Here is a 72,089-nt window from a genome sequence, read left to right on the forward strand (position 1 = left end):
AACCCGTCATTTCGTTCTAAATTTTACAATATATAGAAATCAAATGATGCTAGATGACTTATTTAGACATATTAAATGTTTTATGACACCGAGTTTCCGACTGCAAGCCCTTTTCCTTTCTATTAACGATAATAATGAAGAAACGCAAGCCAAAGTGGAATTTTTTTGTGAAAAGTTATCAAATCTAGCTTATCTACAATGTTAAGTTTTAAAAAACCCAAATACCACAATAAAACTAATGTACACTTTTCATATATTTATTTTCAGATTTTGTACAAAAAATTGTAAAAACATATTTCAAGAGATAAAATTTATCAAACGCACAGAGACAAAACAGGAAAAGGAAGAAAGACGCACGGACACAGAGATCCACAGTAAAAGAAAGGAATGTTTGTTTAATGACACTTAAGTCTATTTAAAACTACAGCTGTTTGGTGTCTCATATATATTTACTAGCATTCCGAAACGTTGTCTAGAGAGAGGCCAGCTCAAGTCACCTCTAGCCCACCCCTTACTGATACATATCAATACGGGAAGGGCTAGAGGTTACTCGGGCTAGAGGTTACTCGGGCTAGAGGTTACCCGACCTAGAGTGAGGCAATCTACCGCTGTTGCATTGACTACTTCTTTCAAAAACAGCTAGGGATCTTTAAGGTTTATTTGCAGTTTTGCACAGACAGGGAAGTACTTACCACAGCCTTTGCAAATTAATCATGAGGCTATGGTCGGTAAAGGAAAATAACCGGCTCCATGAAGGGCGATCGATCCTACTACCAAGCGTCAGAAATTAGCTAGAATTAATTACTATCACAACCTTAACCACGTTCGAAGTAGACTGAAAGTGGAAGCTCAGAAATTAAGTTATCTCTTGAACCCTTGGCTCATTGCCATTGTGGAGTCCAGAGGATTGAATAGCTTGCGGTGTTTACGTTCTGTATTTATCAAAAGAAATCTGCACCGTAAACGTTGAAAACCAATTTAACTGATTATGTTAGACTCTTTTTAAACAATTCATTACAACATATCCATTTTATGATAACAGCGACCCACCTTTTGGTACACGCTGGCTATTGGCGTGTATTGTTTAACAGTTTTCTTGTAAACTCTTTTGTACTTTTTCCGGTACGATTTCATATCATGTTTATGTCCCTCGTGAACTAATTTTCATTGTCACCCGCTAAAGCATGTGGAAATTGAAAATTATTTCACTCGGGATATAAACATGATACGACAGAGACTCATTTAATATCGTATAAATATGCAAACGTTAAACATATACACATGCATTATTATTATTATTATTTTATCTAATGATATTGCCACTTTTAATGTATACCGATGAATAAAACCGAAAGACCAGACCTGGAAAATGAACCATACTGACCAGTATATCACAAACATTCTTGTGTTTTCTTTTAACTCTCGTTTGTCTGACAGTATAACAAACCCTACAAAGACGACGTAACGAAAACACGAGGAAGGAAGGAAGGAAATGTTTTATTTAACGACGCACTCAACACATTTTAGTTACTGTTATATGGCGTCCTACATATGGTTAAGGACCACACTGATATTGAGGGAGGAAACCCGCTGTCGCCACTTGATGGGCTACTTTTGATTAGCAGCAAGGGATCTTTTATATGCACCATCCCATAGACAGGATAGCACATACCACGGCATTCGTGGTGCACTTGCTGGAGCGAGAAATAGCCCAATGGGCCCACCGACGGGGATCGATCCCAAACCGACCGCGCATTAAGCGAGAGCTTTACCACTGGGCTACGTCTCGCCCCCGAAAACATGAGAGAACTGTAGGTAGATATTCCTAAAACTACGTCTCGCCCCCGAAAACATGAGAGAACTGTAGGTAGATATTCCTAAAACTACGTCTCGCCCCCGAAAACATGAGAGAACTGTAGGTAGATATTCCTAAAACTACGTCTCGCCCCCGAAAACATGAGAGAACTGTAGGTAGATATTCCCTAAAACTATGTCTCGCCCCCGAAAAACATGAGAGAACTGTAGGTAGATATTCCTAAAACTACGTCTCGCCCCCGAAAACATGAGAGAACTGTAGGTAGATATTCCTAAAACTACGTCTCGCCCCTGAAAACATGAGAGAACTGTAGGTAGATATTCCTAAAACTACGCTTAGCATAACTGTATTAAGACAAGTTAACTTTTTCCGTGGCCATTTGTTTTTAACATAGTTAGGATAACCAAAATTAGTCAAGAATTTATATTTAAAATAACTAGGATAAATAAAAGTGATTATTTATGAATATTTACTAATTTATTTTGTTTTTATCAATGTCAAAATTGGTTTTGTAGTATTATCGTAAGCTCTGATTAGTGTGAACTGACGAAATTCTAACCTATCGTCTGGACTGGCATTATATTTGATTGTCCATGACGGTACCACAATCCCTAAAAATTAAATTGAAAATTATTTCACTCGGGATATAAACATGATACGACAGAGACTCATTTAATATCGTATAAATATGCAAACGTTAAACATATACACATGCATTATTATTATTATTATTTTATCTAATGATATTGCCACTTTTAATGTATACCGATGAATAAAACCGAAAGACCAGACCTGGAAAATGAACCATACTGACCAGTATATCACAAACATTCTTGTGTTTTCTTTTAACTCTCGTTTGTCTGACAGTATAACAAACCCTACAAAGACGACGTAACGAAAACACGAGGAAGGAAGGAAGGAAATGTTTTATTTAACGACGCACTCAACACATTTTAGTTACTGTTATATGGCGTCCTACATATGGTTAAGGACCACACTGATATTGAGGGAGGAAACCCGCTGTCGCCACTTAATGGGCTACTTTTGATTAGCAGCAAGGGATCTTTTATATGCACCATCCCATAGACAGGATAGCACATACCACGGCATTCGTGGTGCACTTGCTGGAGCGAGAAATAGCCCAATGGGCCCACCGACGGGGATCGATCCCAAACCGACCGCGCATTAAGCGAGAGCTTTACCACTGGGCTACGTCTCGCCCCCGAAAACATGAGAGAACTGTAGGTAGATATTCCTAAAACTACGTCTCGCCCCCGAAAACATGAGAGAACTGTAGGTAGATATTCCTAAAACTACGTCTCGCCCCCGAAAACATGAGAGAACTGTAGGTAGATATTCCTAAAACTACGTCTCGCCCCCGAAAACATGAGAGAACTGTAGGTAGATATTCCTAAAACTACGTCTCGCCCCTGAAAACATGAGAGAACTGTAGGTAGATATTCCTAAAACTACGCTTAGCATAACTGTATTAAGACAAGTTAACTTTTTCCGTGGCCATTTGTTTTTAACATAGTTAGGATAACCAAAATTAGTCAAGAATTTATATTTAAAATAACTAGGATAAATAAAAGTGATTATTTATGAATATTTACTAATTTATTTTGTTTTTATCAATGTCAAAATTGGTTTTGTAGTATTATCGTAAGCTCTGATTAGTGTGAACTGACGAAATTCTAACCTATCGTCTGGACTGGCATTATATTTGATTGTCCATGACGGTACCACAATCCCTAAAAATTAAAATCCAATTAATCGTAGGAAAGACCAGTACTGTAACAGACTACGAAGGCAATGGGATAGTATTCAGAAAATACTGAATTACAACATACTTTGTACAACTGTATCCAGACGTTTAAGAACGATATTAACAATGTTTTAATTATATACAGATGTACTGCTGTCTTCTGAATTATACCAGCTATATTCATATACTTCATTTTCTCATTTGAAAAACACACATATATGCAAATGGCATTTTATGTTTCATAAGGTGAAGACAAACAAAATAAAAATAAAAACACAAAAGGTAAAATATAGTATTTTAAATATATAACTAGTATGTAACTAGTAAAACTATTTCTATATATACATGTACATCTCTAACTGTTGTCCAAACTAATGCAACTAACAACTATTTACGTATTGTTTTACTTTACATTTCATCACAGTTAAATATATACAAATATAACACATTCAATCACTATTAAGTATAAAAATATATATTTAATTTTTAACTGAAATGTACACTTGGTTTATTTCAGCCGTATGTTTCTTTGAATATATTATGATCCTACCTCAAATGTCCGTTGTTATTTCCAAGCATATATACATATAGTGAATAGAAAAAGTAGCACAGACAATATTTTTTTAAACAAGATAACATTAAAAACAAAATAAGGTAAAATACTAAAACAAGATAAACTGTGAATGAAACATGCTTCGTGGATTTCATTATGTCAAAATCAAGATAACCGAGCCATAACTGCAGATAGGTAAACAAAATCAAGATAACGAAGACATAACTGCAGATAGGTAAACACAATCCATAAACAACACTCCAGACGAAAAAGGCTATTGTTGGCCAATGCATGATGTGTGTGTGCTATCTCTGCCTCTGCCTCTGCCTCTGCCTGCCTGCCTGCCTGCCTGCCTGCCTCCCTCGCGCTCGCTCTCTCTCTCTCTCTCTCTCTCTCTCTCTCTCTCTCTCTCTCTCTCTCTCTCTCTCTCTCTGTGTCTGTGTGTGTGTGTGTGTGTGTGTGTGTGTATGTGTTTCGTTTCATTTATCATCACAATGCCAATGAACAGAACAAATAGAAAGGTGCCTTACGCCATATATTTGGAAATCCGTAATTAAATCACAGTACTGAAGTATACATTAACGCCTGACTGAAAGACCTGCCGGTAAACGTCCTTCTGAGCACTAACTAAGGAGAACAACCCATACCCATGTTAAAACGATTGACATGACTGAAATTATCGAAGGCTTGTCACCAATTGATATTTATACACGGATCAGAACTGACGACGACTGGATTTCAATGTTCATATTTTACATTTCACCATGGCACAACAAAGATGATAAGATATCTGTTTGGTTCATATTTAAAAAATTACTGTCTTACATCACTCTAAAACGAACAACCAGATCGTATTAAATGGAACCTCGAAGTATTTGTTTATTCAAATTATATAGCTAATAAATGAATGTTCAGGCCCCATCCCACAAATAATAATAATACAAAATTAAATTAAAAAAGAAAGAAATACAAATAGGGAACTACCCTCATTCTTGCAAAGACTGGACATAACCAGTTCTGGTCTGATGCTTATAAAACGTGTAGAGTCTAAGACTCAAGACTCCAACAGAGTCTGACACTTTAATGTGATACAGATGATGTACTGAATTAGATGTTTGAGTCTAGACTCTAAAAGGTTTAAAATCACGGGCCTTGGTTGTCATCCCTCGACATGTATGATTAAGATTTAATCTAGTGCAATGACTCGCCCTGGAAGAACATGGTGGATATTAAAGTATCAGTGTGGTACATCAAAGGTAAGACGACACCAGATGAAACGGCGTGTCCACAGATCACTTCAGAATCAAGTGGAGAGTTGACATTTGTTAATGAGAATCAATACGCATTCCATTCTTGACATTTTATGACGCACACACAAAATACCAAATAAAGTAGACTAACATTTTTAGACACATTACCAGAACTAAACATTTGATTTGTTTTCCAGAAGGGACATCATAGTTGAACAAAATTACATCACCCCACATCTTCCCTGCCTGGCGCAGACGTAATAAAATACAGTCGAATAATATCACTAGACACCACAGTAGACTCAAACATTCGATCTGGGCCACGTTCCACGAAGCGATCTTAGAGCTATGATCACCTTAAGCACATAACTACCTTATGCATTAAGGTGATCTTAGCGTTAAGATCGCTTCGTGGAACGGGGCGCTGGTTGCCACACATAGAATCCTATTCAAATAAAACTTTAAGACACTTGGGGTTGCTTGTAGCCACATACAGAATCTTGTTCAAATAAAACTTTCAGACACTTGGGTTGCTTCCAGTGTTTGATGCATGCCATTTCTATAGTCTGGTGACCCGCCAGCCCCTGCTAGATCTACTGGCGCTCTGTGTGTCCGACTCTTCCGAGGCATGGCCTTTGGACCTGTAGCCAGGTCATTACCTCGGTAGTTGGTGGTAGGAGCATAACCACCATGGGGCTCTCGCGTATACTGTCCACCATGTGGCGAATGCACTTGCGCCCTTTCGTCCCCATACCCGTTCCTGGAAGTGGTGTACCCATCGTGGGGTCCTTGCAATGATTTCCCATGCGGGGAGTGCACCTGCACCTCTGTTGCCACGTAGCCGTTGCTGGGAGAGTCGTATCGACTGTACGGTCTGTTCACAGCCGGCTCACCGTGCGGTCCGTTCCCTTGCAGCATCTTTGCCACATACTCGCTGTGCCTCTTTAAGGCCTCTCTTTCCGCGTCCTCATCATGTTGGTACCCCATGTTCACGTGCACGTTTTCGTACCTGTTACTTTTCACATTGGGCCCCAGATTGCTGTAAGGGTCTGGCACGTGGTACGGCTTCCGGTGTCCGTTAGCCACGTCACCGAATCCGTCACTGTCATGGCCCGCGTAGCCGCTGTCGGCGGGTCCCGAGCTGGCTATCGTCGACTGGGATCGGTCGCTGTCTCTGTGATGTAGACGGTCACCGTCGCACAGGCCAATACCGTTCAGTTTTTCTGAACTGAATTCACTCTGTGGAATGCTGTCGTAATAACTCGGTCCGTACTGGTACGCTCCTGACGCTGACGCTGACCCCACGGCACCCGGGTTGTCGATTCGGTCACCTGACGCCGGTAAATGGACATCAGTCATTTCAATTGCTTCTGCTCTAGGGGACTCCACTCTGTTGTTTCTGTTGGGCGGTCTGTGTCTGTTTTTCTTGCGGAAACTCTCGTACAGCCGGCCGGCCTGTGCGTAGCTGTATGTCGCGGGAACCTTCTCGCCGATGTTGTCCAGCGGGGAGATTTCGTTGACAGTCCAGCCAGGAAGAAGTGTTCGGATTTCCTCTGAAATTGCAAAAAGAAATCAGAGAGAAGGTCTTTACAGTGGTCTCTCCAGTATTCAGGAAAGGGATGAAGGAAGGGATGGTACCTAAGATTTGCAGGGTACAAGTACTTCGAAAATGTCTTGTAAACGACGATGAACCTGATTACTCTGGTAGTTCAAGACGATGGCATAACCTGTGATTTTGGATGGCGGCCTAAACAAACGGATGGCGGATATTACTATCGCTGCCAATGGATGGCGGATATTACTATCGCTGCCAATGGATGGCGGGCGTATTGGAAATTAGTCTTAAGAGATTGCTTATGACATGTAGCGAGACCCCTGACTTTATTATTACAATGATGCGCGGTTGGTCTGTGATCGATCCCCGTCGGTGAGCCCATTGGGTTATTTCCCGTTCAAGCTAGTGCACTGGCACATCAATTTCCGTGGTATGTGCTATCCTGTCTGTTGGATGATGCATATGAAAAATCCCTTGCTACTAATGGAAAAATGTTGCGGGTTTTCTCTGTAAGACAATATGTCAGAATTACCAAATGTTTGACATCCAGTAGCCGATGATTAATTAATCAATGCGCTCTAGTGGTGTCGTTAACTAAAACAAACTTTAAACTTTATTATTACAAAATCTGAACAGTAATCTTGCTTTTTATTACATACCCATTTAATCTTACTATAGTAATAATGACAATTCTGACTATATAATAATAACAACAACAACAATAATAATAATAAAACATTATTGAACATGTGTGACACAAAATTCGCATGCGTACTACGTGTTTACCCGAATGATGTCATGTCCCTAGCAAGAACGCTTAAAGCGTTCTGTCAATTTCATAACATTCAGTCAAGTCTTCAGACGAAGTAAGTTCTGCTATTTAATTAAACTTTTGTTGATCACAATATAGTAAGGTGGTATGTAATAAATACAGACCAACACACCAGTTGTTTTGCCATGTTATTTATTGCACTCGTTTATGCTACTCGTGCTATAATATTATAGTAAGGTGGTATGTAATAAATACAGACCAATACACCAGTTGTTTTGCCATGTTATTTATTGCACTAGTAAGGTGGTATGTAATAAATACAGACCAACACACCAGTTGTTTTGCCATGTTATTTATTGCACTCGTTTATGCTACTCGTGCTTTAATAATATAGTACGGTGGTATGTAATAAATACAGACCAACACACCAGTTGTTTTGCCATGTTATTTATTGCACTCGTGTATGCTACTCGTGCTATAATATTCTCGCGCATTATAAACTCGGGGCGGGACATAGCCCAGTGGCAAAGCGTTCGCTTGATGCGCGGTCGGTCCAGGATCAATCCCCGTCGGTGGACCCATTGCGCTATTTCTCGTTCCAGCCAGTGCTCCACAATTGGTGTAACAAAGGCCGTCGTATGTACTATCCTGTCTGTGGGATGGTGCATATAAAAGATCCCTTGCTGCTAATCGAAAAGAATAGTGGCGACAGTTGGATTCCTCTCTCAATATAAGTGTGGTCCTTAACCATATGTCTGACGCCATATAACCGTAAATAAAATGTGTTGAGTGCGTCGTTAAATAAAACATTTCCTTCCTTCATTACAAAATCGTGCAAATTATAACATGACAAAACAACTGGTATGCGGTTTTGTCTATTTCTTGTCGTTAACATAAACGGAGTATTAATATTTAAAGATATTCATTAACTGGACATTCTTTACTTTAGGTCCCGATTGCAAGAGCGATTAATCGCAGGGATATAACAGTTAACAAGATAAAATTCTCTTATGTCTTTAAAAGACCCACTCCAAGGGATGCTTTGCTTTTCTGTTTAACAACATCAATAGAGCACACTGATTTATTAATAATCGGCTACTGAATCCAAAGGATGGTTCCACAAAAGTGTGACTACATGAATTCCAAGAATCACTATCAAAAAGATCATCACACAAGACGTCCGTAAAAGCTGAGATACCCTGCATTAACGAAAAAATCGAACCCAGTGACACAACATTTTGTTCCAGATGCGATGGCTTAGCGCAGATAATGCCAGGATTAAATCACACATACATGGGCTGCTTGATGAGATAGGTACAGCCACGCCCACCGCTCGTCGATTGGCCCGCTAGCAGTGGCGGCAAGAAGCGAGTATTCGAGGCTGCTATATTAAATGCGTTTCTGATCGTTCTAATATTTGTACTAGGTTAAATTTCATTTTATTTCCTAAAATGTTTTTTTCGTACGTATATATTTAACATGTAAATCTAATCGTAGATATCTTTTATTAGTCGGAAACATCTTACAATGCAACAAACTCAGAAATGTCCCTTTCTATATACGAGTTATGCATTACGCACTATGTACACATTTATTCCTTGCTTGAGCATTAATGTTTAAGAACAAATACAAAAACAAAAATTCAAAATAAAACTTTTAGTGTTATTATTAGAAAGTATGTTTAAAATTTAATCATAAGTACTGTGTTATTTCTTCTACGTTCATCTAGGGATGAACAAAAAATAATCCACAAACGTCGCCGATTCACACAGATGTTTTGTTTTCATACCCAGATGAACTTAAAAGAAATAACAGACAATCCTTAAAACCGGTTTACCTTCCAAAACAGGTTCAATTGGTCTGCTTACGACGAAACCTGACTTATTGTCAACCAGTCCGACTTCCTCAGCTTCCAGGTCAGCAAAATCAAATGTCAGTTCCCTGCACTGTTTAAATACAATACATCGATATTAAAGACACCATTCAGCTACAGTTGACCGTAACTGCACATGACTATTTCCAAATTATACTGACCTTTTACGACACCCAATAGCCGATGTGTATTTGTGTGCTGGGGTGTCGTTAAACAATCCTGGTATACTCCCTGCTCACGATATCGCGGGTTGCACGATATCGCGGCATTTACATTTTTGCGGTTTAGCACGCGCAACGCCCCCTGGTGGCACGTTTATTAGTAGAAATGTGATTACAGACAACACATTGTTTTGCCCGTTAACAAATTTGAAGAAATGTCAAAAGTTTGGATAAGTATTCATCGTTTGGTCATAAAATAACAGAGAGAGAGAGAGTGATTTTACTGACACCCCCATGTTTATAAATATCCCCACTACTTAACATACAATTCTGCTCCGACAGCTATCCCGACTGTCGTCTGGTTGCTGACAATTAAAATGAGGCTATACACGGTCACAGTGTTACTATATTTAGAACGCGCGACCTCTAAAAAAGTATGGAAACATTTAAGGGCCATGCCTATATTTATTGGCAATTTAAACAAAACACATAACTTTTAATATGTTCTATTCTTGGTTTCACTCGATAAATATTGATTATATAACTGTTGAATCTTACTAATATGATGAACAATTTAAAAAGTACCCACACTGTCTTGCAGAAGAATAATATAATTATTATTACCGACTTTTCCATTGGAAAATGTAAATATTTTACTACAATTGAAAAACGAAACGTTTTAATTTGACTTTTCTTCGTTCTTGTGTTGAAGTTTGTTTACTAGACATTACTACAAATGTGTGTACAAAGAGAGCCATTTTTGACCCGTGCGGTCCACCGTTTTGTAATGTTTGCGATTTACCGCGATATCGTGGTAACCTCCCTTGAACAAAAGCCAGTGCTATGGTGTACTTCCATCAACTGTTTTAATGTTAGAACTGCATTTATTTGTCAACACAATGTCATGGACGTAATGCAGATATAGCAAAAATTGTAACCCAAGTATATTTACCTTCATATATGTTAGTACATTTCTTTATATTTTCCAAATAGTTAAATACCGCGATATCGTGGTACCCCAGTATATGTCATCGACAGTGGTATGTATTATTCTGTCTGCGATAAAGTGCATATAAAAGAGCCCTTGCTGCTAATAGAAAAATGTAGCGGGCTTCCTCTCTAAGACTGTATGTCAGAATTACCAAATGTTTGACATCCAATAGACGATGATTAATAAATTAATGTGCTCAAGTGGTGTCGTTAAACAAAACAAACCAAGGGATCTTTTATATGGAACATCCACAGACAGAATAGCACATACCATGGCCTTTGATATACCTGTCGTTGTGCACTGGCTGGAACGAGAAATAACACAATGGACCCACTGACAGGAATCGATCCTAGATCGACTGTGTATCAGGTGAACACTTTACCACTGGACTACGTTCCGCCCCTGATATGTGTTATGGCCACTGAACGATACAGTACACTACTGTTAAATTAAATTATTACAACAGACATAATTAAAGGGACATTCCTGAGTTTGCTGCAAGTTTTAAGATGTTATTGACTAACAGAGAGTTTTGAACGATTGTAATTACATATCAAATAAAAATTTTCTGCATAAAATATTAGTGGCTGTTTATTAAACGTGTTTCTGATCGTTCTAATATTTGTACTAGGCTAAATTTTATTGTATTTCCTAAAATATGTTGTTTTCGTACGTACGAAATTATTTGAAGACAAAATCCAATTGGGCTTCTTACAAATATTAAGACAACCAGAAACCAGAAGAAGAAAAAAAATTAATATGTAAGTTTAATCAAAGAAATATTTTATTAGTCGAAAACATCTTACAATACAGCAAGGTCAGAAATGTCCCTTTATATTGGGATTTTTTTAGTACAGAAATTGTGAATTTTCAGTGGATAAATCCCTGTAAGCCTAAATGAAGTGTTGTCTTACCTCGGGCATGTACTGGTTAAGCAGAGTCCTGGGGTCGAGAGTGCTCAGTCTGGGCATCTCTCCGATCCTGCCGGGGTACTTGACGGTCAGTTCGGCAAAGTCCCACTCGGCGTGGGTCACTACGTCATACTCTTGGAACAGCTCTTGGTGGATTCGCTCCAGCAACGTGCCAAAATTGTACTGCAAATCAAAAGGCAAGATATGTAGGCACCTTTTTTTAGAATTCTCATAATCAAATAACGATCAAAGTTAAAGTTTGTTTTGTTTAACGACACCATTAGAGCACATTGATTTATTCATCATTGGCTATTGGATGTCAAATATTTGGTAATTTTGACATAGTATTATAGTCTTAACGAGGAAACCCGCTATATTTTTATTCCATTAATAGCAAGGGATCTTTTGTATGCACCATTCCACAGACAGGATAGCATATACCATGACTTTTGATACACCAGTCATAGTGCACTGGTTGGGACGATAAATACCCCAATGGGCCCATCGACGGGAACCGATCCTAAACCGACCGTGCACCACTGGGCTACGTCCCGCCCCTTGTTTAAATGTACATTCTCTGGTTACCATATTATAACACCATGTACAAATGTGAAATACAAGCTGAATCTTAAAGTTACATTCTCTGGTTACCATATTATAACACCATGTACAAATGTGAAATACAAGCTGAATCTTAAAGTTACATTCTCTGGTTACCACATTATAACACCATGTACAAATGTGAAATACAAGCTCAAATGCACTTTTAAAACAGTCGTGTGTGTTCGCTATGAACGGAGATAGGCACCAAGTCGTACCTTCCTATTTCAGAATTGATATTTTATAAAGTGTTAGTAGAACTTTCAAAGTTTAGTTTATATACTAGTAACACATTAATCATGTATATATTTTTAAAATAAAATATACTAAAGTAGACAATGAACGTTTTTACTTCTTAATTTTACGTGTTAAAATCGACAAATTCAACGACATCAAAGATAAAGCATATTGATTTAATAATCATCCGACCTCATACAACCGTAAATAAAATGCGTTGAATGCGTCGTTAAATAAAACATATCCTATCCTTCATTCCATCTGCTGTTGGATGTCTAACATTTGGTAATTTTGACATATAATCTTAGAGAGGAATCGGGTGCATGTGTATTGGGTATTGGTGGTCGAAACCCTTACTTGCCCAAGCTTAAAAAAAATTGAAATGTATTTTTGGGGGGAGCATGGCCCCATATAAACGTCTATAACCCCAACCCCGCTGAAATCCTTGCACACGCGCCTTGGAAACCCGCTACATTTTTTTTTAGCAAGGGATCGTTTATATGTACCATCCCACAGACAGGATATGACATACCATGGTCTTTTTGTATACCCGCCGATGGGGATCGATACTAGACTGACCGCGCATTTCCAAAAAACACCTTTTTAGGTCTAAGTAATGAATAAAAATAACATATAGATCTAGTCTTGAAAAATGTTACGTAAATCGAACACAGTACCCTCTTCCTCTACCCCTAGAGCGTTATGTAATTAGTAACACCCCCTTACATGTAACGCGTATGCCAACAGCTGGCCACTGTCAAAATTTCAAGGCAAATCCCCCACTCACCGACACCTAGAAAGGCGTTGTACCATACCTCTATGGATATAAATATGTTTTGGAGATATGAGACGACCCCTCAATCAAGACAGTTAAATTTGTTCAAAAATTGCGAAATCTCACGTGATCTCTTGTTGGGGAATTCTATACTTGTGATAAGCCAATGAAAACCGAGATCGGTACGAGCCCGTCAAAAGTGTTCCACTTTCAAAATCATGGCTGTTTTTGCCTGGATAAGCCAGCGTAGTGAAACCAATGCGGAGTGCAGCGTCATATATGCACCAAACGTAATTGGATTTTCTGTTCTATATGCTTAAATAATAAAAATATTCCAGGGAATGTAGTTTTAATATAATGTCATAGTGTATTTGAATCGAAACGAGTTTTAACGTACCAGTCATAGTAATTCTGGCTGACACGGAGAAAAAAAAAAATTAAGGAGTCTACAGCCCGAGTATTCTGCCGTTCAAGAGCTAGACGGACATTTCAACGGTTATGATCGCTCTCTCAGCCATAGATAACTCTATTGAGAACCGGCCTCGGTGGAGTCGTGGTTAGGCCATCGGTCTACAGGCAGGTAGGTACTGAGTTCGGATCCCAGTCGAGGCATGGGATTTTTAATCCAGATACTGACTCCAAACCCTGAGTGAGTGCTCCGCAAGGCTCAATGGGTAGGTGTAAACCACTTGCACCGACCAGTAATCCATAACTGGTTCAACAAAGGCCATGGTTTGTGCTATCCTGCCTGTGGGAAGCGCAAATAAAAGATCCCTTGCTGCTAATCGGAAAGAGTAGCCCATGTAGTGACGACAGCGGGTTTCTTCTCAAAATCTGTGTGGTCCTTAACCATATGTCTGACGCCATATAACGTAAATAAAATGTGTTGAATGCGTCGTTAAATAAAACATTTCTTTCTTTATGTTGCGAAAACACGGAATAGCTGCCTAACACCTGGTAAGCAAAGATTGCCACTCTAATGACGTTAAATACCATTACATTGATCATACTTTAGTTCGCTGATAACAAATATTTGACATATTAACCACTAATACACACATTACTGGAAGAAACCCGACAGTACCTTTTCAATGAGGTTCCTGTTAAATACGTAGGTGCTGGCGGGTTTCTTCCTGCAGCGTGTGTATTAGTGATTACTATGTCAAATATTTGTTATCAGCGAAATCGCAAATGATCAATGTAATAGTATTTAACCTCAAATATAGGGTTATTGTTGTATTAGAGCAGGAATCTTTGCCTACCGTGAGGCAATCAACCTTTCCGTATTTTCGCTATACAGTCGGCAGACGTCGATCGTAACTGTCCAGATGTCCTTCTAGTTCTCGAACGGAAGAGTACTCGGGTTACGATATCCTGAACATGTCTTACCTGTAGGACAAATGGATCCCCTCTGCTCATGGCGCCCTTGGCTGCATCTATCCCCATCTGTAGACGACCGAGGACCTTGGGGTGCGTTTGGTTGATCAGCAGAACCCAGTTAACTGCAGACAATCACACAAACATAGTAATCAAGTTAAAGGGACAGACACTAGTTTCAGCCCATGAAAATTAACACTAAGTTTAGTTAATCTACAAATCTGTAACACATTTGGATAAAGTTACAACTGAGTGAAACATGAGTCTGTGACTTTGAAATATTGAAATACCCTCTAAAAAAGTCTAAAACTCGACTCCATAACTTTTACGTGCGTTTTTAAAAATATGAGAAATGCATTTTGTGATATTAAAAACATAAGGATGACCAAAAACACTTCGAATGTACGGAAATTGATAATCTAAGCCATACAATCTAAGTAAAGTATGATTTCAGTTCAAAAAATGGCTATAATAGTAAAAACTAGAGTATGTCCTTTAAAGTGTGAACAACCAAATGAAATCCCATAGATGACAATAGTAACATATGTGGCTAAACCTCCTACCTGTAGCGTACCAATATACATATACACAATGGATATAAATACTACCACCCCTCACCCTTAAAGTAAATCAGAAAACCCCCAGGAAGGTTGAGATGCTATTTCAGACATAACGGGTAGCGTGTATGACTACCCTACATATGTTACTATTGTCGTCTATGTGATATAATTTGGTGGTATACACCCTACAGGGTTCGTGCACTTATTTATCAAGCAAATTCCATGACTTTTCATGATATTCCATGACTTTTCATGATATTCCATGACTTTTCATGATATTCCATGACCGTTTTAAGGATTCTTTTTGGGTGTAATCCCGTACGAACCATGCATTACGACGCTAATACTGAATTACAATACCAAGTTCACTAGTACTAGCGTAGGAAGCACGAGGGGGGGGGGGGGGGGGAAGGAAGCCTGTGCCCCCACTTTTCTTGATCCAGTAGTGGTTTATATATATATATATATATATATATATATATATATATATATATATATATATATATATATATACATCTATCTGTATGTGTGTTCCCCCCCCCCCACACTTTTTTTGATCCAGTAGTGGTTTATATATATATATATCTCTGTGTGTGTGTGTGTGTGTGTGTGTGTGTGTGTGTGTGTGTGTGTGTGTGTTCCCCCCACTTTTTGGCACTTCCATACGCCCCTGCGTAGAGTATTTCTGTCTGTCAGTATATATCGTACTAAAGTAGTATCCTAACCAGACGCGTGAGACGCAATAATAATTATATCCTAATCAGACGCGACCATAAGGACAGTCTCCAATTTTGAAAATATCTTCAACCGTAGAAATCGTCAAGTAAAACTTGTCTGATTGGTTAAAATATTTTTGTCGTTCGTGTCGCGAGAGGAAAATAGAAACAATTCCTATCTGTATTTGTGTCGCGCGCTCGACTAAATCAATCTGTCTCGCCATACGCGCTTTGCGGCTAGGAGGCCACAGACCACAATAATTATTAATTGCGCCATATATTTCTATATAACCTTAGTGACTATAATATTTTGTTTTAATATCAGCAGTCCCTTGATTTGTTTATGTACTTTTTCTTACCCGAGGGAAGCATACCCTGAAAAGGACAACTCCTGTTGTCCAGCTCTTTCTCTCAGGATATTGATTTAAACAAACACACCCACTAAAAGTGCTACTTTTGCATGGGCCGGAATTACCACAAAAACGTCTTCAATGTCAACAAGTGACACATGTTTGTAAACTACTTGCTCTCCCCTGTCACTTCAGTCTAATAGTTGTCACGCCAAAGCTGTCTACCATGTGAAGTAATCACAGTCAAACAGCAGACAAATTTGCGGATTTGGTCAACGAAATGGGAAGATAACTGTGATCTGAGGCTGGATGCAGCAATTGGAATAATTGGTTTGTAAAAAAAATGTCTCGCGTCGCCCGTGTTCGGTTACGATATAGCTTAAGGCAGCTGGCGACAACACGACTCACGTGGACCAAAGTGGTTTAGCTAAGAAGGGAAAACGCGAGTTTATTAAAACTCTAGCTGTGTTTGTATTTTGCGGTATTAACCGATGTTATATTATTGTGATGCGATACTGCAACTTTAAGTGTCAGGTCAGGTCTGGTCAGGTCAGATCATAGGTTTTAACGTTCACATTCTGAACAAGCTGTTGTAGCACACACCTTTCATGGGCGCAGATATTGACTTTCGCTGGCTCCTCCGCCCAGGACAGGAAAAGAGTTTGAGGTGAGTGATAAGAGGGAGCAGGGACGCCCGCGCTGGCAAGTGCAAGAGATCACCTGCAGCCCGACCGGGGTCGGTAGCAGGCGGGGGCATTTTTGATGCTATTGAATTTGCATATGTCACGTAGGATTAAAACCAAATAGAAAATGCTTCATCAAACTTGAAAATGGAGCTAAGTAGTTGATTTGACTTGGTTGATCGAAAGGTAGCTCCTTGCTGGAACCTTTTGGCATTCGTTTGACTTTAAGTGTGTTGATCAAGTGAGTTTTTATACTGACCGTCAGTGTAACACATTCCACACGACATGCCTCCACGGTTACATCCAACCCCGGTATGACATACTGGCTGTAACACCAGGGGGCGTCTCAATAATTCACGCTTGAACAATTCGATTTCATTCGCCGTCTGCATACGATAAACTCTGAAAGAAACAACATCAGAAATCCTTTTCGTTTTTTTGTGTTTTGTTTCAGATGAATTCTGCAACAATAAAAATCTGAATTAATCGTCAGCACTATTTACTGTTCAAAGTACCGCGTCGCCAGTAAAACTCAATTTGCGACAGTAAAACCAGCATGGACGTCCGCAAATGGTCAAATACAACATAGTTATCCCCTAATAATTAACGTGTCGGAAATTTCAATAAATTCCCTAAGAACCTATTTGCATATTCTCGCTGTTTAGATGAACGTATTTACTTTTAAAATATCACAGTTGAATATTTTCTGAAGCAAAATGTGTTTTCCTATAAATTTTATGATGTAAATACTGTTTCAAAACGTTTATTTGGCGTGACATCGGTAATAAAATACCCCCCACTCCCCACCCCCCCCCCCACCACCCCCCAAAAAGGGGAAAAAAGGAGCAACAGTTGTATTACACGTGAAAACGTATATTTTAAGCTGCTTACGCTTGTAATTATTTTATTAAGCGAATGACTTGAAACAACATAGTAGTGACCATGTTTTTGTCATAGCTGCGTTCTTTCCAAAACATTACTATTTATACGAAAATATTTTTTTTAATGGATTTATTGAATTAGAATTGGGATAATTATGTTATATTTGTCCTCCCCGGTAAAACTCAATTTGCGACAGTAAAACCAGCACTAACGTCCGCAAATGCTCAAATACAACATTGTTATCCCCTAAATTAAGTTCACATATTATACTGAAAATTATTGAAAAATAATGTTGATCCTGTATCCAGACAGGACAGAAACGAGCATTTTGAGAGTACTGCTAAAGCAATGCAGTTCTGTTCTGTTCTGTTCTGTCCTCTACCAGGCCTAATACATTTTCTTATGTCCTTAATTCAAGGGCCATAACTCTGTATAAAATTGGTAAATTGCCATCGAAAGTCAAACCTACTCTGTAACAATAGATGATAAAGCTATACACATTTCTGAAAAAAATCCGGAAAACTAAAAATGGGACTTACAGACGGACAGAAAGACAGACGGACAGAAAGACAGACGGACAAGGCAGAACGGATACGATACCTATATTATTACCCATACGGTTAAAAATATCTTGGTACCTATCGAAGTGATACGTCCCACTTGGTACCTATTGAAGTGATACGTCCCACTTGGTACCTATCGAAGTGATACGTCCCACTTGGTGCCCATCGAAGTGATACGTCCCACTTGGTGCCTATCGAAGTGATACGTCCCACTTGTGTCGAAGTGATACGTCCCACCATCGAAGTGATACGTCCCACTTGGTGCCTATCGAAGTGATACGTCCCACTTGGTACCTATCGAAGTGATACGTCCCACTTGGTACCTATCGAAGTGATACGTCCCACTTGGTGCCTATCGAAGTGATACGTCCCACTTGGTGCCTATCGAAGTGATACGTCCCACTTGGTGCCTATCGAAGTGATACGTCCCACTTGGTACCTATCGAAGTGATACGTCCCACTTGGTGCTACGCTTTGCTACGCCCATCGAGTGTGGGCGGGATTTAGCTCAGTCGGTTGAGTGCTCGCTGGAGGTGCTTGCGTCGCAGGATGGAACTACCTCGGTGGATCCATTCAGCTGATTTTTTTTTCTCGTTCCAACCAGTGCACCACAACTGGACAAAGGCCGCGGTATATGTTTTCCTGTCTGTGGGAAAGTGCATATAAAAGATCCCTTTTTGCATTAGACAAAATGTAACGGGTTTCCTCTGTTGACTACGAGTAAGAATTACCAAATGTTTGACATCCAATAGCCGATGATTGATTAATCGATGTGCTCCAGTGGTGTCGTTAAACAAAACAAACTTTTGGACCGGACGTCATCGATTGGCGCACTAGAACCTTACAGGAACGTCAACCAAACGAGTTGAGTGATATAAATGTTTATGTCCCTCGTGAAATAGTTTTCATTGTCACTCGCTAAAGCTCGTGACAATTTGAACATTATTTCACTCAGGACATAAACATGACACAACATTGAAGCTCGTTTAATATCCTAAACGTTCTCTTCGGATGAACTGGTAGAGGACTAATAACACGTGTGAAACCTGTCTTAAGCGGTCACACAAGGGCGTAGATAAAAGTGGCCGCTAAAGGCAGGTGACCCCTAATTATAGGTTGCCATATACTGTATATAGTATTTAAACATTTGTTGTTGGTGCTTGTTTTACCGCCTGTACTGCTAATCAACGGATGTGTGCTTCACAGTTGACTATAAATCAACTGATGACATGTCGTCGCCTTCACAAACAAATGCAAATGGAATGTATTAAATTAACCGTTCTCAACAAGTTTGTTTTCTTTTTCTACAAATCTACAAATACCAAGCGTAGCTTGCCCAGAGGCAATTAGATGCATTGCAGAGTCATACTTTCCTAACTGATACACAGTAGAGATGTCGGAACTGAATGGGTGCTAGTATTCCTGAAGGTATGAAGATCGGTTTTGTGCTGCCCCTTATCGCTGTTGTTAAAATGTCCCTTTTGAAAAAAAAATAGTTAACATTTAATATGGCCGCTTAATACAGATATTTTAGCGATTTGGGATCCGATTTAGGTGGCCACTGGCCGCTTTAGACAGGTGACCGCTTATTGCAGGTGCATTTACATAACAAATCGTTTGGGAGGGGAAAAGTGTCCGCTTAAGGCAGGTGGCCGCTAGGACAGGTTTGACTGTCTATATTTAGCCCCCTCGCCGTAAGAAAACTACAGGTTATAACAAAGAGTGACATAGTCACATACCTTCGCTGTGGTAGGACGTTGACGAGGCCGGCTGCCGACTGTACCCCGTCCTTCGTGGACGTCGGTATGACGAGGCGAAACAAGACGTCGGGGTTGCTGATCACGTCCTCACGTCTGGCTAAAATAAACGCAGTGGGAAAACCCTCCATCCTGAAATAATAATAATAATAATAATAATAATAATGATGATAATATAATGATAATGATTATGATAGGCCTATTATTATTATTATACATAACATGTTTGCTGAAAAGTGTCGACTCAAACATTATTATGAACCAGGCACGTGTGCTCAAAGATAAATGTGTGTGCTTTAATGCATTTTCTAGGGGAGCTCCAACAGCCCCCACCCCCGAAGCTATGCGTCTGTGAACTTAGGCCTATTGTAAGTACACCGTACATATTCTGTGTACCTTCTGGGTGTGTTTTATACTTTATCCAAGTAAATATGTCATTACACTTTTGCCATTATATACACTACCAAATAAGGTAACCTGGTTTTAAAGTAATTACCTGTGACATGTACCCGGAAGCTAACGTGGTAGATTTTGACAAGAACGTCTATTCGATGTCATGCACTTTTCCTAATGACGTCATAGCATAAATTACGTATCTGTCGATTGTGATTTTGTTTTGCTATTTTGTGACAGCAATCAAAATCGCATCACAAGGGCAGCTCTAAACGACGTTTTAAAGTCGCACGCCCTCGTTTCAGCCCGCGAAAATTAATTCTAATTTTGGTTAATATACAAAACTGTAACACACTTAGATCATGTTTTTATAAAATAGAGTGAAAAAGCAGATTTTATATCAATAAATACCATGGGAATCCCCGTGACCCAATAACTTGAAATAATTTTGAAAGTTAGTATTCTGATGTCACCGGTAGATGTCGCTCGAAGCACAGAAATGCCTATGTCACGACAAATTTCCCAGAGTGCACACAGACTTGGGGTGCGTTCCTTTCACCTCTCCTGGGCATGTTCCAACTGTTCTTTCCTCTCCAGATATCGTAAGACTTATTGGTTTTAAGGGTTTGTAACGTTTTGTATTGAGATACTTACTTGTCTGAACTTTATTGTTAATGAAAATGTTCACGAACTGTGAAGAAAAACCTCACAAATGAACAAGCAAACGACAACAAATCGGATGTTGATTGCGCGAACCGTGCACGAGAAAACAAACCGAACCAAAATGATAACGGTCACGTGGTATACCAACGTCTGTGACGTTGAAACGGGAAGATCCCCTCTAAAAATAGATTAGACCTTGTCTGCTCAACGGTTTTTTCTCAGACGCGCGTGCGTTTTTAAGAAATACGAAAAATGCATTTTGTGGTATTACAAACATCAGGATTACCAGGATTACCAAAAAACATTTCAGATGAATAGAAATGTATTTTCTAAATAATAAAATGTAAATAAAGTGCAATTTTGTTGTTGAGAAAATGGGTTTAATAGCGAAAAACAACGGCGTAATGGTTAACAACTAGGGCGTGTCCCTTTAACAAGATCATGACTTCTCCCAGGCATCGTTGTCTGTCACTTCCCAGAGGCGGATCTAGGAGGGGTGAGGGGCCCGTCCCCCTAAATTTTGCGACCCCCCTCCAAACCTCCCCCAAAGTTCCTTTGGCATTCCACCTCATGTCACTCGGGCCCCCCTAAATGGGTTTTCTGGATCCGCCACTGCTTCCAGAACTAGGGACTGTTATACGCGTACGAGACAGGGACTTACCAAGATTCACTTTCAGCCGAACTCAAATTATCGTCCGTCCCACATTTTTCATACTATGTAAATTGAAAAATTGCACAAACAAATTGTATTTCTTTGTTATTTCCAAATCACTTTTACTTTTCTTCTTACGTCAAACCAAACTGAAATTATTTACAACCCCCCCCCCCAAACCCCCCTCCCAAAACCCCCACACAAAACAAACAACAACAAAACTCCCCAGAAAACAACAACAACAAACAAACAAAAAACAACAACAACAACATCAACAAAAACCCCAACATTTTAATAGAATGATGGGACGGACTATAGACACTTAAAACAAAGTAGCAAGTCAATAAATTGGCTAAGTATATAAAACATTTCCTTCCTTCTATATTTACGAAAACTATGTAGACATTAAACATGTTAGCTGGGTTTTTTTGTGTCGAAGGAAAGATAATTTAACTACATGTACTATTTAAATATATATATAAATCATCAAAGGGAATACTATTAAACCCGACTCCCTGGTGGTGACCGGTTCTGACTCTTTAACACGTCTGAAGCTCGCACTGTTTTATCTTATACATATGTAAACAATAAAGGCTCTTACATACTGGTTACGGCGCGAGTGTGCGGTCCGGATTTAAAAAACAAAATTATTTTAAAAATCGAAATAAATGTACATTATTTTCAATGAGAGCGTGTAGACTGGATGCGTTAGTCCACATAATACATACAACCAAGCGCAATGAAAAACATTGTATATACATGTAGTGTATGTGTCCAAAACACAACCCACAGACGTATCACACGCAAGAGTCGGACCGCACGCACGCGCCGCATACAGTCTATATGAACCTTTACCCGCTCAGACGTCTGAAGCTCAAACTGTTTTATCGTATACACATGCAACTATATAAGTGCAAGACAATTATAATACACAGCGGAAAATGAATAGTTGAGTATGGACAGAGGGTGGCGAAAACTACATGAATATTTTCTACGCTTGGCTAGTTATTCAGAACACCAACGAAATATCCTTTGATATGCAATGTTTGTAGTGTTATTTTGTACACCGGGATAAAATGTTCTACACCGGACGTTTGCGTTACCCAAATGTAATATTATGCCGGAGGCGCGGATCCAAGGGGGTCTTACAGGGGTTTTTGACCCCTCTTTTGGAAAAATAAGGGTCAGGAAATTGCTGTGACCCCTAAATATTTTTTTCATTACATCAGTCTAGGCTCAACAAATTGAGCAAGCACCTAAATTAGGAATCACATTAAAATTGTCCTAAATCTACTTGTTTTTGTATAACAAATTATAGTCACTTGATGATGTAGACGAAATGCATGAAACAGCAGCCAGCTTAACAGGGTGTGTTTTGGGTAATGTATAACGACTATAGACAAATGGTGAGAAACTTAATGTTGATGGTATATTCTAACTGGTTAAATAATACATATAAACCTTTGATAGCAGCTTTAAAGGAACATTCCTGAGTTTGCTGCAATGCTTTAAGATGTTATCGACTAATAAAATATTTCTACGATTAAGCTTACACATGGGCGTATGGGGACTCTGTGATTTAGGGGGGCTGGAGGGTTGATTTGCCCGAAATTTTACCCAGATAAAAACTGCCCGAATTTTTCCCACTGTTTTCCCCCCGGGTCGTACGTCCATGAGCATACATATTAAATATATTTGCTTGTTTAGAATATTAGTGGCTGTATATTAAACGTGTTTCTGATCGTTCTAATATTTGTACTAGGTTAGTTTTTATTTTATTTCCTAAAAGATAAAATCCAGTTTGGGCTTCTTACCAATATTAAGACGACCGGAAACACATTGAATATACAGACACTGATATTCTAAACAAGAAAATATATTTAATATGTAAGTTTAATCGTAGACCCACTTCCGTCGACGCAAGCGAACAAATACCTTCATATAATTAAATTTATAAAAAAAAATTTAATTTGTATTATTGAAACACCCAATATTGATGACCGATATGTTGATATGTGGCGCTACATTTTGCATTTGACAGAAAAACCAACAAAAAGCAACAAGCTTTTATTTTAATGCATGAATACTTTTTATGTACTTTATATTTATATTCTTTGCATAATCAATCTTACCCTGACAGATACTGCGCTACCTTTATTTAGGTGTTAATCAAAAGGGGTGGCGCTGGGGTGTGCATTTCGACATTTTCCGTTAAGTTACGAAAATGGCCGGAATGGTTACCATAAAAACGTTAACAGTCCTTTGACGTGACGTCAACAATGCTATGACGTTTTAAATTTAATATGCTTATTGATTTCAAAGCGATACTACGTACATTCTTCTGACTGTTGTTTTAATTTCACAAAATTAATGTGCGAACAGAATCGAGTGTTTGTCATTTAATAATCATATTTAAGTTAAATGAGTATAAATGTAAAATACCTGTGCATGGATCTAATACTACCTAATGACGACAACTAACTACCGTGCTGTTCTATTGCAATATTTTCTACAAGTGTCACTTGAAGTGATGAGTGGATATATTTATAGAGGTAAGTGTTTGTTTGATTGTTTTAAATAATATACTTTATCAGGACCGTTGAAATTGGGGTAGGCAGGCATTGGCGTAGCGAGTGCTTTGTATTGAGGGGCAACCTACGTTGTTTGCGTCTGTATGTGGGATGTGACTCAGGAGGGACATGGCATATCAATACGAATGTGCAGGAAATGTTCACGAGGTTAATTCAGTTCAGTTCAGTTCAGTTCAATTCAGTTTATTGCATTAATTTAATCGTAAAAACAGCCATCGAAGGTGATGGAGGTGCGCATCCCCTCCAAAATTCGAAGAGCCCTGACAGATCCAGTGTTTAGCAGATAAATATACCCGGTAATGCATTTATTGTTTTTAGTGGGGGTCATGTTTACGATGTGAAAGATTATCATATAGATACTACATGTTACTAACATTGTGAATGTACTTGTGAATACTGTTAATAGGTGTCCCTTTTAAGCATTGCATAGTAGAGAAATCCAGCATCCGTCCCTCCCTGTTATGACAATATAACGAATGCAATATTAATTTTAATTTATTAATATTATTACCACCCACCCTTTTCCCACACTCCAGCTTCACAGCCTCGTTGTGACCCCTGCTCGATTTGACACTGGATCCGCCAATGTTACACCCTCAATCATAGTTCTGTAATAACAAATAGTGTTTACACTAATAACTAAATGGTGTCCTGAGACCCCTCTTTCCGCCCGCTTCGAGTGTTTTTTTAATTACTTTAAAAAACTGAATATGTTCTGATAACGTGTCTCAAAACATATTTGTTTTATAATTGTACAGGCACAATGTCCCCGAACATCCTTACAGACTCAAATGGACCTTATTTTGGAATTGTGTGACACCACCCTCTTCACAAAATCCTAGATCCGCTCTCGACATGTATTTGTTAAAATATGTGGTAACACGGCCTCTTCTTTGAGCAAGAGTATGGAGTGCGTGAGACGCCAAGTAACTCCCGTTGTCACGCGTCTGTGGTTTGATTTGTGAAACCTATTTCTAGAGTGCAGCGTGCTTGTCCATTTATTTTATGGGCTTTTGCTTACTGGTTTTTTTCCTTCCTTCTTCTAAAACAGCTGTAAGCAGTAAAACGGTCCAAGCTCCAAAACGGGACTTCACTTTGAATACTGTTCAAGGACAGATCTAAGGCAGGAGATCAGAGGAGGGGGGGGGGGGGGGGGCTGACCCTTAAATTGAAGTGCTCTTTCCTTTTCTTCTTTTTTTCACAATGTGTGTATGTACAGTTTTAATCTTCATTGTTCCACGTGCTCTCCCCCCTTGGGTCTCCTCCATAAAGTATTTCTCGGGTCTGACCTTTGTGTTACATAAAGACAGATTTATTGCACCGTACGCATGCACAAACAGTTCTATTTTAACACATTCCACAAAGGTAAGGGCACTAACCCACTTATATATCTACGTAGGTATTATTAAGAGTGCAAATATTGTCTTGTTATCTACTGATCAGTCAATGTGACACACTCGCGTTCCTCCATAGTTTACCAACAAATTAATGGGGGGGGGGGGAGGGGGAGGTACACATGTGTGGGCGGGGACGTAAGTACAATAATTATGTAACAAACTAGTTCATCCATTCGACCATTACAATCTCAATGCGGATTCAAGTGGTGGAGGTACGTAGCCCAGTGTTAAAGCGCTCTCCTCATAAGAAATCGGTCAGGGATAGATCACCGTCGGTGCATCCATTAGTCTATTTCTCAGTGCACCAAGACTGGTATATCAAAGGCCGTGGTATGTGCTATCCTGTCTGTGGGATGGTCGATATAAAAGAATCCCTGCTACTAATGCCACTCAACAAAATTATGCATTCTTACAAAAACAGTTGCATTAATTACTATTTAAACAATAAAATATTGATTATTATACTAGAAGTTAACAAGGAAAACGGAGTATGCCTAAGCCTCAAATTATATTTTTTTATGGGAGGTCAGGTCAGGTCAGGTCAGTGTTTAACGTGCACATTCAGAGCAAGCTGTTGTAACGTACGTCTGTCCTGGGCACAGGTGCCGGCCTCCGCCGGCTCCTCCGTCCAGGACAGGAAAGGGGTGGGGTGGGTTGGAGGGGGTGCGGCCAGCACTGGCAAGTGCAAGGGAGCACCAGCAGTCCGACCGGGTCCGGTAACAGGCGTAGTACTTATGGGAGGGATGATGATCTACTTTTAAACCAAACCCTGTTGTGCCTTCGATTTCTAAGTTCTGTACCCGACCCGAAGATACAATAGTGTTATCGGTTATATCACGGTATTATTTTGTGTTATGATATATTTACTGAACACCCCTGCGGGGTGTACCTACGGTTAGCTCAGTAACAGTCTGCCAAATGCCGAAGGTAAGACAATCGGCGTCGGTCAGTATCCCCCCCCCCCGGTCAATGCCAGTTCTTCACAAGTGTATGAAGGGAAAATGGGAGGGGGGTGGTGTGTGTGTGTGTGTGGGGGGGGGGGGGGGAGTGTGTATACAAATACCCACAAATTTATCCTCACAGTATAATATATCAACCACCAACAACCGATTCCATGCTTTATTGATTAGGATAGATCTAAATCTAGTTAAAAAATTTAAGTTTGTTTTGTTTAACGACACCACTGGAGCACATTGATTAATGAATTTGGTAATTTTGACACAGTCATCAGAAGAAACCCGTTACATTTTTCCTAATGCAGCAATGGATCTTTATATGCACCATCCCACACTCAGGATAGCACATACCAGGCCTTTGATATACCAGTCGTGGTTCACTGGTTGGGGCGACTGAGTCTTGTATGCACAAGTTGATATCACATTGTGTTTTATTAAACCTCCACCACCCAGTTAACACACTCAAACATCACATTGGCCCTCATAGGGGTCGAATGTAGTCCGGTGGTAAAGTATACGCTTGACACGCGGTCAGTTTCGGATAGTTCCACGATGGTGGGCCCATTGGTCTATTTCTCGTTCCAGCCAGTGCACCATGACTAGTAAATCAAAGGCTGTAGTACGTGTTATCCTGTCTGTGGGATGATGCATATAAAAGATTCCTTGCTACTAAGTAATGGAAAAATGTCGCGGGTTTCCTCTCTAAGACTATATGTATGAATTACCATAAGATATTTGACATCCAGTAGCCGATGATTAATAAATTTAAATTCGGCTGTGCGCAGCTACAAGTTGTGTTAGATTGATTTACTCTTGAATACAGAATCAAATCATTTTAAGAATATTGTCAGTTGATACTTCCTTTTGGTGCGTCATTGATTGTTGCTTAACTTTTTGTGCGGAGTATATAAAGATATCTTGAATTTTATTCAAATGATCTGGCTCGTAGACGCAATGGTAAAGCAATCGAACAAAAGGCTGCGTGGGAACGGCACCGGATATTGGTACTGTCGTAACGATACATCTTGCTACACATATTGGTACGATTGAACTGCGGTAATTAAAATTTGCATAACATATAACTTAAGTTTATAACTGATAATTGGGCAATTATAGCAAACAGATACGACAAATAATTAAGTTTAGTAAACAATTTAAATGTCGTTCGAGATAGTAAAACTAACTGGTGTAGCAGTTCGCCGTACACCGCCGCAATTCACCGTACAGTCACTATTTAAATATTTAATGCCAGAAATTATCACGCGGAATGTGTTTATGCAAAATATTAAAGTTATGTGAATTTTACCAACTTGAATAAAGTTAAGTGACCACCAACAGTTACGTAAGTCATTAACAGAAGACACTACTTTAATAGCTATTGTCTCAGTACCAGTATCCGGTGAAGGTCGCACAGACTAGCTATAGGTCTAGCTATAACCACTTACATTATATCGTGACATAAAGCGTACATAAGTGAAGAAAAGCAAATTTTAAAAACCAGAAAAAAAGGGAGATAAGTAGCGCTGTTGTTTGCACCTCCCTGTAACGCCATATAAGGTTTAGAACTACAACCAACCTCAATCGAGCGTTATATAATATTAATTTGAATCGCCCCAAGTGTCTTGATACATATCAGTGATATATATTTACGGATATGCTATCCATGTCATCGTGTTACCTCTATTCCTCCCCCACCCCCCACCCCCGCTTCCCCAAAATCTGTACACTTCTTTTTTACTCCATATAAATGACACACACCTGTAGTGATACGTCATTCCTAAACCCCCATGTCGTGTTCCTACGCAGGCAAATGCAGGTATGTCGGTCGTTCCGCGTGAATGACGTTGTCCTGCACAAATGTGTCGTCTGCGTGGTATTTAAATTTCATACAGTTTATCTTTTCATCCGTGACTTGAGTTACACTTCAGACTTTCACGTGAATACTATAACATCGTGAAAACATGAGATGGTCCCTCCTGCCCCGGAATTAGTTACTGGCGAAGTCAGACGCTAAATACGAGGTGGGCGTGCCTGAACCTCTGTGGATATGGGCACGTAAATAGAGTTCCCATCCCATCCCAATGTATGGTTCCTGTAGCTGCACAAGGTCAAATAGCTTAATTCAAAGTAAGGACGATGTTTACATTAATTACACATTAAAAAAGGGGGGAAAAAGTCACTAGTATACATCAGTAAAGTTTGTTCGTGGCAAAATTAAGCCAAAAAGAAAGGTAATTTATTTGCATGAGGCTGTGAATATAATATGTACTAAATTTAGTATTCTAATGTGTGGATTTGGTATTGCTTGTGTGTCTAAATGACAATGAGCGGGATCTATAGCTGAGTCAGTAGACTTCTCGCCTGGTGTGGTTGCGTCGTAGGATCGAACCACCTCAGTGGACACATTTTTTTACACCCCCTCCCCGTCCAAAGCATTGTCCCACGACTTGTGTATCAAAGGCCGTGTTATGTGATGTTTTGCCTATAAAACAGCCCTTGCTGCTAATGGTTAAAGGTAGCGCGTTTCTTCTGTGGACTGAGAGTCAAAACTGCACGATGCTTGACATCCATTCGCCGATTATTAATAAATCAATGTACTCTAATAGTGTTGACGTCGTTAAACAAAACCAACTTTAACTTTTTAACTTTGTGACTAAATCAATTGACTACAGTGTTTTAATCTATGGGGGGGGGGGGGGGGGGGGGTATTTTTATTATTATTTTATTTTATTTATCTACATACAATAGTTTTATGTCCCTCGTAACAGTACCACGCGTGGGAGTGGTTGAGTGATATAATGTAGATTTTACTGTGTAGTGGTGATGCATGTGTTTTCACTGAATGAATGGATGTTTGACAACACCCGAGCACAAAAAATACACATTGGCTATTTGGTATCAAATAAAGATACGTTTATGAATATGATTATTTCCATTAAAACAAAAATTATATAATTATGTAAAACAGTGTATAAAGACATGTGGGGGAAAAAAACCCCAATATAATATAATACAATGTAAACTTGTACAGTTTAAAATTTTGCATAGGAATCAAAATGTTTTAAAAACTTTAAAACTAATTCTGGATGAAATTTAAAAGATTCCAAAACATTCCTGTCACAAAATATATATTTTCTCGTCGGCTTCAGATGACAAGACTTTGAGCAGTAAATGTTTATACGACATAAAATTAAAATTATATGAATTAACTAATACAAATAAATGAATTCAATTAACTGAAATCTTCATAGGCACATTGTGTTAATTAAAACTGTACAATGTTAACTGTACAATGCTCGAGGGCAGCATTACACAAAACCCTGTGTCCAGGTGAAAAAACCACACCTGTATGTTGTTTATAAACCCTAACAATACCCACACCAAACAGGCGCCTTTGTTTCCTCAGTGCCAAAACATTTTAACTTGTTTACTTTGCTTTGTCAACAAAGTCATCCCGTTTATAGCACATACCTAACCGTACCGACTCCTCTGCCTAGAGGCTGTGTCAAACATGAATGGGGATGGCCCGCGGGAATGGGGGCGAAGCTGGTATGCAATATCATACGTTCATAACATACCAGCTTTGATGTGACATACTAATCATAAGACACTGATACCGGTCACTAAACACCGTCATTCTCTTCCTATAGTTACTACCTCTTCCTATAGTAGTAGAAACTATTACTAGCTACTACTACTTCCAACCACTATAGAAGTAATAGTAGTAGTAGTAGACTATTAATAGTAATTAAAGCCAAAAATGTGTATTAAATTAATTGGTAACCTGTTACTGAGTCTATTTAACAATACCATCAGTTTCAATGAACTCGCATCTGGATATTACTAAGTATAGATGTTCTACCTATATCCCCATAAGCTTGAAGTGAAAAGAGGTTTAAAGATTTAATGTTTTTAACAAAAAATAAATAAATAAATAAACAAACAAAAAATTATGAATTAACCATATACATAGCTTACATGTATGTATGTTCAAAGGAATTTCATGCTAAAGAATTCATGGAAAATGCCAATATTCTAAGTGTACTTTCGGCTCCTATTATTCTAACGAAGAAGATAACGTAGCAGTTGAAGCAATAGCAGCAGCAGCAGCAAAGTATTAGTATTAGTAGTAGAGGTAGTAGTAGTAGTAGTAGTAGTAGAGGTGGTAGTAGTAGTAGTAGTAGAGGTAGTAGTAGTAGTAGTAGTAGAGGTGGTAGTAGTAGTAGAGGTAGTAGTAGTAGTAGTAGAGGTGGTAGTAGTAGTAGAGGTAGTAGTAGTAGTAACACCGGTCTCGGTGGCGTCGTGGTTAGGCCATCGGTTTACAGGCTGTTTGGTACTGGGTTCGGATCCCAGTCGAGGCATGGGTTTTTTAATCCAGATACCGACTCCAAACTCTGAGTGATTGTAGCGACAGTAGTAGTGGACGAAAAAGAAGATAGAAAATGAAACCCATTTCACTGATATGATATTGACTGTCAGGTATAATGTACATATTTCATACACAATAAAATGATTAATAGGCTATTAATATCATCTTTGCGAATGTGTCGTACATGAAAATCACTATACTTTTTATATTAAACGGTGTGGCTACATTATCTACACGATTAGTAAAGTGACATGTATCCAATGGATCAAACACCGACTTTATGTCCCTGATGAAACATTTTAAAAGTCGTGACTGCAACCCGACACGGGACCAATTTGTCTAGGCTTACAGATTGTTATCAATGTATCCATTGCCGGAATAGAAGTTCGTCGGGTTATTTAACACCGTCCCTCTCTGTATTCTATTCGTGTACATTATCCCATCGTCTATTATACACATGTGTACCCTGGCATAAAATTCTACGCAGATTCACAGCAATTTGTATTTCCGAGAGTCGCCATGTTCACGGAGTTGCTAGTTCGTATAGTAACGGCAACGGCCGAAGCGAGATTCAAACGTAGAAACATACCTGGCAGGGGATCTCCGGTCGAATATTGGTAATCGGTGAGTCACGTCACAGCACGGAATAAATCCAACCTCAGAATTCTACACGGCCACAGATAAAAACTCTAATCCTCGCAGTGTTTTCAAGTCGAGCCGAAAACAAATCATTTTCCCTGAAAATGGGTCATCAGCGACATACCTGTCGTGTCAATCAGCCGGTGCACAGGTAACTGTGATGCCCATGAACAAAATGACCCACCTAGGAAAGAAGTGGTCAGCCAGTCGCGTGTGTAACATTTTTACAGCGGAGCAAAATAACAATACATATATGCGTTTGTTTCTTTTTTAAGTGTGTCGTATGCGTCGTAAGCGATATAAATGTGTGTTTGTGTTATAAAGTGTGTTTTGTTTAATGACACTACAAGAGCACATAGTATATATAATTTAATGTTTGTAATTAGGAAATGGGCCCCGTAAGTTGGATAACTCATGCCCCCCCCCCCCCCTTCTCTCTCTCTCTCTCTCTCTCTCTCTCTCTCTCTCTCTCTCTCTCTCTCTCTCTCTCTCTCTCTCTCACTCTCTGTCTCTCTGTGTGTGTGTAGGTGTGTGTGTGTGTGTGTGTGTGTGTGTGTGTGTGTGTGTGGTATTATATGAAATAAAATACGTTTTCAATCAAGAACACAGAGGAAACCGGCTATATTTTTCGTTTAACAGCAAGGGATATTTTATTATGCACTTTCCGAGACAGGACAGAACATACCACGGCCTTTGATATACCAGTCGTGGTGTTCTGGTTAGGAATGGCAAAACCCATTCAGTGAATGGGTCTACTGAGGGAGTTCATGGTAAATTTGTGTGTAATTTAAATCTGTGTGCTTACAGATGTATCTGCATCGTTTGCATATTTCGTGCGCTGACAAATTTTTTAAAATTATTATTTAATCGCTGTAAAAATTAGCATAATTATGCATAATTCATCCGTTTTACTAGCGATCCTCAAAATGTGCGGGTGCGTGCCATCGTTTGTACTGAAATGTGCATGGGAAATGAAAATAATAGAGGATTGAAACGAAAACGTGTTCGTGTCCAATTAGTGCTCAACGTACTACATATGTTAAATGCTAATTAAAAATTTAATGCTGTTTACATGTTGAATATTTTACATTTAAAATGTTCGTTTTACACCTAAAATGCCATTTTTACGTTTAGGATATTACCACCTATAACAGTAAAAGTTTATTTTGTTTAACGACACCACTAGAGCACATTGATATATTAATCATCGTCTATCGAATGACAAACATTTGGTAATTCTGACTCGTAGTCAACAGAGGAAACATGCTACATTTTCATAATGCAGCAAGGGATCTTTTATATACTCTTTCCCACAGACAGGAAAAGACATGCCACGGCCTTTGACCAGTTGTGGTGCACTGGTTGGAACGAGAAAAACCTACTAGTAGTAATACAGCATATGAAACCTGCCCTCTGTTCTGTACCAACAATCAATGTCGATGACCGACTTATATGGTTTTTAACATTAAGCGTAATAATTACTCAAACCTGCTTCAACATTCAAACAAAAACCCTGACCTACCCCCTACCCAGCGTGATTAGCCCCATGGATCCTTTGATCAGGGCTTGGGACCTGGACCTGACCAAGAGCCTGCAATCCCTGGTCCCTGACTTCTAATTTTCTCACCCCTAAGAATTGCCATAGGTTGACAGCTCTGTGTTGTGTGTGGATTAGTAATATATTCTTTATCGATTCCCGAAGACACAACAGTACATACCACATACTTTGATATTCCAGTGGTGAATCTCTGGATGATCTTTTCTATAAACCACCAGTTTACTGCCCAACTACATCACACTTCCTGTGTCAAAATTGAGATGTAGAGGTTTTATTTCACGCAGTGCTATTTTCTACAACACCGGTTCTATATTTATTCACGCGATTACAATTGTGAATGAGTCAACAATGGAGGTGGCCACTGGTATGATATTTGAATTGTATGCCCCCTACCCCAAATTCCGAGTACATCTCGTTTCCGCGTAAGAACAAATAAGAAAGTGGTTTAATCTTACATACAAAGTACATTTGTAATTGCGCATTTGTGTCTTTGTAAATATCTGGCCTTGTTTACATTTGTGTTAGTCGACTCACGGTAGACACGTAACTGAATTATTACATAAACAATAAAGAATAGCCTGAGGACGTAGTAGTATGTATGTATGTATGTATGTATGTATCTACGTTTGCCCACAAATGACTGTCAGGTCAGATGTCGGGAATTAACGTGCTTATATCAATTTAATGTTCAAGCACGCTCGTTGCGAGCTCAATGTAAGACCTGGGACCATATTTTCGAAGCTATCTTAGCGCTACGAAATCGTGAAACCATCGTAGGGTGTGACGTCACTACAGCACACGCCATAGTGACGTCATAGCTTACGATAATTTTATGATTTCGTAGACTAAGATTGCTTCGAAAATATGGGCCCAGGGCCTGAAACTGTACTCAGAACGAGAGGGGGCGGGGAGTATTAAAAATAAACTAAACTATATGCCAAAGGTTAAACACGTTATACAAATGATTAAATAATAAAACAATTTACTCAGTTGATGGTTAAATAAAAATTATTTACCAGGAATTTGAAATGGGTTTAAAGTTCAAATTTGTTTTGTTTAACGACACCACTAGAGTACATTGCTTTATTAATCATCGGCTATTGAATGTCAAACATTGAGTTAATTCTGACTCGTAGTTATCAGAGGAAACCCGCCATTGAAAAGGATTTGTGCAAAAGGTTAAATAAGGTTTATACAAATGGTTACGTGAAAAAAAAAAATATCGACAATATTTTATAACTGGTTAATCGAACATTTATGTCGGAGGCGAGGAGAAGGTGCCTCTCCCCCCCCCCCCCCGCCCCCCTCTCACTTCAGTTCCCTGGCCCATCTCACCTTACTTCACAACCATACTCAAATTTGCTTAAAAAACTAAATAGTTAATTTTGGATTATTTATTAAATCATTTACAAAATTCCCAAATATTGATCTATTGATGGAAAATAATTGTACATGTATATTTTTGAAAAGCAAATAAATTTTGTTAAGTAGATTTTGATTTTTAAAATTTATTTGTATACCGACATTTTTTCTTTCAATTTAAAAGATGTACTTTTGTGACATTTTCATTTCTTGGGACTGGTGTCAAAATAATACATACTTACGTTTTATTAGTGACTATTGATCTTAATTTTATTAATTATATTTTATAAAATCCATGAAACAGTTAACAAAACGGTAAACTAGATCAGTGAATGCTGTCACTCTGACGTTGAAGGAAAACTATCAAATACGACCTACAGTTGAACATAGTAAGAGGAACACTATCAAATACGACCTATAGTTGAACATAGTAAGAGGACAACTATCAAATACGACCTACAGTTGAACATAGTAAGAGGACAACTATCAAATACGACCTACAGTTGAACATAGTAAGAGGACAACTATCAAATACGACCTACAGTTGAACATAGTAAGAGGACAACTATCAAATACGACCTACAGTTGAACATAGTAAGAGGAACACTATCAAATACGACCTACAGTTGAACATAGTAAGAGGACAACTATCAAATACGACCTACAGTTGAACATAGTAAGAGGAAAACTATCAAATACGACCTACAGTTGAACATATTAAGAGGTGTGAGATCTTGTGCCCTCATTTTGGCATATGTTAGTTTACTAGCTTATTTATTCTTTTTTTTTTTTGTAAATTGCTTCCCCCCCTACATCCGGTCAAGTAAAGCCAAATTGTCCTTATTTTGTACACTCTTGTTCTTCAAATAATGACGTGCGGGTCCGGAAGCTGAATGTCCCTCTTAACGAAGACATTTATCCTTCCTTCTAGAGTTCCTTTGTATTGTCGGGCTGTCCTTCGTGACATGGGGGTTCCGGGCTTTTTCTATTTTTCGTTTTCTCTCTGTCTGTCTGTCATCCCCCACACTTCCACCACTCACACCTCCACACTCCATAGCGCTCTCTTCGCTCTTCCTCCTCCTCTCCTTTCTCTTCTCTACCGCTTCTCCTTCTCTTCTATCTCTGTCCTCTTCTTTCTCTTCTGTTTATTTTTCCCCATTGTTCCCTTGACATCCTTTTTCCCCGTAGAACCCCCCTTCTTTAAATTTCCTTTTTTTTCCTCTCCCTTTTTCTTCCTCCCCCATGCTTTTTTTCTCCTTCTCCTCCTCCCCCTCTCTCTCTCTCTCTCCCCTCTGTTCTCTTCTCTCTTCTCTCTCTTCTTCCCTCTCTCCTCTCTTCTTCTTTTTCCCTTTTTCTCTCTCTTTTCTCATCTCTCCTTCTCTCTCTCTCTATTCCTTCTTCTCTCATCTCTCTTTCTCTCTCTCGCTCTACTCTTTCCCTCCCCTCTCTTTCGCTATCTCTTCTTCTCCTCTCTCTTCTCTCTCTCTCTCTCTCTCTCTCTCTCGTCTCTGTGTCTCTCCTCCCCGCTCTCTCTCTTCTCTCTCTTTCTCTTCTCTCTCTCTCTCTCTCTCTCTCCTCTCTCTCTCTCTTTTTCCTGCTCTAATCTATGTTCAGCTTTTCTTCTGTTACCTGAAGAACCCCCTTCTCCCCCCCCCCTTTTCATAAAGATGGCTGGCCACGGCCGGGGGTTCAGATCTCTCTACTCCTCTCTTTTTTCTCTCTCTTTTCCCCTCTTCCCTCTTCTCCTTTTCTTCTCTTCTCTCTCTCTCTTCTTATCGCTATCTCTCTCTCTTCTCTCTATCTTTGTTTTCCCTATTCTTCCTCCTCCCTCTCCTCTTTCCTCTTCTTCCTCTCTCGTAGTTTTCGCTCTCCTCTTCTCTCCTATCTTTATCTCTCTCTCCCATTCTCTGTTCTCTCTCGTCTCTCCTCTCTTTACCCCATTCTGCTCCTTCTTTACCCCTCTCTCTGACTCTCTCTCTGTCTCTCTACTCTCTCTTGTTCTCTGCTCCCCTCTGTCTCTCCTCTCTCTCTGTCTACTCTCTCTCTCGTCTGTCTCTTCCTCTCTGATTTCTTTTCTCTCAGCTCTTCCTTCTCTTTCCCTCTCTCTGTCTCTCTCTGTCTCTCTCTCTCTCTGTTTCTCTCATCCGCCTCTCGCTCTCTTTCTTTTTTTCTCCTGTCTCTCTCTCTCTCTCTCTCTCTTCTCTCTCTCTCTCTCTCTCTCTCCTCTCTTTCTTCCTCTCTTCACCTTTCCTCGTTATCAATCTATGTTCACTGACACCACTGTAACTTCTAAGCGAAAGAAACCAGACTGCATTTTTCACGTTTTTTTCTTTTTAAAGAGGCTGGGGCCATCATGGGGTGTTTCCTTTCCCTCCTATCGTTTTTCTCTTCTTCTATCTCTCTTTTTCTCTCCTCTTTCCTCTGTCTTTTGTCTCTCTCGTTTCTTTTTTCTCTTGATTCCTCTCTCACGCTTTCCTCTTCTTTATCTCTTCTCTTCCTCTCTTTCTCTCTCTCTTGTCTCTCTCCTTTTCTCTTCTCTTCTCGCTCTCCTTTATTAGTATCTTCGCCATCTTTTTATCTACTGCTCTCCCCTTCCGCCTCTCTCTCTCCGTCTTGCTCTGACCTCTCCTTTTCCCTCCCCCCCCCCCCTACTCCTTTCTTCTCCTCCGTCCCCCTCTCTTCTCCTCTCTCTCTCTCGTTCTCCTCCTCTTCTCTTTTTTTTCCCTCTCTCTTCCCCCTCCTCTCTTCTCTTTTCTCCCCCCCCCTTTCTCTTCCTCTCTCTCTCTATTTTCCCCCCCTCTCTCTCCTCTCTTCCTTCTCTCCTTCTCTCTCTCTCTTTTCTCTCCTCCCCCCCCCCTCTCTCTCTTCTCTATATCTCTCTCTCTCTCCTACCCTCCCCTCTCTCTCTCCTCTCCTCTCTCTCTCTCTCTCTCCCTCCCCCCTCTCTCCCTCTCTCTCTCTCTCTCTCTCTCTATCTCCTCTTTCTCTTCTCTCTCTCTCCCACCCCCCTCTCCTCTTCTCTCTTCTCTCTCTCTCTCTCTCTCTCTCTCCCACCCCCCCCTCTCTCTCACCACACCCCTCGATCTCTCTCTCTCTCTGTGTTTCTGTACCCGGCTATGGACAGTTTCGGCACACTGGTAACACATTTTCTTAATAATTAAAAATACACGGTTTAACCAAACACATTGAAAACTTAGAGGATAACTAGTTAAGCTAACAAAGAAAATTGTGCTAATTGGGTTTTTTGTTAAATTATTATATCTTGCTTTGGTAAGGAGGGGACGCTTTTTGCAACTTTGCGAAATCGGTCTCTGGAATATCCACTGACGTGTCATATTTACATCTATGCTGAACAAGATTTATGATGAAATATTATTACATTTTGTGTTTTTCTCTAATTAGGTCCATTTGCTTCAGTTACATTAAAAAAGTCATAAAAAATTATGTTTAAAAAAATGCTTGTATGCTAGTCTATGACAGTGTGGCTTCCTCGTCTTCGTCGGCAGTTGATTCATCCGAATTTTCGTTTAAGACAACATTTCCAGGATTAGGGACAAAGTCTCTGATAAGTTGTTCAAACTGACACTGTTTGATGCCATTAGCACCAGCTGGACACAATTCTTCGTCACTCGAATCGCTAAATTCGTCCATGCTGCTTGGTAGTTTCTTCAGTTTTCCTCTCATCGATGACGTCACGGGTCTAGCTCATCAATTGTCGACAGTTTCCGGCAAACATCGGAGATCGGCGAAAAAAAACCCCAACCAAGACTGGCACGCTTAACTTGGTCATTAAAGCCGCACACCCTAGTTCCATCCAGCGAAAATCAATTATAATTTGGTTAATCTACAAACCTGTAACACACTTAGATCACGTTTTTATCAAATGGGGTGAAAAAGCAGGTTTTATATCGATAAATACCATGGGATCCCCATGTCCCAATTGCTTGAAATAATTTTGAAAGTTAGTATTCTGATGTCACCGGTAGATGTCGCTCGAAGCACAACAATGCCTACGTCACGACAAATTTCACAGACTTGGGGTGCGTTCATTTCACCTCTCCTGGACATGTTCCAACTGTTCTGTCCTGGTTGTATCCCCTCTCCAGATATCGTAAGACAGCAAAATTATTGGTTTTAAGGGTTTGTAACGTTTTGTATTGAGACACTTACTTGTCTGAACTTTATTGTTACTGAAAATGTTCACGAACTGTGAAGAAAAATATCACAAATGAACAACAACAAATCGGATGTTGATTGCGCGAACGTGCACGAGAAAACAAACCGAACCAAAATGATAACGGTCACGTGATATACCAACGTCTGTGACATTGAAATGGAAATATCCCCTCTAAAAATAGATTGGACCTCGCTTGCTTAACGGTTTTTTCTCGACAACACGTCTTTTGAAAAAATGCAAAAAATGCATTTCGTGGTTTTACAAACATCAGGATTACCAAAAAGCACTTACAGTGAATGGAAATGTGTATTCTAAATAATAAAATGTAAGTAAAGTGCAATTTTATTTGTGAAAAATGGGGTTTAATAGCGAAAAACAACGCCGTAATGGTTAACAAATAAACGTAACTAGGGTGTGTCCCTTTAAGGGGAGCGCGGTAGTTGCGAGTTGTGGTTTATGACGGCAAACAAATTCATTACGCCGTATATATGGTTTGGTGTCCGGTCTCCTTTAAATAAAACAAATGCTATCGACCTACCATACATAATTGTTTTTGGCATGTTCCTAAAAACATGCAATTTTTAAGGCCTTGAATATTTCACTTTTGCACTGGTTATTACACCAATATTGTGTTTGAATCCATTATAAGTAGTAAATAAACATTCTATTTTGCTGTGCTAATAAAATGTTATTGTGATTTTATAGTACGAATCCCATGTAGTGTCCGTAAAAGCTGCATGAAAAATTGTACCACATAATATCAAAGTGCCAGATGTAAAGCTTATTTTGAATATAATGAAGAAACCCCCCCCCCCCCACTTAAACAAAAGCAACAACAAAAATCTCAGAAAATTAAATATTATTCCACATATCATAAAGTAAACAATGTACACATGTATAACAAAAGTATTACAGAATTAACACAACCATATTTTTTTCACATACAAAAATGCTATCATTACTTGATAATTCCATTTTATAATATAATATAATATAATATAATATAATATAATATAATATAATATAATATAATATAAAAACAATATAACATAATATACTGTTTTGTAATAGACGTCTGGATTGGCTAAAATGGTATCACGTGATCTAAAAAAATTAACGTTCATTCTTCCATGAACGTGAAGACTGCACTTTTTCGGTAAACAAATAAAAACAATGTTATTACCGGTGTCACATATAATTTGCACTCCTCTGAATTTGCACTCCCCAGTCAATATTAAACGTAGAATAAGTACTCCCCAGTGCATATTATACATGTGATATACATTCCCACAGTCTATATTATATGTATAATATGAACTCCCTCTGAATAATATGCACTCCCCATTACACGTACGCTATAATAAGTTTTTAAGCACTCACAAATGATATGTTTTGAGCGTTTTTGATGGTTGTATAGCCAGTGCACATTGTAACAGTTGGTATAAATCTCAGTGGCGAATCTAGACGAGGGTGTTGTTATATGAATCAGGGGCGGATCCGCCCTTGCAAATTTGCAGAATAAAAATAATAACTCATCATGTGCGGTGATTGGATGGATCCCAGAATCTCTTCGCCCACCCCTTGATACCCTTTATTCCGGTTAATATGACAGGAATTATGTGGGGATAACATCGCAAAGCTTGGTTTTAATCAGAATGAATGAATGAATGTTTGACGACACCCCAGCACCAAAAATACATCTGCTATTGGGTGTCAAACAATGGTGGTTTTAATCAGGTTCATATTTTACAACCCAAAACTCATTACTTCAGACATACCCCACTCCAGTTAAGTACAACCTTGTATGCCCATGGGTACATGAAAAACTATTGTTTGTTTACAAATTAATAATGTTTATAATGCTTTAATTAAAGGAAGTTACAGGGACGATCTGAAAGACAAAGAAAGAAAAGCGAATTTTAGACGAGCTTGCAAACGATTTTTCGTTGAAAATGGAAAATTATTATACTTAACAAAACAGAAGAAAAATGATCAAATAAAGGTAACTTAATTGTGGTGCATGTTAGTAACATATGTTGATATCAGCGTATAAAACAATAGCATACACGCCATAGATATATACTATAGTTGTAAGTAACAATACTAATCATGTATACAATTTACATTTTTAGCGTATATACATTCTCGATGCACAAAGACGGAACATAGCGCGATTGGTCTATGATCGATCCTCGTCGGTGGGCCCAATCGGCATTTCTCATTCTAGCCAGTACACCATGACTTGTAAATCAAAGATCGTGGTATGTGCTATCATGTCTGTGGGATGGTGCACACAAATACAAAATCCTTACTATACATATAATTTGCACTCCCCATTCATTATTATACACATAATCGAAACTCTACATTTATTAATCTAATTACACATAATCTACACTACCCATTCATTATTATACACATAATCTAAACTCTACATTCATTAATCTAATTACACATAATCTGCACTCCCCATTCATTACTATACATATAATATGCACTCCCCATTAATTGTTATACATAAAATATGCACTCCCCATTCATTATAATATATATATATAATATACACTCCCCGTTAATTACTGTACATGTAATCTGCACTTCCCATTCGTTACTATATAAATATAAACTACACTCCCCTATTCATTACTGTACATAATTATAATCTGCACTTCCCAATCATTATTATACATACTACACTACGTATTCAATACTATAAACAACACCTGCACATCCCATTCATTACTATACATATAATATGTAATCCCCATTCATTACTAGACATATAATATGTAATCCCCATTCATTACTAGACATATAATATGTAATCCCCATTCATTACTATACATATAATATGTAATCCCCATTCATTACTATACATATAATATGTAATCCCCATTCATTACTATACATATAATATGTAATCCCCATTCATTACTATACATATGATCTGTAATCCCCAGACATTATTATACATATAATCTGCACTCCCCAGACATTACTATACATATAATCTGAACTCCTCAATCAATATTATACGCACAATATACACTTCCCCAGTCATTACAATACATATAATCTGCACTACTCATTCAATATTATACGCACAATATACACCTCCCCCAGTCATTACTATACATATAATCTGAACTCCCCATCCAATATTATACGCACAATATACACCTCCCCAGTCATGTGTGTGTGTGTGTGTGTGTGTGTGTGTGTGTGTGTGTGTGTGTGATAAAGCATGTGGAGTGTAGATTGTATGTATTATAATAAATATGAAGTGTATAATAATGCACATGGAGTAGATTATATATATAATAACGAATATGGAGTGTAGATTATATGTACATATATACTAATGAATGTACAGTGCATATTATAATAATGAATGTAGAGTGTAGAATATATGTGTAACAAGCATTCTTACCGGGTGGGGGGAGTCCGAAAATCACATTTCCGTATCCACTAAGTTCAAGGGCCACAATTCGGTCACAAATGTGTAAATCGTCATGAAGTTTGTTTGTTTGTTTTGGTTAACGACACAACTAGATCACATTGATTTAATAATCATCGGCTATTAAATGTCAAACATTTGCTAATTTTGACATATACCGGTAGTCTTAGAGAGAAACCCCGCTACATTTTTCCATTAGTAACAAAGGATATTTTATATATACAATTCCATAGACAGGATAGCACATACCACGGCCTTTGATGTACCAGTCGTGGTGCACTGGCTGGAGCAAGAAATCGCTCAATGGGCCCATCGACGGGGATTGATCCCAGACCGACCTCCAATCAAGCGAGTGCTTTACCACTAGGCTATGTCCTTCCCCCAAATCGTCATGAAAGTCAAACTTGATCTGTAATAGTATACGATAAGCTATATGCAGAATTTCAGCTCAGTATTGCAAAAACAAAGTCCATGTTCATATCTCCTAAATTCAAGGGCCATATTTTTGTTATGAAAGTCAAACTTGATCTGTAATGGTACACTACAACGCTATATGCATGTCAGGTCATTATCTTGAAGTATTGGGGGGAAAAGTCCGGAAAACAAATGTTCGTATCCCCTAAGTTCAAGGGTCATAATTCGGTCAAAATTAGTAAATGGACATGAAAATCAAACTGTAGGGTATATGATAAAGTGATATATACAATTTCAGATCAACATCTCGATGCATTGTCAAAAAATCAATAAAAAAATCCAGAAAACTATATGTCGTCGGACGGACGGACAGACGGACAGAAGGACGGAGATGAAACCTATAATCCCCTAATAATAAATGTGGATTGTATTCATTGAATAGCACCTAAATTATTGTCAAATCAAAGTTCTTTTAAGAGAGGAGTGCAAATAATTCAAGGGGAGTGCGTATTATACGTATAATATTGACTGGAGGAGTGCAAATTATACGTATAAATAATAACTGGGGAGTGCATATTCTGGGGGAGTGCAAATTAAATGCTACACCGGCACTAATTTTTTATCAATTATGTCAACAACGGAATCCCCAAGGATTTCTATTTTTATCCCAATATCGTCTGCACTGTGAGTGACAGCAACAATTCAGGCTTTAAACGACTCCGGTTTTGAACTGAGACACATAATGTATATGACAGGCCACAAAAACGAAGCTTCTATTAGACGTTATAGCAGGGAATGCTCAACAAATCAAAAGAGAGACATGAGCGCAGCTCTGTCACATTTGACAAAAACACAAAATCGACAACTTACACGCATCGTGCACAATTACGCGACCTGTCCTTTCCGAGAATAATATCACACAATCACAAACTTCCTCTGAAATCCACACACACAGTAACACTGAAAACATTTTATCCCTTCATGTCAGTCTTCACATTCACTTTCACTAATTCAACTTTTGACAACTGCAATTTTAATCTAGTAATTGGTAAATCTTCTAAATAATTTGACGCTATCTCTTATGTTAATTAGTTCAAAATTTATACTCTAACCGCTTTACAACCAATCTTCCATTTAAGTATATAGATCGTTCAATTCTTAATTAATTATCGTTTGATATTTTTGAGAAAAAAAAAACCTGTTTGCGTTATCAGTTTATGTTCAGTTATTTTAAATTGTATAACTTTTTATCCACATTTGATTCAGAAAATTAAAATTGATAAAACCTAATGTAAATCATTATAATGAATGGGAGATTTGACCAAAAACCCCACGAATGTAACTTTCTAAGGGAATTCCCTAATTTGTGTATTGATACAGTTGTAAATCATTGTGGGATAGAGTTCGATTGTTTTTTTTAATATAATTTTGTATAATGGCAATATTAATGCATTTGGAATTATTAGAATTGAACGTTGTATTTTGACCTTCATGCGATGATAAACACCAAAACCGTTTTACACACTTATGAACGAAAGACTTCGTACTAACGCGCTACGCCATTCATACAGTCTGCAAAACGGTTTTGGTGTTTATCATCACATGAACGTCAAAAATATAACATTCAGTTCTTAAATAATATAATCATAAAGAAATTGTACTAAAACCTACACACTCCCCTACACCAATAGAAAACAATATTGGCATTTCACATAAATTATTCTACCTGCAAGAAAATGGTGTCACGTACCATTTATAATTCGATGAATGTTTTTATTAGGAAACCTCAGTGTTGTTGAAAATCGCCGGTCCAATTTCGGGATACCTACACAGGTTTCAATTTCTAGTGTAATCTGCATAAACAACTACATACTAAATAAAATTGTATTTATTTATTGGCAATGGATAAATGAATAGTATTTACACAAACTATTAATGTCATATATTACTACCAATCAGGGCCCCGTTCCACGAAGCGATCTTAGCCCTAAGATTACCGTAGACGCATAGCTACCATATACACTAAGTTGATCTTAGGGCTAAGATCGCTCCGTGGAACGGGACCCAGGGCCGTAGCTCCTCTTACTCCGTAAATATTCAAAGTTTGACTTTGTGCTGTCGTACAATGCAACCTCAGAGCGCCATATTGCCATATATTGTCGAATCCCGCGACCACTGTCGTCTATAACATTTGTTTGCTGTTACTTTATTAACGAACCTATACCCAAAAGAGGTTCACACACGTTTTCGTTTCCTTTCCTTTATTTATTTTCATTTCAACTTATTTTCGTGATTATATCCAATTAAGGTTCGAGCACGCTGTCCTGGGCACACACCTCAGCTATCTAAGCTGTCTGTCCACGACAGTGGGTTAGTTGTTAGTTATTAGTTGTTAGTCAGAGAGAAGTGGGTGTAGTAACCCACTGAGTCGTTAGAACTCGCGCTGGGTGGGAGCCGGTTCCGGGTTACGAACCCTGTACCTACCAGCTTTATGTCCGTGGGCTTAACCACGACACAACCGAGGCCGGTTTGTTTTCCATTTTCGTTCCTCGAATAAGAGAAGTAACTTTACGATTACCAACTCTATCAAGAGTTATTTCCCTTTGTTTGACCGTTTCACGCGATTAATTTCTATAACAAAGAATTGAACGGAATTAATAATTATGCTAATAAAACGTTAATTAAGTCCACCCCATTCCCATCATCCTCCAAAAAGAAACCTTTTAATTGGATTTCCATGTTTAAAGTTTACTTCATAAAGTGAAATGATAAAATGTTACTTTAAAAGAAAACAAAATGTCTTTATTTGTAAGGCATTGTAGTAAACTATTCTACAGCTTTTTAACCGTAAACCACATAATTTAATAAGACTTCCTGCTTCTTGCATAATTATAATTTAACAAATCAAGCGTGGTGGTTATGGGTTTTTTGTTGTTGTGGGGTTGTTGGTTTTTTGTGGGGGTTTTTTGTTGGTTTGTTTGGGGGGTTTTGTTTTGTTTTTTGTTTGTTTGTTTGTTTTTTTATCGACTGGAAGTGTTTGTAAATAGCTCCAAATGGATTTGATGTGAAACAGAATATTTCATTCATTTCATTTCAACTTATTTTTGTGTTTTTATATCCAATTGAGGTTCAAGCACGCTGTCCTGGACACATGTCTCAGCTATTTGGGCTGTCTGTCCAGGACAGTGGGCTATTTGTTAGTTGTTAGTGAGAGAGAAGAGGGTGTAGTAGTCTTACACCGACCCATTGAGTCGTTAAAACTCGCTCTGACTAGGAGCCAGTGAAACAGAATAGATACATACGCGTGAATCTAGTTGCCAACCATATTATTTCGCTCTTACTCAATATCTACATTCGTGTCTGTCAGATATCATTTACCTTGCAAGTCATTGTTGACAAAAGGTTTCAACTCGTTTTCATTCGTTAAATACGTCTAGAAAACAACCCATAAGATCTGATAAATGATATCGGACGAACACTAATGCACACACGATTTGTTTTCTTCTGTCTTCGTAACGTACTAAATGACACTAGTTTTAGTTAATGTAACGTGGCTTTCCTTCACGTGTTTTCTTTTGTCTTCGTAACGTACTAAATGACACTAGTTTTAGTTAATGTAACGTGGCTTTCCTTCACGTGTTTTCTTTTGTCTTCGTAACGTACTAAATGACACTAGTTTTAGTTAATGTAACGTGGCTTTCCTTCACGTGTTTTCTTTTGTCTTCGTAACGTACTAAATGACACTAGTTTTAGTTAATGTAACGTGGCTTTCCTTCACGTGTTTTCTTTTGTCTTCGTAACGTACTAAATGACACTAGTTTTAGTTAATGTAACGTGGCTTTCCTTCACGTGTTTTCTTTTGTCTTCGTAACGTACTAAATGACAATAGTTTTAGTTAATGTAACGTGGCTTTCCTTCACGTGTTTTCTTTTGTCTTCGTAACGTACTAAATGGCAATAGTGTTAGTTAATGTAACGTGGATTTCCTTCACGTGTTTTCTTTTGTCTTCGTAACGTACTAAATGACACTAGTTTTAGTTAATGTAACGTGGCTTTCCTTCACGTGTTTTCTTTTGTCTTCGTAACGTACTAAATGACACTAGTTTTAGTTAATGTAACGTGGCTTTCCTTCACGTGTTTTCTTTTGTCTTCGTAACGTACTAAATGACACTAGTTTTAGTTAATGTAACGTGGCTTTCCTTCACGTGTTTTCTTTTGTCTTCGTAACGTACTAAATGACACTAGTTTTAGTTAATGTAACGTGGCTTTCCTTCACGTGTTTTCTTTTGTCTTCGTAACGTACTAAATGACACTAGTTTTAGTTAATGTAACGTGGCTTTCCTTCACGTGTTTTCTTTTGTCTTCGTAACGTACTAAATGACAATAGTTTTAGTTAATGTAACGTGGATTTCCTACACTTGTTTTCTTCTGTCTACGTAACGTACTAAATGACACTAGTTTTAGTTAATGTAACGTGGCTTTCCTTCACGTGTTTTCTTTTGTCTACGTAACGTACTAAATGACAATAGTTTTAGTTAATGTAACGTGGCTTTCCTTCACGTGTTTTCTTTTGTCTTCGTAACGTACTAAATGGCAATAGTTTTAGTTAATGTAACGTGGATTTCCTTCACGTGTTTTCTTTTGTCTTCGTAACGTACTAAATGACACTAGTTTTAGTTAATGTAACGTGGCTTTCCTTCACGTGTTTTCTTTTGTCTTCGTAACGTACTAAATGACACTAGTTTTAGTTAATGTAACGTGGCTTTCCTTCACGTGTTTTCTTTTGTCTTCGTAACGTACTAAATGACACTAGTTTTAGTTAATGTAACGTTGCTTTCCTTCACGTGTTTTCTTTTGTCTTCTTAACGTACTAAATGACAATAGTTTTAGTTAATGTAACGTGGATTTCCTACACTTGTTTTCTTCTGTCTACGTAACGTACTAAATGGTACTAGTTTTAGTTAATGTAACGTGGATTTCCTACACTTGTTTTCTTCTGTCTACGTAACGTACTAAATGACACTAGTTTTAGTTAATGTAACGTGGATTTCCTACACTTGTTTTCTTCTGTCTACGTAACGTACTAAATGACAATAGTTTTAGTTAATGTAACGTGGCTTTCCTTCACGTGTTTTCTTTTGTCTTCGTAACGTACTAAATGACACTAGTTTTAGTTAATGTAACGTGGCTTTCCTTCACGTGTTTTCTTTTGTCTTCGTAACGTACTAAATGACAATAGTTTTAGTTAATGTAACGTGGCTTTCCTACACTTGTTTTCTTCTGTCTACGTAACGTACTAAATGACACTAGTTTTAGTTAATGTAACGTGAATTTTCTACACTTGTTTTCTTCTGTCTACGTAACGTACTAAATGACAATACTTTTAGTTGATGTAACGTGGATTTTCTACACTTGTTTTCTTCTGTTTACGTAACGTACTAAATGACAATAGTTTTAGTTAATGTAACGTGACTTTTCTACAGTTGTTTTCTTCTGTCTACGTACCCCTTTCCAGTCTGCAACCCCCCCCCCCCCTTTACCGTCCTGCTCGTCTGTCTGCCAGCCTGCATGTATGCCCGTCTAGATTTCACCTCCATACACAAAATAATTAATTCTGTCAGTGTGATTTGTAACCCGACGTTTCCAGGGAATTCCGGGACTGTCATAAAAGATCCCAGGGGTCACCTGTGTGTCCGATGTTTCATTAATTCTCACACAGCGCTTAGATTTATCAGTTACGAAATACTCATCCTAACCCATATGCCATCTACACGCGACGTTAGTTTGCGAGGATTCAATCATTGTTTGATTAATTATAAACAGATCGCGAGCGGGATGTAGCCCAATGGTAAATCGCTCGCCTGATGCGTGGTCGATCTAAGATCGATTCCCGTAGGTGGACCCATTGGGCTATTTCTCGCTCTAGCCAGTGCGCCACGACTGGCATATCAAAGGCTGTGGTATGTGCTATCCTGTCTACTAATGGAAAATGTAGCGGATTTCCGCTCTAAGACTATAAGTGAGAAGAAACTTTAACTTTTAACAGAGTGTAGAATAAGCAGTATTCACACGTCGGGTTACGGTTCAGACTCCGTGAGAGGAACACGGGGTAGTCACACGCCAGGTTACAGTCATCGATGTGTGATGGCTCTGTTTACAAAGTTAAAGGGACATTCCTGAGTTTGCTGCATTGTAAGATGTTTCCAACTAATAAAACATTTCTACGATTAAACTTACATATTAAATATATTAGCTTGTTTACAAAATCAGTGTCTGTATATTCAATGTGTTTCTGGTTGTCTTAATATTTGTAAGAAGCCCAAACTGGAGTTTGTCTTCAAATAATTTTGTATGTACCATAAAATTTTTATTTTAGGAAATAAAATGAAATTTAACCTAGTACAAATATTAGAACGACAAGAAACACGTTTAATATACAGCCACTAATATGTTATGCAGAAAAATATATTTGATATGTAATTACAATCGTTAAAAAGTCTCTGTTAGTCGATAACATCTTAAAAATTGCAGCAAACTCGGGAATGTCCCTTTAAAGCATGTTTTGTTTAACGACACCATTAGATCACTGTGACGGAACATGCTCTTAAATTTGTTTTCGCCTGTGGCGATTTTAATTGTGTTAGAGGGCCGTGTGCAGTTTAATTGCACTTAAGCCCAGATGGGCAACTTGTTACGTAATATCTCCGCGCGACGGTCCTCGATCGGTACGCCTAATACACATCCAGCCAGGTGCGGAGGCCATGTGGCGAGTAGTTACGTAATACCTCTGCGAGTGCGGTTTTTACAACCGTGATTTGGCGACGATGGCGTCAGTAAGTCTGACGATCAGAGAGAAATATATCGACTCTAGTAGAGGTGGAATTTCAGATGATAGGGGGAGGTACCGCCTTGTACCCCCAGGCATATTCTGATTTATAATAAATAGCTAGGATTTGGAGATATCGAGGAGAACGCAAAAGGAAGCTTCCCGGGAACGTTAGTCCGTTTGGACTTTGGTAAATATCATTTCTGCTCTGTGTATAACCTTGATGTGATTGATGTGACTTTAAATATTTTAATACTGTATTATACCAATATTCTTTAGACAGTGTCTTCGGTCATCTGACGAAGTAAATCGTAGACTTTTTGTTCTAACATTATACGAGTATTTGGTAATATAAAGCTTAGCCAGTCATCCTAGACGACCTAGGTAAACTGTAGGTTATTGTCTTTATTGTGATAGGTACCAGTATTAATTCTGTGTTACAAGGTTACTGAATGAGTAGTTAGTGTTAATTAAAAATTAACCCGTTAGGAATAGAGCTGTAATTCCTTTATTAATTATGTTCCCCTGGAAGCGTTCCTAAATTATCACACGTTACTCAACGAGTAGTAAGGGTTAATTAAAAATTAACCAGTTAGGAATGGTGTTGTAATTCCTTTATTAATTAACTTCTCCTGGAAGCGTTTCTCAATTATCACACGTGTGGGTGTGGTGTAACGGTGAAGTGATTCGCATATTGTGTAACTAGACACCTAGAGATTAACTAATTAAGTGATCAGTTCTGGGTTGTTATTATTGCTGTTATTAATTAACTACTACGGCTGTACATTTGTCAGCGTAGATTAATACAGATTCCAAAGTGTATTGTGTTTTTGTTGTGTTTCTAGAGAACTAACGTGCTATAATAATATATACTTTATATAAGATCGTATCTCTGATCATACCTGGAGACGAGCCATACTAGGGTTTAACAGCCTGTTACAGAGAGATCTAATAGATATACAGTTAGGAGAGATATTTTGATAATCGTGTTTTATTCAGTTACGGGAATTATAGAATCCCCGTGACAACCACACTGAGTTATTAATCAACTGCTATTGGATGTCAAATATTTGGTAGTTTTGACAAAACCCGCTACATTTTGTCCATTAATAGTGAGAGATATTTTATATGCACTATCCCACAGATATGGTAACACATACCACGGCCTTTGATATACCAGTCGTGATGCGCTGGCTGGAACGAGAAATAGCCAGATGGGCCCACCGACGGGAATCGATCCCAGATCGACCGCGCATCAGGCGAATGCTTTACCATAGGGTTACATCCCGCTCTGTTTCACTCTCAGAATCTTGGTGTATATCTTTACAACGTTAGAGCAGACAACATCATGTAAATATGTTATTGGGAGGCGTTCAACTGTAAAACCACGACAGGTTCCAGGCCAAGTTGAATTCATCAGCAGAAACTCGGCGTCGCATACACGTTTATGAAGGTTATTTAGATACGCGAACGACGCGCACATCCCAACTTTAATTGACGCCATAGGAACACAGCATGAAAGGGTCAAGAACGGTAGACTGTAATAAAAGTGCTGAACTTCATATTGATATTGCTATTCTTCTTCAGTGCACAAATTTATTGCGCGCAGGATTATATATCACGGGACCAAGTAGTGAACCGTCGTCGCTCGTTGTTAGCTTTTCATTTTAATTTATTTTTCTGAGTTTATTCATTTAAGATTCAAGCACACTGCGCCAACCTTAGTTATCTAGACTGTCTAGCCGAGACAAAAGGTTAATGGTTTCTGAGCAAGCAGTCTTGACGTCTGTGAGGGGGTCATGCCACTCTATCCCGTCCAATGGGCAGTCAGTGTAGTTCTATTGAAAATAGTACCCCATTTCTTTATTTTATTTCGTTGGAAGCAGAAATGGTTTGACTGTTAGGTTATGCAATATTGTTAGTAGACCCAACTACCATACTTATGGTGCAAAAACAGTGTTGATTACGGTATTATAGACATAAATGTCATATCTTGTAGTGTGCTGTCCATCTACGGTAGTTTAATGAGAGCTGCTTCCCTTTCTGGACCCCCTCGAAGTAAAGAGTGGTAATATTTCAAACTCCATGTGACGAACTGGTTATTTCTTTTAGTAGAATGACACCACACGCGCTTCTGCTTTCGTCTAAAGCATAAAGGTAAACATTGTATTTTCAGTTTATTTGCTACATAGGCTAATTTTTACATGCTCGGCAATGTAACCAACGCCAGTGGTGAGTTGATGTTACTGGGGTGCAAACCCAGTTCATACCAGTCTTAATGTCGATGTGGGCGACGAATCTAGCTTAGTCGCTAGAGCGCTCGTCTATGGTGCTTGGGTCGGAGGATCGAACCCTCTTGGAGGTCTCATTCTCTGACTGTTTCGTTTCCGTCAAAACAAGAATCCCGCATAAGAGGTCGCGGTTATGTGCTATCCTGTCTGAGGAAAAGTGCAAATATAACATCCCTTCCCGCCAATATAGCAAGTTTCCTCTGAAGATTATGTGGCGTTCAGTAGCCGATGATTAATATACTAATATGCCCTAGTGATGTTATTAAACAAAACAAACGAACTATAGCCGATATGCTAACCGCTAAGCCACAGCGATGCCATTAGCATGTTAATACAACATTTATCTATGCTACAGTCGATATGACATGATTGTCATGTTGAAGACCGAACGTAGCCCAGTGGTAAAGCGCTCGCTTGATACGCGGTCGGTCTTGGATCGATCCCCGTTGGTGGGACCATTGGGCTATTTCTCGTTCCAGCCAGTACACCACGACTGGTGTATCAAAAACCGTGGTATGTGCTATCCTGTCTGTTGGATGGTGCATATAAAAGATCCATTGCCGCCAATGATAAAATATTGCGGGTTTCCCCTGAAAACTATGTATCAGAATTACCAAATGTTTGTCATTCAGTAGCCGATGTTTAAAACAATACATGTGATGTCATAAAGTAATCAAATTAATGAATGCCGATGTACTAACCAATACACCACTGGCGGCGTCGTTAGCATGTAATAAAACATTTATGTATTATGTTACAATCAATATGTCATTATTGACATGTCGAGTCATTGATTAAATGAGTAATTCCATTTGAGCTGTATATTAATGACAGACCATGGTGTTATCCTCTGTAAAAACATATTATCAGCACTGTAAATCTGATTAACATAACAGTTATCGCAATTGAAGTCGTATCACTGCACAAAACAGAATCAAATGGATATGTTGAGAAGGTCGTCACTGCTGCGACCAATCACTGTAATGTGCTAGATCTGTAGAACTGACACTACCAAGGACGACAGATCCTTACTACGTTGTTACACGAGGACTGCCACTTCGTAGACCGGCTTAAAACACGCGACGCCCGTGATTGCTTGAAACTCACGAAATGATTGTTTCATTTTCATTACACAATATAATTGTTTTAGACTTGGGAAATTATCTAAAGTCACACCCTTTTGTATGCAAATGATGAAAAATAATTGATTAGCAAGTGACATGTCAACCTACAAGTTAAATTGTTTTTATTTTCGATTTATAATTACATTAGGCACGCGGAAACTATGTCTATGGCGTTACTGTTGTTTTATTATTTCGTACCAGTTGATGGCTTTCAAAGACTTGCAGTGATATGTTGTATTTATTTAAATCCATGCAAGCTAAATAATAAATAAAAATATATGAAATAAGATTGGCATTTCACATCACTCAATGATATATCATAGATATCATAGATCGATAATTAACTAGATCTATTACCAATATATTTGATATACTGCAGATATACCATGTTAACTCACGGTCGACGTTGTCAACATTTATCAAAAATCATAAAATATTTTCCATTTACTATTACGGTCTTCGTTCCCAATGTATCCATTTCTATTGAATGACAAATCAGTTATTTCGTCAGATGGTTTGTAGTTAGTATTAGTTATTTAGTCATAGTTTAGTCGCTTGACTATGCGTATCTGTTGTTTAGTTAGTCGTTTGATTATCAATATCAGTTATATTGGTCATATTTGAGAGAGAGAGAGAGAGAGAGAGAGAGAGAGAGAGAGAGAGAGAGAGAGAGAGAGAGAGAGAGAGAGAGAGAGAGAGATAGAGAGAGAGAGAGAGAGTGAGTGAGTGGAATCTTTGTAACAATAAACAACATAAATCGTTCAAATATCACTATTAATGTACTATAATCCACTTTTCTACAAACTGGTTGTTACTAACGGAATTTTGACCTGGCGACAGAAAATGAGACACGAAATCCAAAGCTGCCACATCATAAGGTACTATTTGTAACTAGGGCGGGACGTAACCCAGCGGTAACGCGCTTGCTCGATGCGTGGTCGGTCTGGGATCGATCCCCGTCATTGGGCCCATTGGGCTATTTCTCGTTTCAGCCAGTGCACCACGACTGGCATATCAAAGGCCGTGGTATGTACTACCCTGTCTGTGGGATGGTGCATATAAAAGATCTCTTGCTGCTAATCGAAAAGAGTAGTCCCTTGCTGCTAATCGAAAAGAGTAGTCCATGAAATGGCGATAGCGGGTTTCCTCTCTCAATATATGTGTGGTACTTAACCATATGTCTGACGCCATATAACCGTAAATAAAATGTGTTGAGTGCGTCCTGAAATAAAACATTTCCTTCCTTCCTATTTGTAACTATCAGAAAGATCACTTGTAGCCACTGTTTGTAGTCTCGGTGGAGTATTGATTAAACAAAGAATGTAAGGCTGATATGTACTGGGTTCGCCTCCCGGTATAGGCTCCTTCCCAGAGCGAGTTTATCGGCTCAATGGGTAGGTATAAGGCCACTACATCGAAGTCTCTGTCACTAACAACTAACAATTAACCAGTAACCCGCTGTCCTGGGCAGACAGTCCAGACAGCTTAGGTGCGTGTGTGTGTCCAGAACAGTGTGATTGAAACTTTATTGGATAAAACCACGAACATAAATATAAACAGAATGTTTTACACACCGAGTTTCGCATACCTCGGATATTCATATATTTATTGTAAAACACTGAAAGAGGAATCGATAAAGAAAACTAAAAACCCAGAAAACTCAACGTTCCACGGATGGGTTCGATCTCTGAACCCATCACATCTCAGGTGGAAATTCCATCACTGGTCCACAACCCATCCCCTTCTCTGTCTTCAAGAACCTAACTGTTTCGAGTCTACTTCCATTGCCCGCCTCCTCACTTTTCATTCAAATTTACAAAATTAAATTGGCAGTTTGAGATGTCTACTTCAAAACAAATCGATGTTTCCAATTCACAGGGAACTTTTATAGTCAGGTTAAAGCAAACGCTCGTCTCAAAATAAGACTAAAATATTTGTCGCCTATGGGATGCAATTTGCTGGCATCAAAATGATTGCGATCCTGCGGCACTCAGCGTCTTGGGAGGTCTTACGGGATATGTGCAGGGTTTGGTGTCAATAACAGGAAGAGAACGGCATCTCGGCAGAGGTTAAATAAATCAGACCAGAAACACGCGTACCGCCATCATCAGCTTTCAATTTATTTTCATTAACTATCGACAGTTATTCGCAGTGAAAAAAAAAAAAAGATGAAAAAATCTGCCAATATTCACAATGAACTATAAATGGTCTTTGCTGCATACGTGATTCCGACGCAAAAGTCATTAAGTTTGACTTAATATTTCCGTTATGATTAATATTGGTCACGTCTCGAGAGCGCGTTGGTGGCGCCACTGATTAAATAGTTACTTAGCGTACTAATCTGTATAATCTATCACCCTGAACCAGTTTATCACGCTTTAATGGAAAACTGTTAACATGATGGAGCGGCTCTCAAAAGGATTGCATAGCAAAATACAGGTCTACTCATGGGACCTAAGTACTTGCCCTTCATTGTAGTATGGTCTCAATAACTACATGAAAATATGCTTTGTTGGGTGATTCACTGGGGACACCGAAGAAGCCGATAATGCACCGCATAATACACCTTGACGATTTTTGAAGTCAGAACTCGCAGATGTGCTGGACGTACAGCGACTACAGTCGATGTTTTACTGAAATCCATCCACGAACACCTAACCAGTCCAAATAAAACCTGACACCATTTTGTTTTTCCTGTTGAAAATAACATGTCTTCGCAATCACCTGGTTTCATTATTGATGTAGTTGTGAGTAATATGGTTACAGTGGTTTGTTGGAATAATGGTTACAGGGAAGGTCGACAAGTGGTGATTCTGTTTTCGTTTTTTGATGCTAGCCTAGAGACAAAGATAACCGTCGGGAGGGAGGGAACCGTAATATTAATAAGTAGTGATGTTCGTATTGTTGTTTGCTGGAGTGTCTATTCTATTCTCTTCTATTCGTATTGTTGTAAGTATGTAATGGAGAAGGTACGAGGTAGGTGCGAGTTAATTATTTTTCATGAGTCTATACTTCCGAGTGCATTCTCCAAATTAATCCGTTATTCATTAAACAAATTACATGATTGCTAAATTAACTTCTATTTTATCTCTTTTTTTGTTAAAATGGCAGAAAATATTTACAAAACTAATAGCCCAAAACAATAGGATCCTTTGGGACCTAACCTGAACGATTCGGTCAGGAAATCATCAGTGAACGAAATGCACATGCTAAACGTGTAATATCTGATTTCCGATTTAGTTTCCGACAATCATCGCTGTGTTCCACCAGAATACATAACTATCACAAGTATCAGGTTTATAAGGCTTAAATTACATGTTAATTTGATGATGCAGATGTTTGGCCTCGTGGGCTAAGGCGTTGTACTTGTTTACAATGAATACACCACTATCACTAGTATCAGGTTTATAAGGCTTAAATCACATGTTAATTTGATGATGCAGATGTTTGGCCTCGTGAGCTAATGCGTTGTACTTGTTTACAACGAATACACCACTATCACTAGTATCAGGTTTATAAGGCTTAAATCACATGTTAATTTGATGATGCAGATGTTTGGCCTCGTGGGCTAATGAGTTGTACTTGTTTACAACGAATACACCACTATCACTAGTATCAGGTTTATAAGGCTTAAATCACATGTTAATTTGATGATGCAGATGTTTGGCCTCGTGGGCTAGTGCGTTGTACTTGTTTACAACGAATACACCACTATCACTAGTATCAGGTTTATAAGGCTTAAATCACATGTTAATTTGATGATGCAGATGTTTGGCCTCGTGGGCTAATGTGTTGTACTTGTTTACAACGAATACACCACTATCACTAGTATCAGGTTTATAAGGCTTAAATCACATGTTTATTTGATGATGCAGATGTTTGGCCTCGTGGGCTAATGTGTTGTACTTGTTTATAATGAATACACCACTATCACTAGTATCAGGTTTATAAGGCTGGTTGATATTTTATTAATAATCTCCAGTGATTGGTGCTTACAGACATGTATCATATCTAGAGTTATCATTAGGGTTTTACATCTTTATTTTTTATTTGTCATAAAAAAAAGCACATTTAATCCATCGAAAGAGTGTGAAAGTCATTTTTCTTTAATTATTTTCTGTTTTAACTGAATATAATATTTATATCGTATGCATTACTACAATCTGTAATGTAACACATCATTTACATAGTAATATTGGAAAATATAGCTTTACAAGTGTGGTAATAGTGGAAGATAATACTAACACACTCCTAGGTAGATTAACAAATGTGTCAAAATTGCTCTTGTACTTGGTATATACTTCAAATACCCTTTACTATAGAAAACTCACTGAATATATGGACAAGATTTAATGAACTGACCTAAAGCTATCATTACCAAGTTTATATTTGTGTACAAATAAAGAAGAGAATGCAAAATGGCTACACAGAACCCACTTCTGTAGATTTTAATGTTTTTGCCAAACTCACAAAAACAATTGTAAAAACTCCCATATTTGCCTAAAACATAATTCACCAACCTAAAAAGTATGTTAAAATTACAGCAGAAATCAGGTTATTTAAATATAGTCATTCCAGAGCCAATTGCATTCAAATACACATTGTTAATGGAGATCTAAAAGCTTAACCTAATATCAGCTAACATTATTTTTTAACGAAAAATAAATTATTACTAATAGCTTATTTCATCTTGCCTAGACTTATTATCCTAAATAAGATTAGTGTTATATGACATGTCCATCACCTTGGATAAATAAGCTTTAAAATATTTTAAGTAAAAAAATATGGGCCAAAATCTCCAATTGGTCAGCACAGACTTTTTTTCAAACTCTATTCTCAGCAGTGCACAGTAAATTAATGCCAAGGTCAAGGTCATTATGAACTCACATGCCTGAGTGTAACCTAATTAAGCAATTATGACTGTCAAATAACAGTAAATGGCACACAATATAAAATAATGATAATATAGTGAATATATGCTATAGGTTCCATTAGACCAAATCAATTCCTATTGCCGATAATGTTAACGTTTACTAATAAAACTGATATAAGCAGCGTTTCAACACACCCAGGAAGTACAGCAATAGAAAGTGTGGCACCTCACATCTAATCTAGATGCAAGAAAATGGGGGGTCACGTATCATTTAAGAGATTTAATTTATGTTTTTAATAGCAACCGTCATTTTTGCTGAAAATTGCAGTTCCATTTTTGGGGGTACCCCGCATTAGTTTCAACCTCTGGTATATACTGCATAACAACTGTATAACAAATAAAAGTGTATTTATTTATTGTCAATGGATAATAGTATTTGCACAAATAATCAATGTCACATATTACTACCAATCACACCCACAGTTGCTTTTACTCCGTAAATATTTGACGGTGCACATCGAACTTTGACACGGTACTCTCTTCTTTGGTACTATGCAACCTACAATGAATACACCACTATCACTAGTATCAGGTTTATAAGGCTTAAATCACATGTTAATTTGATGATGCAGATGTTTGGCCTCGTGGGCTAATGTGTTGTACTTGTTTACAATGAATACACCACTATCACTAGTATCAGGTTTATAAGGCTTAAATCACATGTTAATTTGATGATGCAGATGTTTGGCCTCGTGGGCTAATGTGTTGTACTTGTTTACAATGATTACACCACTATCACTAGTATCAGGTTTATAAGGCTTAAATCACATGTTAATTTGATGATGCAGATGTTTGGCCTCGTGGGCTAAGGTCTTGTACTTGTCTACAATGAATACACCACTATCACTAGTATCAGGTTTATAAGGCTTAAATCACATGTTAATTTGATGATGCAGATGTTTGGCCTCGTGGGCTAATGTGTTGTACTTGTTTACAATGAATACACCACTATCACTAGTATCAGGTTTATAAGGCTTAAATCACATGTTAATTTGATGATGCAGATGTTTGGCCTCGTGGGCTAATGTGTTGTACTTGTTTACAATGAATACACCACTATCACTAGTATCAGGTTTATAAGGCTTAAATCACATGTTAATTTGATGATGCAGATGTTTGGCCTCGTGGGCTAATGTGTTGTACTTGTTTACAATGAATACACCACTATCACTAGTATCAGGTTTATAAGGCTTAAATCACATGTTAATTTGATGATGCAGATGTTTGGCCTCGTGGGCTAATGTGTTGTACTTGTTTACAATGAATACACCACTATCACTAGTATCAGGTTTATAAGGCTTAAATCACATGTTAATTTGATGATGCAGATGTTTGGCCTCGTGGGCTAATGTGTTGTACTTGTTTACAATGAGGGGCGGGATGTAGCTCAGTGGTACAGCGATCGCTCGATGGGCGGTCGGTCTGGGGTCGATCCCCGCCGGTGGACCCATTGGGCTATTTCTCGTTCCAGCCATTGCACCACGACTGGTATATCCAAGGTCGTGGTATGTACTACCCTGTCTGTGGGATGGTGCATATAAAAGATTGCTTGCTGCTAATCGAAAAGAGCAGCCCATAAAGTGGCGACACTGGGTTTCCTCTCAAAATATCTGTGTGGTCCTTAGCCATATGTCCGACGCCATATAACCGTAAATAAAATGTGTTGAGTGCCTCGTTAAATATAACTTTTTTTGTTTGTTTTTTGTTTGTTGTTTACAATGAATACGTTCTGTCAGTAGTGGGTTCGAATCCTTTACCTGAACGCATAAAAGGTTCAAATTGCATTGTTTCGCAGGTGTCGATTCTTGAAAAATAGTCTAAACCTAGAATAATTGTGTGACATCACAGGTATGGAATGAGATATGAGAAAATGTAATATCAGAATAAATCAATTACACATAGTTTATTCCGAATATGATTAATACCACGTGATTGTTCTCAGCAACAGAACGTATCTCTTCTTGCGCACAACCCCTGACTGTTCTCGCCAACAACATGTGACTGTTATCATCTATAGCACGTGACTTGTCTCGCCTACAACATGCGACTATTCTTACCTACAGAACGTGACTGTTCTCACATGCAACTCGTGATTACTCTTACCCACCTGTTGTTATTTACACTACTAGTAAAATCTAGCCAAGCTTTCTTGTCAAGTATGGCCCCAATGCAAGCACGACGGAATCAGGTAGACATCGGAGGTGGTGGTGGAGAGGACTGACCGAGGTTTTAGAGGGGGGTTACTACCAATAATAACATTTACTATCACTTTATTTTTTATTCAGAATTATGGGGGGGGGGGGGGGGCTAGAGCCTCCCACCCCAGCTTCCCTGCTCCGCCATGCCTGCAATGTTAGACTGAATTTGAAAAAGAAAACACAGCTGTTTAGTCGCTGCAATAACAGAATCAGCCCTATAATTTACCTCTCGACTATTAATTAATGTCTTCTCATGCCTCCTGGCAACCAAAACGACCATCAAGAACGTCCTGATCTTAGTGGTCTATCATCGCGTTTTCTCGGATCTGTCGCGTCCCTTCTGCAATATCTTGAGGACAGATTTTCCTAGACTTATCTTGATGATCGCTTCCTTCCGGTAATAATCAGAATGATGCTTCATACCCTTTACGAAGTAAGACATCTGTTATTTCCCATCGTCTAGCAGACTCTGCGCACTCTGTGACCGTCAACAATATACTGACCTATTTTAGTGTTACGAAATACACATTATGACTCATATGGTTAAAAATATCTTGGTGCATATTGACGCTATACGTCCTACCAGAACACCAAGTGGAACATAACACTTCGTGACGTCACACAATGACATAATCGAATGGCGCACTACATCCTTACAGGAACGTCAACTAAATGAGTTGAGTGATATAAATTAAAGGGACATTCCTGAGTTTGCTGCAATTTTTAAGATGTTATCGACTAACAGAGACTTTGTAACGATTGTAATTACATATCAAATACATTTTTCTACATAAAATAGTAGTTGCTGTATATTAAACGTGTTTCTGATCGTTCTACTAGGTTAAATTTAATTTTATTTCCAAATTATAATTTTTTCGTACGTACGAAATTATTTGAAGACAAAATCCAGTTTGGACTTCTTACAAATATTAAAACGACTAGAAACACATTGAATATACAGACATTGATATTCTAAAGAAGAAAATATATTTAATATGCAAGATTAATCGTAAAAATATTTTATTTTTCGGAAACATCTTACAATGCAGCAAACTCAGGAATGTCCCTTTAAGATCGATTATGGGTAATAAATAGGATATTAAACTCGCTACCATTTCGTATCATGTTTATGTTCTTCTTGAAATAAGTTTCATTGTCACTCGCTAAAGCTCGTGACAACTAAAAATAATTTCACTCGAAATATAAACATGATACAAAATGGAAGATCGTTTAATATCCCATAAGAATGAATATATGATTACACGAGAAAAGAAATACATCGAGCTAAATACATCTCACAAGACGTTTTGGCACCCTTTCTAGAGTACTATTCATAATAAAAAAGCCCAGCAATGCAATATTTAACAAAGAATCCTGAATATGCGGCTGTTATAATATGTGTTCGACCAATGAAGCATTTTTAAGAACTACTCTTTTTAATTAAATATTTTTCTTGTTTAAACTATCAGTTTTTATACAGTCAATATCTTTCTTGCTGTTTCAGTTTGCTGTAGCCCAACCTTCGTTTTACACACCCATGCTTCTCAGTAAGTTCATACATACATTGAGGATTCGTCACGAATGGTTTTTATTCTGAAAAATATCAACCAAGTCTATATTAATCTGTTTTTGTCGAGGGTCTACCGAGACAAATACCGATTAACTAGACTAGGTTGATAGTTTGCACATTCAAAAACCTATTAGCGAATTCTATTCATCCTATAACACTTCTAAAATAACATTTTAATTCGATATTTAGTACATCAAAGTTCTGAAAGCGCCTCACCGGTAGTATGATGTGATCGCGATTAGCACAAACTTAATCTCCTCAAAACGGTAAGCTCCGGTATAAACGTCTTGTTGACTGTAAACAAATGACCTATTGATAGCGAAACATTATTAACCGAGTTAATAAACAGAGGATTCGTCACGAGTATTTTTTAATATGGAAAATATCAACCGAGTCTATGTTAACTGGTATTTATCGAGGCTCTATCGAGACAAATACCGACTAACTAGACGAGGTTGATATTTACACATTAAAAAAAACGAGTAGCGAATTCTATTTATCCTATGACACTTCTAAAATAACATTTTAATTACATTTTTAGTAAATCACAGTACTACAGTCGCCGCCATCGGTAATTAGTTTGACGTCACGCATTTTAACTAATTCTTTGAAAACGTTACGCTCAGATACACAGGTCTTATTGGCTTATAAGCAAATGACCCATCCACAGGAACACATTACCTAGAGACCTTGTGTGACGGAACATGCTCTTAATTCTTTTCGCCTGTGGCGATATTAATTGTTTTAGAGGGCCGTGTGCAGTCCCAATATGCACTTAAGCCCAGGTGGGCACCTTGTTACGTAATACCTCTGCGCGACGGTGGTCGAGCTGTGCCTAATACACACCCAGATCAGATGCGGAGGCCATGTGGCCAGTAGTTACGTAATACCTCCGCTAGTTCGGTACGATCGGGGTATTGCTGGCGAGACTCTCAGTTTGACCAGCGATGAAGTTAGACGTGGTTTCATGCGCTCTCAACTTACCCCCCCACCTGGGGGGACTGATCGCTAGTTATGGATCGCTGTTGGAGTACCGCGTCGCGTACACCGGGTCACGGGCAACCGTGACCTTGGTGTATGGCGACGCGGCTACAGCCAAGAGGAAGGGAACTAGGAAGAGGAAACGTGCGCCAGGGGTGGCTCAGGCGGGGACAAAGCTGGCGGCTCAACCGCCAGTGGCGGTCCCGTCTGTGTCGCCGCCCCCACCACGACCAAACCGGACGGATCGACGGGAGGCGACTCGCCATCCAGCCGGACCGACTGTTCAGATGCGGGAAGTGGAGCAGCCAACCAGTGCACCGCGACCAGCGTCACCTGTTCCCGCTCGTCGTTCGTCTGCGTCGAGACCCCCACCCACGGGGGACTCCGCGACGGCGACTCTGGATGTTGGGGCTGTCAAGAGGAAGGCCGTGACCCCCCGGAGGACCAACCAGCCAAGACGCGGCCTTCTACTTCCTCTTCGGGTGACTGGAGAGTGGCAGCGCGGAAAATCAAAGGCCAGTACTCTAAGTACTTGGTGGGAGACGTCACGGACCCCGACAGACTGCCAGGCGGGGTCTACGAAGAAAACTTCAAGACGTTTCCCGATGGCCACCAGGTCGCCATCCACACGGTCAAACTACGGGGAGTGGAAGCTATAGTAGTGACGTCGCGCCGGGATGATCTTTACCGACAGGGATTCCTCAGCCATGACATGGATAACAACACCATCCACAGAATCATGAAGATCGTCACCGGCGCCCAGTACCCACAGATGGTCCACTGCCTTAACACCCACAGCTACAGGAGACTGGTGCCTCACTTTGAGGAGAGGAACAACATCACCTCCCCGTAGATGCTGTGCACCCAAACGGCCTTAACGAGGCCACTCGCGTGGACATATCGATCGGACTTTAAACTTTTAGATCTGCGTTCAAAATTTTATGTCGAAATTACTTTTTTTTTTTTAAATATTATTAAATAGTCCGATCCTCTCTTCTTTCTCTTATTTAATTTTGGACTGTCCTTCTAAAATGCTCCAAATTATATAAATATTCGACCGAGCAGTCAATTCTTTTTTATTTTTGGCTTGTAACCTTTTTATTTTTTTATCTATTAACTTCTTTACTAATTGCTATTTTCAAAATTCTGCCCAGTTTCTACCCCCCCCCCCCCCCCTCCATCCCGAGTCAGGCCACCGATCTTATCGGAGGTCGGACTCGGGATGGGCGTGTTCGAAACCCTAGTGGTATATGGGCACGTTAAACTAGTTATCATCATCATTGCTGGCGAACTAGGCGACGACCAGTCTAGGCTTCTAAGAAAAATATGCCGGCATGGTCGCTGTGGAAATATCACTTGTAGGTATTCGGTGCCGCCTTGTGCCCCCAGGCGATATTCGGATTTTGAATAAATAGATAGGATTTTAGAGATATCGGGGAGAAACATAGGAAGGCTGCAGGGGAAACGGACGTCGTCCACTGAACATAATATATAAGTTCAGTCCGGACGTGGTAAATATATTTTTCTGCTCTGTGTATAACCTTGATGTGATTGATGTGACTTTAAATATTTTAATACTGTATTATACACATATTATTTAGACGGTGTTTCCGGTAAACTGACGAAGTAAACTATAGGATTCATTGTTCTAAAAATTATTAAAGCTTAACCAGTCATCCTAGAGGACCTAGGTAAACTGTAGGTTATTGTCTTTATTGTGATAGGTACCAGTATTAATTCTGCATTACAAGGTTACTGAATGAGTAGTTAAGGGTTAATTAAAAATTAACCAGTTAGGAATAGAGTTGTAATTCCTTTATTAATTAAGTTCCCCTGGAAGCATTTCTCAATTATCACACGTGTGGCTGTTGTGTCACGGTGAAGTGATTAGAATATTGTGTAAACTAGACACCTAGAGATTAACTAATTAAGTGATCAGTTCTGGGTTGTTATTATTTGTTGTTGTTAATTAACTACTGCGGCAGTACATTTGTCAGCGTAGTATTAATACAGATTCCAAAGTGTATTGTGTTTTTGTTGTGTTTTCTAGTGAACTAAACGTGCTATATTATATATACTTTATATATAGATCTTATCTCTGATCATACCTAGAACCGAGCCACTCGGGTTTTGAACTGCCCGATACAGAGAGATCTAATAGATATACAGTTTGGAGAGATATTTGGATAATCGTGTTTTATTCAGTTACGGGTATTATAGGATCCCCGTGACACATTGCAAATTTGCATACCATTATTAACCGGGTTAATACACTAAAATTATCACATGGGTTTATGACATGGATATCATGGGTAAGTTATAGGATAATTGCAAATATCAAATGGGTTTATGACATGGGAATTATGAGTAAATTATAGGATAAATAAGTTATAGTTACATCATCCTTTTCCGCGAAATTCGTCTAGTTAGACCACTGTTATTGCGACCGTTGAATAACGGGTGTAATGATCGAGGGCGTAGAGCACTTCTCAAGACTATTACACAGGACCCACGGAGTATATTTGAAAATAGGGACGGGTATGGGGCGAATGTCTGAATGAAAATACATAATATTATATTTGTGGACTCGAACATTCGGCGAGGGGGGGGGGGGGGGGATCTTCCCCTTGCTATAAGCGTCCTTTAAACGCTAACTCCCTCAGTACTGGAGGTGCCCTTTTTAAAAATGCTGCGGATGAATAGTAATGTAATGGAAAATTAAGCAAAACTATTTAATAATATTTAATTTTAGTTTGTTTTGATTTTGATTTTATTTTGAAGAAAATAATTGTTTTATTTTTAAAGATTTATACATAGAACTTTATTACTAATGCTAGTTCTAATTTACTTCCTGCTGATATCTATATGACCTGTAGGCGTAACTTTTTTCAGCCATTCAGCATCTCCTCCCCCAACTCGCGAAGATTCGGACCCACAAATACATATATTTTCACCCAGACATTTGCCCAATCGCCCCCCCCCCCCATTTTCAAATATATTCCGTGAGCCCTGTGTAACAGTCTTGAAAAGTATACTCCCCCCTCCAACTTCCTGTTGCCTCATAACACGAGTCACGAAAGGGTAGCCTACCCCTCAATATAAAACCATGACAAAGCTAGTGCAAAAGTTCACCAACATATCTATTGTCTACATGATAGTTATCAAGCTGAGCAAGATACTAGGTTCCCCACTAAAACCAAAAGCGACAAATGCATAATTTTTTCCGGGGCGTGTCGTCGGCGCTCGATCGCTACAGCTTATCGAAGCAGGTAGTCCATAAACTGCAAAAACTCACACATTTGCTACTTCAGATTCGGACTATGAAGAAAGGTAAAATGTGCCCGCTAAAATTAAATTATAAAACTTCTTTACGACCATGGTGACGTCATGGGGACATGGTACAAGGTAGTTTACCTCATCCATCACTCGAGATTAGTCTCGATAGACCAATGTTATTGCGGCCTGTTTTATCATGGGCAACTCAAATATCATGACAGAGACGAGATGTGGTTATTGCACCATAACCCTGCCAATAAACCGGCCTGGTTTATCATGGGCAACTCAAATATCATGCCAGAGACGAGATGTGGTCATTGCACCATAACACTGCCAATAAACCGGCCTGTTTTATCATGGGCAACTCAAATATCATGACAGAGACGAGATGTGGTCATTGCACCATAACACTGCCAATAAACCGGCCTGTTTTATCATGGGCAACACAAATATCATGACAGAGACGAGATGTGGTTATTGCACCATAACCCTGCCAATAAACCGGCCTGGTTTATCATGGGCAACTCAAATATCATGACAGAGACGAGATGTGGTGATCGCACCATAACACTGCCAATAAACCGGCCTGTTTTATCATGGGCAACTCAAATATCATGACGGAGACGAGATGTGGTCATTGCACCATAACACTGCCAATAAACCGGCCTGTTTTATCATGGGCAACTCAAATATCATGACGGAGACGAGATGTGGTCATTGCACCATAACACTGCCAATAAACCGGCCTGTTTTATCATGGGCAACTCAAATATCATGACAGAGACGAGATGTGGTTATTGCACCATAACACTGCCAATAAACCGGCCTGTTTTATCACGGGCAACTCAAATATCATGACAGAGACGAGATGTGGTTATTGCACCATAACACCAACATCAAAAATACAAATCTGCATTGCGAAAACAAAAGTTTATTTTGTTCAACGATACCACTGGAGCACATTAATGTATTAACTATCGGCTATTGCATGTCAAACGTTTGATAATTCTGACGCATTGTCTTAGAGGAAACCCGCTACATTTCCCCATTAGCAGCAAGGGACCTTTTAAATATGATGTAAACCTGTAACAACTTGATCACATTTTGAAAACTGTCCTACCGTTAATATACTGAAACCTTTAATATCATAATTCATTTAACACAATACATCTAACATATGCTAAACTGTATTAAAAAACCGCACCACCCAATTTTTACCTATCAAATATGTGAGGTTGCTATAGAATACACAATACCCCTTACCCTTGTGTACAATGCATGGTTTATTTATTGCCTGCCAGATTACATTCAATTCTACAAAATCAGTTCAATGTATTATTATTTTTCTATTATTCTATTTACAACGACATATCTTACTGGTACGTTTTGAATGGAGTTCAGTATATTTACTATGGTATACGATTTATATATGATTTTGGATATACGTCTGAGGGATAAAAGAAGGAGATACGAAGAGTAAAGAGAAAACTACTCAAAAGAATTTAAGGGTCAGACGATATTTTCGATATTATTTTCTGAATGTCAGTTATATTAGCTAGACCATAATGTCACGCATGGTATTGTTCCATTTTGACGAAAGTGGGTCTAAGCAACCCATAAATGAATTAAAATTCACTGTCATTGACACTGTCGACTAGTTCTAATGGCGAAAACATGCTTACATTTGCACGTAAATTAGGGCGAAAGCGAAAGGTCTGCTAAGTGCCCATAACTTGCTTTTTCACAAAGCGCTTCATTTACACGCTTTGCACGTGTATTCCATGTTCCCAATGCTGAATTTCCGTATAATTGGAGCTTGCGTTCGTGTACGGTGCACACTCCAAATTCGACAATGGTACGACGTCAACTGACTATCGAAGATCGAGGAAGGGCTATTGCTTGGCTTCAGGATGGAAATACGCAAAGAAATGTTGTTCTGAGACTTGGTGTCAGTCAGAGTGTCGTTGGCCGACTGTGGCAACGGTACCAAGCAACGAATTCTGTTCGAAATCGTCCACGTTCGGGATGACCCCGAAGCACTACACATAGAGAGGACCGCTACATCACCAATATGGCTCTACGTGAACGCACAACCACTGCACGCCGATTACGTGACAATCTGCGGACTGCGACTGGAACTCGAGTGTCTGATCAAACCATACGCAATCGTCTGAGAGCCAATAATCTACGCTGCCGTCGCCAGGCTTTTCCACCACCACTCCTACGACGTCACAGAACGGCCAGACGTCACTGGTGCACGCTTCATCTGCGGTGGCAACTTGTTCAGTGGGGTCGGGTGGTGTTCACTGATGAGTCCAGGTTCAGTTCAACGACGGTCGGGTTCGTGTCTACAGACGTCCTGGGGAGCGCTTCGCTGACGTTAACGTTAGACAACGTCACCGGTTCGGTGGTGGCAGCGTCATGGTGTGGGGCGGCATCTCTATCCACCACAGGACCCCCCTCTATGTGGTGGATGGCAATCTGAATGGAATCCGCTATCTGAATGAGATTATCCGGCCGTTGGTTCTCCCAGGCCTTCAGCAGATTGGCGGCGGGGCAGTTCTGCAGGATGACAATGCCAGACCCCACCGCGCCAGGGTGGTAACGGACTTTCTCAGACAACAAGGTATCGCCAGGATGGATTGGCCAGCATATTCGCCTGACTTGGCCCCAATAGAGAACGCCTGGGACGAATTAGGCAGGAGAGTTCGGGATAACCATGCCCCTCCGGCCAACCTTCATGATCTGGGTCAAATTCTTATGGCAGAGTGGCAGGCCATTCCCCAAGAGTTCTTCAGACGTCTGATCAACAGCATGAGGCAACGATGGGTCGAGTGTATTCGCGCCAGGGGTGGATTCACACACTATTAAACGAATGTTCTAATGTGTAAAATCCATGTTTGACAACCTTCAACTTTGACAGCATGTCATGTGACTTTCTTGTATACAGTGACGTTTATTTGTGGTTTTTTGTAAATATGGAACAATAAATAAAACATTTGGTGTAGTTTACATCATCAATCTAATACACTCTGAAACTTATTTGGTTATAAATTTTTGACCCTTAAATTCTTTTGAGTAGTATATATAGGTCATGATTGGGGATTGCGAACACGACTCGTACATCCCCCTTTTTCCATCCCTGAAAACATTTGATCTAGCATTCTGTCCAAGGAGGGGGCGCGACGTACCCTAGTTGTAAAACGTTTGCCTGATGCGTGGTCAGTCTAGGTTCGATCCCCGTCGGTTGGCCATTTGGGCCATTTCTCTACAGTCAGTGCACCACGACTGATATATTGCTACTGGTACGTGCTATATGCGAAATTGTGCATATAAAATATCCCTTGCTACTAATGGATAAAAATGTAGCGGTTTTTCTCTCTAAGACTATATACAGGGCTTCTAGAATTGTTTTTACAAAATCCACTACCCATGGGATCTGTGATTTTAACAATGTACTGGGCATGATTAATAATACCCTAGCCTACTTTACTTGATACAATTTTACCAATAGTAATAATCGGATATGTTACCTAAAGATATTAAAAACACCAAGATTTGGGCTGGGATGTGGGCAACATATTCATATTAACAAAATAGACTTAAAAGCAGCATTTGACAACTTTGTTTTCACTATCCCTCTGACATGGCAATAGTAGTTATTTACTAGCCCAACATTGAATATCACTAGCCATGGGAGTGGGGCTACTATAACCTAGAATCCCTGCTATATGTCAAAATTACAAAATATGTGACATGCAATAGCCGGTGATTAACAAATCAATGTGTTGTGGTGGTGTCGTAACACAAAACAATCTTTAAAGGGACATTCCTGAGTTTGATGCCATGTTTAAGATGTTATCGACGAATAGAGACTTATTGTGTTTCTGGTCGTCTTAAAGGGACATTCCTGATTTTGGTGCCATGTTTAAGATGTTATCGACTAACAGAGACTTTTTAACGATTGTAATTACATAGCAAATAGATTTTTCTGCATAAAATATTAGTGGCTGTATATTAAATGTGTTTCTGATTGTTCTAATATTTGTACTAGGTTAAATTTCACTTTATTTCCTCTTTTTTTTTTCGTACGTACGAAATTTTGGCTTCTTACAAATTTGGCTTCTTACAAATATTAAGATGACCAGAAACACATTGAATATACAGACAATGATATTCTAAACATGTAAGTTTAATCGTAGAACTATTTTATTAGTCGGAAACATCTTACAATGCAGCAAACTCAGGAATGTTCCTTTACCTTTCTGTCGAAGGCCGACTATGTTGTGGACGCAGACACTGACACTGTCAGTGTGCCTGCTACTGACACTGCCAGTGTGCCTGCTACTGACAGACCACAATTGTCTTGATGAGACACTCAGACTAAACATTGTCTTCGGCGGATTCTAATTGTGTTTGAGTCGGCGGGAACCCCTGGCCTGTCGTCTGCTTGCACGCCTATAAACAGATGAATTGCAAACACAAATGTTATTATTTGTAAACCACAATATTCTGTAATGGTAGATGTTAGGAAAGGAAGATAATGTTTAACCAGTGACTGCTTCGTACAGATCATGTGGCATTTAAGAAATTTAGTCTAAATACATATACAGTCAAACCTGCATTCTCGGCCACCTGTCTAAGATAATCACTTTGAAGTCCCCCAAAGGTATTTTACTATATTATTAACTCTGTATGACAAGTACCTGCTCAACTATTAAACCAATGGTCACTATAATTAAAAGCTAAGCCTTCGCGGAAACATTTTATATTTTGCACCAAGCCACTGACCATGCCAGACGCGGGGCCCAGGGTGGACATGCCTGAACCTTCAAAGGATGTGGGCATGTTAAAAGTGTTTGGAGTTGGAATAAAACAGTTTACATTTATTACGTGCGTTTATGTAGTCAGCTGTTGAAAGCACGAATTAACATAATATGGAGATTGTGTGCAAAACAAGCGTGCTTGAACCATATTGATGGATTTATAAGAAAGTGTCTGATTAGTTGATTGATGGCGGTGTTTTATTTAATCCAAACGAACGATGCGATGCCAGGGTTTCTTGTATTAAGTCGTGGCTTAGAACACGCCCAGAAAGCAACTATCGTCATTCCACTGGTAATGATAAGCCATTCTTATTTCTTGAGAGATTGTCCTGGAATAGATCCATCTGATGGCGTGATAGAAACCGTGGTTTAGCCAAACGGAACGCGATCTGCAAGTTTCGTTAATTCGTTACATTTCGTGTCTTTAAAGGTTCGTGTCTTAAGTAATTATAATGGTCATCAATGGGTTTTGTAGTGATCACGTGATTTACTATAGTACGGAAATGAAACGATGGACAAAACTCTCTGGCGAAGTCCGAGGTTGTTCCCACGACATGCGTGCTTGCACAGTAATTCCTCAGAATTACCAACTTTTGACATTCAGTAGCTGATGATTAATTAATCAATGTGCTCTAGTGGTGTCGTTAAACAAAACAAACTTTTTAAATCACTTATCTTCAACCCAGTGATGTTTAACGACCAGAAGACAAAGTATATAATTGACTTTCACCGTCTCGGTAGGCATTGAGTTCGCATCCTAATACCGGCTCCCATTCAAAGGTGAGCTTTAAGGGATTAAAATGGAGGTGTAAGACCATTATGCCAACTTGTCTCTCACCAAATATTAACTACTTACCCCTGTCCTAAACAGACAACCCAGCTTCTAGCTGACAAAGGTGTGGGTCCAGGAAACTGTGTTTGAACTATTGGACTTAAACTGATTTCACCAATGTTTGTTGGCTAAAAATAGAAATATACACAAATAAATCGACGTCACGATTTTTTGGGCTATAAATATAGAATATCAGATTTCTACATTTTGATATCGTGGTTATTTGGCGAGGTTTAGATTACGGTATAACAGGCGAGCTTCAGCGAGCCTGTTACACCGTTATTGAAATGAACCAAAAAAACACAATATCAAAACGTAGAAACCTGATATTTGTTTTATCATGCAACCCCTTTTCAAGTTATATTTGTGTAATATGTTTCAGTAAAAAGCGGTATAAAAACGGTTAGTTTTATCGTGTAGAAACTATTACCGGACGTCGGACAATAGCAGGTGCCCGA

General features: G+C 38.8%; 1 protein-coding gene across 1 annotated transcript; it reads right to left on the minus strand.

The window, feature by feature from the left end:
• Positions 1–3,864: 3,864 nt before the first annotated feature.
• Positions 3,865–32,198, minus strand: LOC121380848. The gene is made up of 7 exons (XM_041509839.1): positions 31,758–32,198; positions 20,130–20,279; positions 17,205–17,347; positions 14,649–14,761; positions 11,651–11,830; positions 9,549–9,657; positions 3,865–6,937 (listed from the first exon to the last, which is right to left on the minus strand). The coding sequence occupies exons 2-7, from the start codon at positions 20,276–20,278 to the stop codon at positions 5,889–5,891; spliced, it is 1,743 nt and encodes a 580-aa protein (XP_041365773.1). The 5' UTR covers position 20,279; positions 31,758–32,198; the 3' UTR covers positions 3,865–5,888.
• Between the last annotated feature and the right edge of the window lie 39,891 nt (positions 32,199–72,089).

This window comes from Gigantopelta aegis, chromosome 9 (assembly GCF_016097555.1).
Source record: "Gigantopelta aegis isolate Gae_Host chromosome 9, Gae_host_genome, whole genome shotgun sequence".
NCBI classification, from domain to species: domain Eukaryota; kingdom Metazoa; phylum Mollusca; class Gastropoda; order Neomphalida; family Peltospiridae; genus Gigantopelta; species Gigantopelta aegis.

Bases quoted from the DNA above. Each gene is read 5' to 3' on its own strand.
- LOC121380848 (XM_041509839.1), bottom strand. From the start codon at position 20,278: ATGGAGGGTTTTCCCACTGCGTTTATTTTAGCCAGACGTGAGGACGTG. The intron at 11,831-14,648 runs GTAAGACATGTT...TTTGATTTGCAG, and splicing joins GGGATCCATTTGTCCTACAG to TACAATTTTGGCACGTTGCT. The intron at 9,658-11,650 runs GTAAGACAACAC...GTATTTAAACAG, and splicing joins TTAACCAGTACATGCCCGAG to TGCAGGGAACTGACATTTGA.